We start from the raw sequence: 72089 nt of genomic DNA on the forward strand, positions 1-72089 counted from the left end.
TTTACATATCTGCCACTGTGCAGGAGAATCCGTATAGGTGGTCGAGTGTTCGAACCGTAATGCGCAAGAAATGGTACCGAAATCCCGTATTTACAAATCTGCCACTGTGCAGGAGAATCCGTATAGGTGTTCGAGTGTTCGAACCGTAATGCACAAGAAATGGTACCAAAACCCCGTATTTACATATCTGCCACTGTGCAGGAGAATCCGCATAGGTGCTCGAGTGTTCGAACCGTATTGCGCAAGAAATGGTAAGGAAACCCCGTATTTACATATCTGCCACTGTGCAGGAGAATCCGTATAGGTGTTCGAGTGTTCGAACCGTAATGCGCAAGAAATGGTACCGAAATCCCGTATTTACATATCTGCCACTGTGCAGGAGAATAGGTATAGGTGTTCGAGTGTTCGAACCGTAATGCGCAGGAAATGGTACCGAAACCCCGTATTTACATATCTGCCACTGTGCAGGAGAATCCGTATAGGTGTTCGAGTGTTCGAACCGTAATGCGCAAGAAATGGTACCGAAATCCCGTATTTACATATCTGCCACTGTGCAGGAGAATCCGTATAGGTGTTCGAGTGTTCGAACCGTAATGCGCAAGAAATGGTACCAAAACCCCGTATTTACATATCTGCCACTGTGCAGGAGAATCCGTATAGGTGTTCGAGTGTTCGAACCGTAATGCGCAAGAAATGGTACCGAAATCCCGTATTTACATATCTGCCACTGTGCAGGAGAATAGGTATAGGTGTTCGAGTGTTCGAACCGTAATGCGCAGGAAATGGTACCGAAACCCCGTATTTACATATCTGCCACTGTGCAGGAGAATCCGTATAGGTGTTCGAGTGTTCGAACCGTAATGCGCAAGAAATGGTACCGAAATCCCGTATTTACATATCTGCCACTGTGCAGGAGAATAGGTGTAGGTGTTCGAGTGTTCGAACCGTAATGCGCAAGAAATGGTACCGAAACCCCGTATTTACATATCTGCCTCTGTGCCGGAGAATCCGTATAGGTGTTCGAGTGTTCGAACCGTAATGCGCAAGAAATGGTACCGAAATCCCGTATTTACATATCTGCCACTGTGCAGGAGAATCCGTATAGGTGTTCGAACCGTAATGCGCAAGAAATGGTACCGAAACCCCGTATTTACATATCTGCCACTGTGCTGGATATTCCGTATAGGTGTTCGAGTGCTCGAACCATAATGCGCCAGAAATGGTACCGAAACCCCGTATTTACATATCTGCCACTGTGCAGGAGAATCCGTATAGGTGTTCGAGTGTTCGAACCGTAATGCGCAGGAAATGGTACCGAAACCCCGTATTTACATATCTGCCACTGTGCAGGAGAATCCGTATAGGTGTTCGAGTGTTCGAACCGTAATGCGCAAGAAATGGTACCGAAACCCCGTATTTACATATCTGCCACTGTGCAGGAGAATCCGAATAGGTGCTCGAGTGTTCGAACCGTATTGCGCAAGAAATGGTACCGAAATCCCGTATTTACATATCTGCCACTGTGCAGGAGAATCCGTATAGGTGTTCGAGTGTTCGAACCGTAATGCGCAAGAAATGGTACCGAAATCCCGTATTTACATATCTGCCACTGTGCAGGAGAATCGGTATAGGTGTTCGAGTGTTCGAACCGTAATGCGCAGGAAATGGTACCGAAATCCCGTATTTACATATCTGCCACTGGGCAGGAGAATTCATATAGGTGTTCGTGTGGTCGAACCGTAATGCGCAAGAAATGGTATGTAAACCCCATATTTAAATATCTGCCACTGTGCAGGAGAATCCGTATAGGTGTTCGAGTGTTCGAACCGTAATGCGCAAGAAATGGTACGGAAACCCCGTATTTACATATCTGCCACTGTGCAGCAGAATCCGTATAGGTGTTCGATTGTTCGAACCGTAATGCGCAAGAAATGGTATGTGAACCCCGTATTTACATATCTGCCGCTGTGCAGGAGAATCCGTATAGGTGTTCGAGTGTTCGAACTGTAATGCGCAAGAAATGGTACGGAAACCCCGTATTTACATATCTGCCACTGTGCAGGAGAATCCGTATAGGTGTTCGAGTGTTCGAACCGTAATGCGCGAGAAATGGTATGTAAACCCCGTATTTACATATCTGCCACTGTGCTGGATATTCCGTATAGGTGTTCGAGTGTTCGAACCATAATGCGCCAGAAATGGTACCGAAACCCCGTATTTACATATCTGCCACTGTGCAGGAGAATCCGTATAGGTGTTCGAGTGTTCGAACCGTAATGCGCAAGAAATGGTACCGAAATCCCGTATTTACATATCTGCCACTGTGCAGGAGAATCCGTATAGGTGTTCGAGTGTTCGAACCGTAATGCGCAAGAAATGGTACCAAAACCCCGTATTTACATATCTGCCACTGTGCAGGAGAATCCGCATAGGTGCTCGAGTGTTCGAACCGTATTGCGCAAGAAATGGTATGGAAACCCCGTATTTACATATCTGCCACTGTGCAGGAGAATCCGTATAGGTGTTCGAGTGTTCGAACCGTAATGCGCAAGAAATGGTACCGAAATCCCGTATTTACATATCTGCCACTGTGCAGGAGAATAGGTATAGGTGTTCGAGTGTTCGAACCGTAATGCGCAGGAAATGGTACCGAAACCCCGTATTTACATATCTGCCACTGTGCAGGAGAATTCGTATAGGTGTTCGTGTGGTCGAACCGTAATGCGCAAGAAATGGTATCTAAACCCCATATTGAAATATCTGCCACTGTGCAGGAGAATCCGTATAGGTGTTCGAGTGTTCGAACCGTAATGCGCAAGAAATGGTACCGAAACCCCGTATTTACATATCTGCCACTGTGCAGGAGAATCCGTATAGGTGTTCGAGTGTTCGAACCGTAATGCGCAAGAAATGGTACCGAAATCCCGTATTTACATATCTGCCACTGTGCAGGAGAATCCGTATAGGTGTTCGAGTGTTCGAACCGTAATGCGCAAGAAATGGTACCGAAACCCCGTATTTACATATCTGCCACTGTGCTGGATATTCCGTATAGGTGTTCGAGTGTTCGAACCATAATGCGCCAGAAATGGTACCGAAACCCCGTATTTACATATCTGCCACTGTGCAGGAGAATCCGTATAGGTGTTCGAGTGTTCGAACCGTAATGCGCAGGAAATGGTACCGAAACCCCGTATTTACATATCTGCCACTGTGCAGGAGAATCCGTATAGGTGTTCGAGTGTTCGAACCGTAATGCGCAAGAAATGGTACCGAAACCCCGTATTTACATATCTGCCACTGTGCAGGAGAATCCGTATAGGTGTTCGAGTGTTCGAACCGTAATGCGCAAGAAATGGTACCGAAACCCCGTATTTACATATCTGCCACTGTGCAGGAGAATCCGAATAGGTGCTCGAGTGTTCGAACCGTAATGCGCAAGAAATGGTACCAAAACCCCGTATTTACATATCTGCCACTGTGCAGGAGAATCCGTATAGGTGTTCGAGTGTTCGAACCGTAATGCGCAAGAAATGGTACCGAAATCCCGTATTTACATATCTGCCACTGTGCAGGAGAATAGGTATAGGTGTTCGAGTGTTCGAACCGTAATGCGCAGGAAATGGTACCGAAACCCCGTATTTACATATCTGCCACTATGCAGGAGAATCCGTATAGGTGTTCGAGTGTTCGAACCGTAATGCGCAAGAAATGGTACCGAAATCCCGTATTTACATATCTGCCACTGTGCAGGAGAATAGGTATAGGTGTTCGAGTGTTCGAACCGTAATGCGCAAGAAATGGTACCGAAACCCCGTATTTACATATCTGCCTCTGTGCCGGAGAATCCGTATAGGTGTTCGAGTGTTCGAACCGTAATGCGCAAGAAATGGTACCGAAATCCCGTATTTACATATCTGCCACTGTGCAGGAGAATCCGTATAGGTGTTCGAACCGTAATGCGCAAGAAATGGTACCGAAACCCCGTATTTACATATCTGCCACTGTGCTGGATATTCCGTATAGGTGTTCGAGTGTTCGAACCATAATGCGCCAGAAATGGTACCGAAACCCCGTATTTACATATCTGCCACTGTGCAGGAGAATCCGTATAGGTGTTCGAGTGTTCGAACCGTAATGCGCAGGAAATGGTACCGAAACCCCGTATTTACATATCTGCCACTGTGCAGGAGAATCCGTATAGGTGTTCGAGTGTTCGAACCGTAATGCGCAAGAAATGGTACCGAAACCCCGTATTTACATATCTGCCACTGTGCAGGAGAATCCGAATAGGTGCTCGAGTGTTCGAACCGTATTGCGCAAGAAATGGTACCGAAATCCCGTATTTACATATCTGCCACTGTGCAGGAGAATCCGTATAGGTGTTCGAGTGTTCGAACCGTAATGCGCAAGAAATGGTACCGAAATCCCGTATTTACATATCTGCCACTGTGCAGGAGAATCGGTATAGGTGTTCGAGTGTTCGAACCGTAATGCGCAGGAAATGGTACCGAAATCCCGTATTTACATATCTGCCACTGTGCAGGAGAATTCGTATAGGTGTTCGTGTGGTCGAACCATAATGCGCAAGAAATGGTATGTAAACCCCATATTTAAATATCTGCCACTGTGCAGGAGAATCCGTATAGGTGTTCGAGTGTTCGAACCGTAATGCGCAAGAAATGGTACGGAAACCCCGTATTTACATATCTGCCACTGTGCAGCAGAATCCGTATAGGTGTTCGATTGTTCGAACCGTAATGCGCAAGAAATGGTATGTGAACCCCGTATTTACATATCTGCCGCTGTGCAGGAGAATCCGTATAGGTGTTCGAGTGTTCGAACTGTAATGCGCAAGAAATGGTACGGAAACCCCGTATTTACATATCTGCCACTGTGCAGGAGAATCCGTATAGGTGTTCGAGTGTTCGAACCGTAATGCGCGAGAAATGGTATGTAAACCCCGTATTTACATATCTGCCACTGTGCTGGATATTCCGTATAGGTGTTCGAGTGTTCGAACCATAATGCGCCAGAAATGGTACCGAAACCCCGTATTTACATATCTGCCACTGTGCAGGAGAATCCGTATAGGTGTTCGAGTGTTCGAACCGTAATGCGCAAGAAATGGTACCGAAATCCCGTATTTACATATCTGCCACTGTGCAGGAGAATCCGTATAGGTGTTCGAGTGTTCGAACCGTAATGCGCAAGAAATGGTACCAAAACCCCGTATTTACATATCTGCCACTGTGCAGGAGAATCCGCATAGGTGCTCGAGTGTACGAACCGTATTGCGCAAGAAATGGTAGGGAAACCCCGTATTTACATATCTGCCACTGTGCAGGAGAATCCGTATAGGTGTTCGAGTGTTCGAACCGTAATGCGCAAGAAATGGTACCGAAATCCCGTATTTACATATCTGCCACTGTGCAGGAGAATAGGTATAGGTGTTCGAGTGTTCGAACCGTAATGCGCAGGAAATGGTACCGAAACCCCGTATTTACATATCTGCCATTGTGCAGGAGAATTCGTATAGGTGTTCGTGTGGTCGAACCGTAATGCGCAAGAAATGGTATCTAAACCCCATATTTAAATATCTGCCACTGTGCAGGAGAATCCGTATAGGTGTTCGAGTGTTCGAACCGTAATGCGCAAGAAATGGTACCGAAACCCCGTATTTACATATCTGCCACTGTGCAGGAGAATCCGTATAGGTGTTCGAGTGTTCGAACCGTAATGCGCAAGAAATGGTACCGAAATCCCGTATTTACATATCTGCCACTGTGCAGGAGAATAGGTATAGGTGTTCGAGTGTTCGAACCGTAATGCGCAGGAAATGGTACCGAAACCCCGTATTTACATATCTGCCACTGTGCAGGAGAATTCGTATAGGTGTTCGTGTGGTCGAACCGTAATGCGCAAGAAATGGTATCTAAACCCCATATTTAAATATCTGCCACTGTGCAGGAGAATCCGTATAGGTGTTCGAGTGTTCGAACCGTAATGCGCAAGAAATGGTACCGAAACCCCGTATTTACATATCTGCCACTGTGCAGGAGAATCCGTATAGGTGTTCGAGTGTTCGAACCGTAATGCGCAAGAAATGGTACCGAAATCCCGTATTTACATATCTGCCACTGTGCAGGAGAATCCGTATAGGTGTTCGAGTGTTCGAACCGTAATGCGCCAGAAATGGTACCGAAACCCCGTATTTACATATCTGCCACTGTGCTGGATATTCCGTATAGGTGTTCGAGTGTTCGAACCATAATGCGCCAGAAATGGTACCGAAACCCCGTATTTACATATCTGCCACTGTGCAGGAGAATCCGTATAGGTGTTCGAGTGTTCGAACCGTAATGCGCAGGAAATGGTACCGAAACCCCGTATTTACATATCTGCCACTGTGCAGGAGAATCCGTATAGGTGTTCGAGTGTTCGAACCGTAATGCGCAAGAAATGGTACCGAAACCCCGTATTTACATATCTGCCACTGTGCAGGAGAATCCGAATAGGTGCTCGAGTGTTCGAACCGTATTGCGCAAGAAATGGTACCGAAATCCCGTATTTACATATCTGCCACTGTGCAGGAGAATCCGTATAGGTGTTCGAGTGTTCGAACCGTAATGCGCAAGAAATGGTATGTGAACCCCGTATTTACATATCTGCCGCTGTGCAGGAGAATCCGTATAGGTGTTCGAGTGTTCGAACTGTAATGCGCAAGAAATGGTACGGAAACCCCGTATTTACATATCTGCCACTGTGCAGGAGAATCCGTATAGGAGTTCGAGTGTTCGAACCGTAATGCGCGAGAAATGGTATGTAAACCCCGTATTTACATATCTGCCACTGTGCTGGATATTCCGTATAGGTGTTCGAGTGTTCGAACCATAATGCGCCAGAAATGGTACCGAAACCCCGTATTTACATATCTGCCACTGTGCAGGAGAATCCGTATAGGTGTTCGAGTGTTCGAACCGTAATGCGCAAGAAATGGTACCGAAATCCCGAATTTACATATCTGCCACTGTGCAGGAGAATCCGTATAGGTGTTCGAGTGTTCGAACCGTAATGCGCAAGAAATGGTACCAAAACCCCGTATTTACATATCTGCGACTGTGTAGGAGAATCCGCATAGGTGCTCGAGTGTTCGAACCGTATTGCGCAAGAAATGGTATGGAAACCCCGTATTTACATATCTGCCACTGTGCAGGAGAATCCGTATAGGTGTTCGAGTGTTCGAACCGTAATGCGCAAGAAATGGTACCGAAATCCCGTATTTACATATCTGCCACTGTGCAGGAGAATAGGTATAGGTGTTCGAGTGTTCGAACCGTAATGCGCAGGAAATGGTACCGAAACCCCGTATTTACATATCTGCCACTGTGCAGGAGAATTCGTATAGGTGTTCGTGTGGTCGAACCGTAATGCGCAAGAAATGGTATGTAAACCCCATATTTAAATATCTGCCACTGTGCAGGAGAATCCGTATAGGTGTTCGAGTGTTCGAACCGTAATGCGCAAGAAATGGTACCGAAACCCCGTATTTACATATCTGCCACTGTGCTGGATATTCCGTATAGGTGTTCGAGTGTTCGAACCATAATGCGCCAGAAATGGTACCGAAACCCCGTATTTACATATCTGCCACTGTGCAGGAGAATCCGTATAGGTGTTCGAGTGTTCGAACCGTAATGCGCAGGAAATGGTACCGAAACCCCGTATTTACATATCTGCCACTGTGCAGGAGAATCCGTATAGGTGTTCGAGTGTTCGAACCGTAATGCGCAAGAAATGGTACCGAAACCCCGTATTTACATATCTGCCACTGTGCAGGAGAATCCGAATAGGTGCTCGAGTGTTCGAACCGTATTGCGCAAGAAATGGTACCGAAATCCCGTATTTACATATCTGCCACTGTGCAGGAGAATCCGTATAGGTGTTCGAGTGTTCGAACCGTAATGCGCAAGAAATGGTACCGAAATCCCGTATTTACATATCTGCCACTGTGCAGGAGAATCGGTATAGGTGTTCGAGTGTTCGAACCGTAATGCGCAGGAAATGGTACCGAAACCCCGTATTTACATATCTGCCACTGTGCAGGAGAATTCGTATAGGTGTTCGTGTGGTCGAACCGTAATGCGCAAGAAATGGTATGTAAACCCCATATTTAAATATCTGCCACTGTGCAGGAGAATCCGTATAGGTGTTCGAGTGTTCGAACCGTAATGCGCAAGAAATGGTACGGAAACCCCGTATTTACATATCTGCCACTGTGCAGCAGAATCCGTATAGGTGTTCGATTGTTCGAACCGTAATGCGCAAGAAATGGTATGTGAACCCCGTATTTACATATCTGCCGCTGTGCAGGAGAATCCGTATAGGTGTTCGAGTGTTCGAACTGTAATGCGCAAGAAATGGTACGGAAACCCCGTATTTACATATCTGCCACTGTGCAGGAGAATCCGTATAGGAGTTCGAGTGTTCGAACCGTAATGCGCGAGAAATGGTATGTAAACCCCGTATTTACATATCTGCCACTGTGCTGGATATTCCGTATAGGTGTTCGAGTGTTCGAACCATAATGCGCCAGAAATGGTACCGAAACCCCGTATTTACATATCTGCCACTGTGCAGGAGAATCCGTATAGGTGTTCGAGTGTTCGAACCGTAATGCGCAAGAAATGGTACCGAAATCCTGAATTTACATATCTGCCACTGTGCAGGAGAATCCGTATAGGTGTTCGAGTGTTCGAACCGTAATGCGCAAGAAATGGTACCAAAACCCCGTATTTACATATCTGCGACTGTGTAGGAGAATCCGCATAGGTGCTCGAGTGTTCGAACCGTATTGCGCAAGAAATGGTATGGAAACCCCGTATTTACATATCTGCCACTGTGCAGGAGAATCCGTATAGGTGTTCGAGTGTTCGAACCGTAATGCGCAAGAAATGGTACCGAAATCCCGTATTTACATATCTGCCACTGTGCAGGAGAATAGGTATAGGTGTTCGAGTGTTCGAACCGTAATGCGCAGGAAATGGTACCGAAACCCCGTATTTACATATCTGCCACTGTGCAGGAGAATTCGTATAGGTGTTCGTGTGGTCGAACCGTAATGCGCAAGAAATGGTATGTAAACCCCATATTTAAATATCTGCCACTGTGCAGGAGAATCCGTATAGGTGTTCGAGTGTTCGAACCGTAATGCGCAAGAAATGGTACCGAAACCCCGTATTTACATATCTGCCACTGTGCTGGATATTCCGTATAGGTGTTCGAGTGTTCGAACCATAATGCGCCAGAAATGGTACCGAAACCCCGTATTTACATATCTGCCACTGTGCAGGAGAATCCGTATAGGTGTTCGAGTGTTCGAACCGTAATGCGCAGGAAATGGTACCGAAACCCCGTATTTACATATCTGCCACTGTGCAGGAGAATCCGTATAGGTGTTCGAGTGTTCGAACCGTAATGCGCAAGAAATGGTACCGAAACCCCGTATTTACATATCTGCCACTGTGCAGGAGAATCCGAATAGGTGCTCGAGTGTTCGAACCGTATTGCGCAAGAAATGGTACCGAAATCCCGTATTTACATATCTGCCACTGTGCAGGAGAATCCGTATAGGTGTTCGAGTGTTCGAACCGTAATGCGCAAGAAATGGTACCGAAATCCCGTATTTACATATCTGCCACTGTGCAGGAGAATCGATATAGGTGTTCGAGTGTTCGAACCGTAATGCGCAGGAAATGGTACCGAAACCCCGTATTTACATATCTGCCACTGTGCAGGAGAATTCGTATAGGTGTTCGTGTGGTCGAACCGTAATGCGCAAGAAATGGTATGTAAACCCCATATTTAAATATCTGCCACTGTGCAGGAGAATCCGTATAGGTGTTCGAGTGTTCGAACCGTAATGCGCAAGAAATGGTACGGAAACCCCGTATTTACATATCTGCCACTGTGCAGCAGAATCCGTATAGGTGTTCGATTGTTCGAACCGTAATGCGCAAGAAATGGTATGTGAACCCCGTATTTACATATCTGCCGCTGTGCAGGAGAATCCGTATAGGTGTTCGAGTGTTCGAACTGTAATGCGCAAGAAATGGTACGGAAACCCCGTATTTACATATCTGCCACTGTGCAGGAGAATCCGTATAGGAGTTCGAGTGTTCGAACCGTAATGCGCGAGAAATGGTATGTAAACCCCGTATTTACATATCTGCCACTGTGCTGGATATTCCGTATAGGTGTTCGAGTGTTCGAACCATAATGCGCCAGAAATGGTACCGAAACCCCGTATTTACATATCTGCCACTGTGCAGGAGAATCCGTATAGGTGTTCGAGTGTTCGAACCGTAATGCGCAAGAAATGGTACCGAAATCCCGAATTTACATATCTGCCACTGTGCAGGAGAATCCGTATAGGTGTTCGAGTGTTCGAACCGTAATGCGCAAGAAATGGTACCAAAACCCCGTATTTACATATCTGCCACTGTGCAGGAGAATCCGTATAGGTGTTCGAGTGTTCGAACCGTAATGCGCAAGAAATGGTACCGAAACCCCGTATTTACATATCTGCCACTGTGTAGGAGAATCCGAATAGGTGTTCGAGTGTTCGAACCGTAATGCGCAAGAAATGGTATATAAACCCCGTATTTACATATCTGCCACTGTGCAGGAGAATCCGTATAGGTGTTCGAGTGTTCGAACCGTAATGCGCAAGAAATGGTACGGAAACCCCGTATTTACATATCTGCCACTGTGCAGGAGAATCCGAATAGGTGTTCGAGTGTTCGAACCGTAATGCGCAAGAAATGGTATATAAACCCCGTATTTACATATCTGCCACTGTGCAGGAGAATCCGTATAGGTGCTCGAGTGTTCGAACCGTATTGCGCAAGAAATGGTATGGAAACCCCGTATTTACATATCTGCCACTGTGCAGGAGAATCCGTATAGGTGTTCGAGTGTTCGAACCGTAATGCGCAAGAAATGGTACCGAAATCCCGTATTTACATATCTGCCACTGTGCAGGAGAATAGGTATAGGTGTTCGAGTGTTCGAACCGTAATGCGCAGGAAATGGTACCGAAACCCCGTATTTACATATCTGCCACTGTGCAGGAGAATTCGTATAGGTGTTCGTGTGGTCGAACCGTAATGCGCAAGAAATGGTATGTAAACCCCATATTTAAATATCTGCCACTGTGCAGGAGAATCCGTATAGGTGTTCGAGTGTTCGAACCGTAATGCGCAAGAAATGGTACCGAAACCCCGTATTTACATATCTGCCACTGTGCCGGAGAATCCGTATAGGTGTTCGAGTGTTCGAACCGTAATGCGCAAGAAATGGTACCGAAATCCCGTATTTACATATCTGCCACTGTGCAGGAGAATCCGTATAGGTGTTCGAGTGTTCGAACCGTAATGCGCAAGAAATGGTACCGAAACCCCGTATTTACATATCTGCCACTGTGCAGGAGAATCCGAATAGGTGTTCGAGTGTTCGAACCGTAATGCGCAAGAAATGGTATATAAACCCCGTATTTACATATCTGCCACTGTGCAGGAGAATCCGTATAGGTGTTCGAGTGTTCGAACCGTAATGCGCAAGAAATGGTACGGAAACCCCGTATTTACATATCTGCCACTGTGCAGGAGAATCCGTATAGGTGTTCGATTGTTCGAACCATAATGCGCAAGAAATGGTACGGAAACCCCGTATTTACATATCTGCCACTGTGCAGGAGAATCCGCATAGGTGTTCGAGTGTTCGAACCGTAATGCGCAAGAAATGGTACCGAAACCCCGTATTTACATATCTGCCACTGTGCAGGAGAATCCGCATAGGTGCTCGAGTGTTCGAACCGTATTGCGCAAGAAATGGTATGGAAACCCCGTATTTACATATCTGCCACTGTGCAGGAGAATCCGTATACGTGTTCGAGTGTTCGAACCGTAATGCGCAGGAAATGGTACCGAAACCCCGTATTTACATATCTGCCACTATGCAGGAGAATTCGTATAGGTCTTCGTGTGTTCGAACCGTAATGCGCAAGAAATGGTATGTAAACCTCGTATTTACATATCTGCCACTGTGCAGGAGAATCCGTATAGGTGTTCGAGTGTTCGAACCGTAATGCGCAAGAAATGGTACCGAAACCCCGTATTTACATATCTGCCACTGTGCAGGAGAATCCGAATAGGTGCTCGAGTGTTCGAACCGTATTGCGCAAGAAATGGTACTGAAACCCCATATTTACATATCTGCCACTGTGCAGGAGAATCCGTATAGGTCTTCGTGTGTTCGAACCGTAATGCGCAAGAAATGGTATGTAAACCCCGTATTTACATATCTGCCACTGTGCATGAGAATCCGTATAGGTATTCGAGTGTTCGAAACGTAATGCGCAAGAAATGGTACCGAAACCCCGTATTTACATATCTGCCACTGTGCAGGAGAATCCGAATAGGTGCTCGAGTGTTCGAACCGTATTGCGCAAGAAATGCTACCGAAACCCCGTATTTACATATCTGCCACTGTGCAGGAGAATCGGTATAGGTGTTCGAGTGTTCGAACCGTAATGCGCAGGAAATGGTACCGAAACCCCGTATTTACATATCTACCACTGTGCAGGAGAATTCGTATAGGTGTTCGTGTGGTCGAACCGTAATGCGCAAGAAATGGTATGTAAACCCCATATTTAAATATCTGCCACTGTGCAGGAGAATCCGTATAGGTGTTCGAGTGTTCGAACCGTAATGCGCAAGAAATGGTACCGAAACCCCGTATTTACATATCTGCCACTGTGCAGGAGAATCCGTATAGGTGTTCGAGTGTTCGAACCGTAATGCGCAAGAAATGGTACCGAAATCCCGTATTTACATATCTGCCACTGTGCAGGGGAATCCGTATAGGTGTTCGAGTGTTCGAACCGTAATGCGCAAGAAATGGTACCGAAACCCCGTATTTACATATCTGCCACTGTGCAGGAGAATCCGAATAGGTGTTCGAGTGTTCGAACCGTAATGCGCAAGAAATGGTATATAAACCCCGTATTTACATATCTGCCACTGTGCAGGAGAATCCGTATAGGTGTTCGAGTGTTCGAACCGTAATGCGCAAGAAATGGTACGGAAACCCCGTATTTACATATCTGCCACTGTGCAGGAGAATCCGTATAGGTGTTCGATTGTTCGAACCGTAATGCGCAAGAAATGGTACCGAAACCCCGTATTTACATATCTGCCACTGTGCAGGAGAATTCGTATAGGTGTTCGTGTGGTCGAACCGTAATAAGCAAGAAATGGTATGTAAACCCCATATTTAAATATCTGCCACTGTGCAGGAGAATCCGTATAGGTGTTCGAGTGTTCGAACCGTAATGCGCAAGAAATGGTACCGAAACCCCGTATTTACATATCTGCCACTGTGCAGGAGAATCCGTATAGGTGTTCGAGTGTTCGAACCGTAATGCGCAAGAAATGGTACCGAAATCCCGTATTTACATATCTGCCACTGTGTAGGAGAATCCGTATAGTTGTTCGAGTGTTCGAACCGTAATGCGCAAGAAATGGTACCGAAACCCCGTATTTACATATCTGCCACTGTGCAGGAGAATCCGAATAGGTGTTCGAGTGTTCGAACCGTAATGCGCAAGAAATGGTATATAAACCCCGTATTTACATATCTGCCACTGTGCAGGAGAATCCGTATAGGTGTTCGATTGTTCGAACCGTAATGCGCAAGAAATGGTACGGAAACCCCGTATTTACATATCTGCCACTCTGCAGGAGAATCCGTATAGGTGTTCGATTGTTCGAACCGTAATGCGCAAGAAATGGTACCGAAACCCCGTATTTACATATCTGCCACTGTGCAGGAGAATCCGCATAGGTGTTCGAGTGTTCGAACCGTAATGCGCAAGAAATGGTACCGAAACCCCGTATTTACATATCTGCCACTGTGCAGGAGAATCCGCATAGGTGCTCGAGTGTTCGAACCGTATTGCGCAAGAAATTGTATGGAAACCCCATATTTACATATCTGCCACTGTGCAGGAGAATCCGTATACGTGTTCGAGTGTTCGAACCGTAATGCACAGGAAATGGTACCGAAACCCCGTATTTACATATCTGCCACTGTGCAGGAGAATTCGTATAGGTCTTCTTGTGTTCGAACCGTAATGCGCAAGAAAAGGTATGTAAACCCCGTATTTACATATCTGCCACTGTGCAGGAGAATTCGTATAGGTCTTCTTGTGTTCGAACCGTAATGCGCAAGAAAAGGTATGTAAACCCCGTATTTACATATCTGCCACTGTGCTGGAGAATCCGTATAGGTGTTCGGGTGTTCGAACCGTAATGCGCAAGAAATGGTATATAAACCCCGTATTTACATATCTGCCACTGTGCAGGAGAATCCGAATAGGTGCTCGAGTGTTCGAACCGTAATGCGCAAGAAATGGTACGGAAACCTCGTATTTACATATCTGCCACTGTGCAGGAGAATCCGTATAAGTGTTCGATTGTTCGAACCGTAATGCGCAAGAAATGGTACCGAAACCCCGTATTTACATATCTGCCACTGTGCAGGAGAATCCGCATAGGTGTTCGAGTGTTCGAACCGTAATGCGCAAGAAATGGTACCGAAACCCCGTATTTACATATCTGCCACTGTGCAGGAGAATCCGCATAGGTGTTCGAGTGTTCGAACCGTATTGCGCAAGAAATGGTATGTAAACCCCGTATTTACATATCTGCCACTGTGCAGGAGAATCCGTATACGTGTTCGAGTGTTCGAACCGTAATGCACAGGAAATGGTACCGAAACCCCGTATTTACATATCTGCCACTGTGCAGGAGAATTCGTATAGGTCTTCTTGTGTTCGAACCGTAATGCGCAAGAAAAGGTATGTAAACCCCGTATTTACATATCTGCCACTGTGCTGGAGAATCCGTATAGGTGTTCGGGTGTTCGAACCGTAATGCGCAAGAAATGGTACCGAAACCCCGTATTTACATATCTGCCACTGTGCAGGAGAATCCGAATAGGTGCTCGAGTGTTCGAACCGTAATGCGCAAGAAATGGTACCGAAATCCCGTATTTACATATCTGCCACTGTGCAGGGGAATCCGTATAGGTGTTCGAGTGTTCGAACCGTAATGCGCAAGAAATGGTACCGAAACCCCGTATTTACATATCTGCCACTGTGCAGGAGAATCCGAATAGGTGTTCGAGTGTTCGAACCGTAATGCGCAAGAAATGGTATATAAACCCCGTATTTACATATCTGCCACTGTGCAGGAGAATCCGTATAGGTGTTCGAGTGTTCGAACCGTAATGCGCAAGAAATGGTACGGAAACCCCGTATTTACATATCTGCCACTGTGCAGGAGAATCCGTATAGGTGTTCGATTGTTCGAACCGTAATGCGCAAGAAATGGTACCGAAACCCCGTATTTACATATCTGCCACTGTACAGGAGAATTCGTATAGGTGTTCGTGTGGTCGAACCGTAATAAGCAAGAAATGGTATGTAAACCCCATATTTAAATATCTGCCACTGTGCAGGAGAATCCGTATAGGTGTTCGAGTGTTCGAACCGTAATGCGCAAGAAATGGTACCGAAACCCCGTATTTACATATCTGCCACTGTGCAGGAGAATCCGTATAGGTGTTCGAGTGTTCGAACCGTAATGCGCAAGAAATGGTACCGAAATCCCGTATTTACATATCTGCCACTGTGTAGGAGAATCCGTATAGGTGTTCGAGTGTTCGAACCGTAATGCGCAAGAAATGGTACCGAAACCCCGTATTTACATATCTGCCACTGTGCAGGAGAATCCGAATAGGTGTTCGAGTGTTCGAACCGTAATGCGCAAGAAATGGTATATAAACCCCGTATTTACATATCTGCCACTGTGCAGGAGAATCCGTATAGGTGTTCGATTGTTCGAACCGTAATGCGCAAGAAATGGTACGGAAACCCCGTATTTACATATCTGCCACTGTGCAGGAGAATCCGTATAGGTGTTCGATTGTTCGAACCGTAATGCGCAAGAAATGGTACCGAAACCCCGTATTTACATATCTGCCACTGTGCAGGAGAATCCGTATAGGTGTTCGATTGTTCGAACCGTAATGCGCAAGAAATGGTACCGAAACCCCGTATTTACATATCTGCCACTGTGCAGGAGAATCCGCATAGGTGTTCGAGTGTTCGAACCGTAATGCGCAAGAAATGGTACCGAAACCCCGTATTTACATATCTGCCACTGTGCAGGAGAATCCGCATAGGTGCTCGAGTGTTCGAACCGTATTGCGCAAGAAATTGTATGGAAACCCCGTATTTACATATCTGCCACTGTGCAGGAGAATCCGTATACGTGTTCGAGTGTTCGAACCGTAATGCACAGGAAATGGTACCGAAACCCCGTATTTACATATCTGCCACTGTGCAGGAGAATTCGTATAGGTCTTCTTGTGTTCGAACCGTAATGCGCAAGAAAAGGTATGTAAACCCCGTATTTACATATCTGTCACTGTGCTGGAGAATCCGTATAGGTGTTCGGGTGTTCGAACCGTAATGCGCAAGAAATGGTATATAAACCCCGTATTTACATATCTGCCACTGTGCAGGAGAATCCGAATAGGTGCTCGAATGTTCGAACCGTAATGCGCAAGAAATGGTACGGAAACCTCGTATTTACATATCTGCCACTGTGCAGGAGAATCCGTATAAGTGTTCGATTGTTCGAACCGTAATGCGCAAGAAATGGTACCGAAACCCCGTATTTACATATCTGCCACTGTGCAGGAGAATCCGCATAGGTGTTCGAGTGTTCGAACCGTAATGCGCAAGAAATGGTACCGAAACCCCGTATTTACATATCTGCCACTGTGCAGGAGAATCCGCATAGGTGTTCGAGTGTTCGAACCGTATTGCGCAAGAAATGGTATGGAAACCCCGTATTTACATATCTGCCACTGTGCAGGAGAATCCGTATACGTGTTCGAGTGTTCGAACCGTAATGCACAGGAAATGGTACCGAAACCCCGTATTTACATATCTGCCACTGTGCAGGAGAATTCGTATAGGTCTTCTTGTGTTCGAACCGTAATGCGCAAGAAAAGGTATGTAAACCCCGTATTTACATATCTGCCACTGTGCTGGAGAATCCGTGTAGGTGTTCGGGTGTTCGAACCGTAATGCGCAAGAAATGGTACCGAAACCCCGTATTTACATATCTGCCACTGTGCAGGAGAATCCGAATAGGTGCTCGAGTGTTCGAACCGTAATGCGCAAGAAATGGTACCGAAATCCCGTATTTACATATCTGCCACTGTGCAGGGGAATCCGTATAGGTGTTCGAGTGTTCGAACCGTAATGCGCAAGAAATGGTACCGAAACCCCGTATTTACATATCTGCCACTGTGCAGGAGAATCCGAATAGGTGTTCGAGTGTTCGAACCGTAATGCGCAAGAAATGGTATATAAACCCCGTATTTACATATCTGCCACTGTGCAGGAGAATCCGTATAGGTGTTCGAGTGTTCGAACCGTAATGCGCAAGAAATGGTACGGAAACCCCGTATTTACATATCTGCCACTGTGCAGGAGAATCCGTATAGGTGTTCGATTGTTCGAACCGTAATGCGCAAGAAATGGTACCGAAACCCCGTATTTACATATCTGCCACTGTGCAGGAGAATTCGTATAGGTGTTCGTGTGGTCGAACCGTAATAAGCAAGAAATGGTATGTAAACCCCATATTTAAATATCTGCCACTGTGCAGGAGAATCCGTATAGGTGTTCGAGTGTTCGAACCGTAATGCGCAAGAAATGGTACCGAAACCCCGTATTTACATATCTGCCACTGTGCAGGAGAATCCGTATAGGTGTTCGAGTGTTCGAACCGTAATGCGCAAGAAATGGTACCGAAATCCCGTATTTACATATCTGCCACTGTGCAGGAGAATCCGTATTGGTGTTCGAGTGTTCGAACCGTAATGCGCAAGAAATGGTACCGAAACCCCGTATTTACATATCTGCCACTGTGCAGGAGAATCCGTATAGGTCTTCGTGTGTTCGAACCGTAATGCGCAAGAAATGGTATGTAAACCCCGTATTTACATATCTGCCACTGTGCAGGAGAATCCGTATAGGTATTCGAGTGTTCGAACCGTAATGCGCAAGAAATGGTACCGAAACCCCGTATTTACATATCTGCCACTGTGCAGGAGAATCCGAATAGGTGTTCGAGTGTTCGAACCGTAATGCGCAAGAAATGGTATATAAACCCCGTATTTACATATCTGCCACTGTGCAGGAGAATCCGTATAGGTGTTCGATTGTTCGAACCGTAATGCGCAAGAAATGGTACGGAAACCCCGTATTTACATATCTGCCACTGTGCAGGAGAATCCGTATAGGTGTTCGATTGTTCGAACCGTAATGCGCAAGAAATGGTACCGAAACCCCGTATTTACATATCTGCCACTGTGCAGGAGAATCCGTATAGGTGTTCGATTGTTCGAACCGTAATGGGCAAGAAATGGTACCGAAACCCCGTATTTACATATCTGCCACTGTGCAGGAGAATCCGCATAGGTGTTCGAGTGTTCGAACCGTAATGCGCAAGAAATGGTACCGAAACCCCGTATTTACATATCTGCCACTGTGCAGGAGAATCCGCATAGGTGCTCGAGTGTTCGAACCGTATTGCGCAAGAAATTGTATGGAAACCCCGTATTTACATATCTGCCACTGTGCAGGAGAATCCGTATACGTGTTCGAGTGTTCGAACCGTAATGCACAGGAAATGGTACCGAAACCCCGTATTTACATATCTGCCACTGTGCAGGAGAATTCGTATAGGTCTTCTTGTGTTCGAACCGTAATGCGCAAGAAATGGTATGTAAACCCCGTATTTACATATCTGCCACTGTGCTGGAGAATCCGTATAGGTGTTCGGGTGTTCGAACCGTAATGCGCAAGAAATGGTATATAAACCCCGTATTTACATATCTGCCACTGTGCAGGAGAATCCGAATAGGTGCTCGAGTGTTCGAACCGTAATGCGCAAGAAATGGTACGGAAACCTCGTATTTACATATCTGCCACTGTGCAGGAGAATCCGTATAAGTGTTCGATTGTTCGAACCGTAATGCGCAAGAAATGGTACCGAAACCCCGTATTTACATATCTGCCACTGTGCAGGAGAATCCGCATAGGTGTTCGAGTGTTCGAACCGTAATGCGCAAGAAATGGTACCGAAACCCCGTATTTACATATCTGCCACTGTGCAGGAGAATCCGCATAGGTGTTCGAGTGTTCGAACCGTATTGCGCAAGAAATGGTATGGAAACCCCGTATTTACATATCTGCCACTGTGCAGGAGAATCCGTATACGTGTTCGAGTGTTCGAACCGTAATGCACAGGAAATGGTACCGAAACCCCGTATTTACATATCTGCCACTGTGCAGGAGAATTCGTATAGGTCTTCTTGTGTTCGAACCGTAATGCGCAAGAAAAGGTATGTAAACCCCGTATTTACATATCTGCCACTGTGCTGGAGAATCCGTATAGGTGTTCGGGTGTTCGAACCGTAATGCGCAAGAAATGGTACCGAAACCCCGTATTTACATATCTGCCACTGTGCAGGAGAATCCGAATAGGTGCTCGAGTGTTCGAACCGTAATGCGCAAGAAATGGTACCGAAATCCCGTATTTACATATCTGCCACTGTGCAGGGGAATCCGTATAGGTGTTCGAGTGTTCGAACCGTAATGCGCAAGAAATGGTACCGAAACCCCGTATTTACATATCTGCCACTGTGCAGGAGAATCCGAATAGGTGTTCGAGTGTTCGAACCGTAATGCGCAAGAAATGGTATATAAACCCCGTATTTACATATCTGCCACTGTGCAGGAGAATCCGTATAGGTGTTCGAATGTTCGAACCGTAATGCGCAAGAAATGGTACGGAAACCCCGTATTTACATATCTGCCACTGTGCAGGAGAATCCGTATAGGTGTTCGATTGTTCGAACCGTAATGCGCAAGAAATGGTACCGAAACCCCGTATTTACATATCTGCCACTGTGCAGGAGAATTCGTATAGGTGTTCGTGTGGTCGAACCGTAATAAGCAAGAAATGGTATGTAAACCCCATATTTAAATATCTGCCACTGTGCAGGAGAATCCGTATAGGTGTTCGAGTGTTCGAACCGTAATGCGCAAGAAATGGTACCGAAACCCCGTATTTACATATCTACCACTGTGCAGGAGAATCCGTATAGGTGTTCGAGTGTTCGAACCGTAATGCGCAAGAAATGGTACCGAAATCCCGTATTTACATATCTGCCACTGTGTAGGAGAATCCGTATAGGTGTTCGAGTGTTCGAACCGTAATGCGCAAGAAATGGTACCGAAACCCCGTATTTACATATCTGCCACTGTGCAGGAGAATCCGAATAGGTGTTCGAGTGTTCGAACCGTAATGCGCAAGAAATGGTATATAAACCCCGTATTTACATATCTGCCACTGTGCAGGAGAATCCGTATAGGTGTTCGATTGTTCGAACCGTAATGCGCAAGAAATGGTACGGAAACCCCGTATTTACATATCTGCCACTGTGCAGGAGAATCCGTATAGGTGTTCGATTGTTCGAACCGTAATGCGCAAGAAATGGTACCGAAACCCCGTATTTACATATCTGCCACTGTGCAGGAGAATCCGCATAGGTGTTTGAGTGTTCGAACCGTAATGCGCAAGAAATGGAACCGAAACCCCGTATTTACATATCTGCCACTGTGCAGGAGAATCCGCATAGGTGCTCGAGTGTTCGAACCGTATTGCGCAAGAAATTGTATGGAAACCCCGTATTTACATATCTGCCACTGTGCAGGGGAATCCGTATACGTGTTCGAGTGTTCGAACCGTAATGCGCAGGAAATGGTACCGAAACCCCGTATTTACATATCTGCCACTGTGCAGGAGAATTCGTATAGGTCTTCTTGTGTTCGAACCGTAATGCGCAAGAAAAGGTATGTAAACCCCGTATTTACATATCTGCCACTGTGCTGGAGAATCCGTATAGGTGTTCGGGTGTTCGAACCGTAATGCGCAAGAAATGGTACCGAAACCCCGTATTTACATATCTGCCACTGTGCAGGAGAATCCGAATAGGTGCTCGAGTGTTCGAACCGTATTGCGCAAGAAATGGTACCGAAACCCCATATTTACATATCTGCCACTGTGCAGGAGAATCCGTATAGGTCTTCGTGTGTTCGAACCGTAATGCGCAAGAAATGGTATGTAAAACCCGTATTTACATATCTGCCACTGTGCTTGAGAATCCGTATAGGTATTCGAGTGTTCGAACCGTAATGCGCAAGAAATGGTACCGAAACCCCGTATTTACATATCTGCCACTGTGCAGGAGAATCCGAATAGGTGCTCGAGTGTTCGAACCGTATTGCGCAAGAAATGGTACCGAAACCCCGTATTTACATATCTGCCACTGTGCAGGAGAATCCGTATAAGTGTTCGAGTGTTCGAACCGTAATGCGCAAGAAATGGTACCGAAATCCCGTATTTACATATCTGCCACTGTGCAGGAGAATCGGTATAGGTGTTCGATTGTTCGAACCGTAATGCGCAGGAAATGGTACCGAAACCCCGTATTTACATATCTGCCACTGTGCAGGAGAATTCGTATAGGTGTTCGTGTGGTCGAACCGTAATGCGCAAGAAATGGTATGTAAACCCCATATTTAAATATCTGCCACTGTGCAGGAGAATCCGTATAGGTGTTCGAGTGTTCGAACCGTAATGCGCAAGAAATGGTACCGAAACCCCGTATTTACATATCTGCCACTGTGCAGGAGAATCCGTATAGGTGTTCGAGTGTTCGAACCGTAATGCGCAAGAAATGGTATGTAAACCCCGTATTTACATATCTGCCACTGTGCAGGAGAATCCGTATAGGTGTTCGAGTGTTCGAACCGTAATGCGCAAGAAATGGTACGGAAGCCCCGTATTTACATATCTGCCACTGTGCAGGAGAATCCGTATAGGTGCTCGGGTGTTCGAACCGTATTGCGCAAGAAATGGTACCGAAACCCCATATTTACATATCTGCCACTGTGCAGGAGAATCCGTATAGGTCTTCGCGTGTTCGAACCGTATTGCGCAAGAAATGGTATGTAAACCCCGTATTTACATATCTGCCACTGTGCAGGAGAATCCGTATAGGTATTCGAGTGTTCGAACCGTAATGCGCAAGAAATGGTACCGAAACCCCGTATTTACATATCTGCCACTGTGCAGGAGAATCCGAATAGGTGTTCGAGTGTTCGAACCGTAATGCGCAAGAAATGGTACCGAAATCCCGTATTTACATATCTGCCACTGTGCAGGAGAATCGGTATAGGTGTTCGAGTGTTCGAACCGTAATGCGCGAGAAATGGTACCGAAAGCCCGTATTTACATATCTGCCACTGTGCAGGAGAATCCGTATAGGTGTTCGAGTGTTCGAACCGTAATGCGCAGGAAATGGTACCGAAACCCCGTATTTACATATCTCCCACTGTGCAGGAGAATTCGTATAGGTGTTCGTGTGGTCGAACCGTAATGCGCAAGAAATGGTACGTAAACCCCATATTTAAATATCTGCCACTGTGCAGGAGAATCCGTATAGGTGCTCGAGTGTTCGAACCGTAATGCGCAAGAAATGGTACCGAAACCCCGTATTTACATATCTGCCACTGTGCAGGAGAATCCGTATAGGTGTTCGAGTGTTTGAACCGTAATGTGCAAGAAATGGTACCGAAATCCCGTATTTACATATCTGCCACTGTGCAGGAGAATCGGTATAGGTGTTCGATTGTTCGAACCGTAATGCGCAGGAAATGGTACCGAAACCCCGTATTTACATATCTGCCACTGTGCAGGAGAATTCGTATAGGTGTTCGTGTGGTCGAACCGTAATGCGCAAGAAATGGTATGTAAACCCCATATTTAAATATCTGCCACTGTGCAGGAGAATCCGTATAGGTGTTCGAGTGTTCGAACCGTAATGCGCAAGAAATGGTACCGAAACCCCGTATTTACATATCTGCCACTGTGCAGGAGAATCCGTATAGGTGTTCGAGTGTTCGAACCGTAATGCGCAAGAAATGGTATGTAAACCCCGTATTTAAATATCTGCCACTGTGCAGGAGAATCCGTATAGGTGTTCGAGTGTTCGAACCGTAATGCGCAAGAAATGGTACGGAAACCCCGTATTTACATATCTGCCACTGTGCAGGAGAATCCGTATAGGTGCTCGAGTGTTCGAACCGTATTGCGCAAGAAATGGTACCGAAACCCCATATTTACATATCTGCCACTGTGCAGGAGAATCCGTATAGGTCTTCGTGTGTTCGAACCGTATTGCGCAAGAAATGGTATGTAAACCCCGTATTTACATATCTGCCACTGTGCAGGAGAATCCGTATAGGTATTCGAGTGTTCGAACCGTAATCCGCAAGAAATGGTACCGAAACCCCGTATTTACATATCTGCCACTGTGCAGGAGAATCCGAATAGGTGCTCGAGTGTTCGAACCGTATTGCGCAAGAAATGGTACGGAAACCCCGTATTTACATATCTGCCACTGTGCAGGAGAATCCGTATAGGTGTTCGAGTGTTCGAACCGTAATGCGCAAGAAATGGTACCGAAATCCCGTATTTACATATCTGCCACTGTGCAGGAGAATCGGTATAGGTGTTCGAGTGTTCGAACCGTAATGCGCAGGAAATGGTACCGAAACCCCGTATTTACATATCTACCACTGTGCAGGAGAATTCGTATAGGTGTTCGTGTGGTCGAACCGTAATGCGCAAGAAATGGTACGTAAACTCCATATTTAAATATCTGCCACTGTGCAGGAGAATCCGTATAGGTGCTCGAGTGTTCGAACCGTAATGCGCAAGAAATGGTACCGAAACCCCGTATTTACATATCTGCCACTGTGCAGGAGAATCCGTATAGGTGTTCGAGTGTTCGAACCGTAATGCGCAAGAAATGGTACCGAAATCCCGTATTTACATATCTGCCACTGTGCAGGAGAATCCGTATAGGTGTTCGAGTGTTCGAACCGTAATGCGCAAGAAATGGTACCGAAACCCCGTATTTACATATCTACCACTGTGCAGGAGAATCCGAATAGGTGTTCGAGTGTTCGAACCGTAATGCGCAAGAAATGGTATGTAAACCCCGTATTTACATATCTGCCACTGTGCAGGAGAATCCGTATAGGTGTTCGAGTGTTCGAACCGTAATGCGCCAGAAATGGTACGGAAACCCCGTATTTACATATCTGCCACTGTGCAGGAGAATCCGTATAGGTGTTCGATTGTTCGAACCGTAATGCGCAAGAAATGGTACCGAAACCCCGTATTTACATATCTGCCACTGTGCAGGAGAATCCGCATAGGTGTTCGAGTGTTCGAACCGTAATGCGCAAGAAATGGTACCGAAACCCCGTATTTACATATCTGCCACTGTGCAGGATAATCCGCATAGGTGCTCGAGTGTTCGAACCGTATTGCGCAAGAAATGGTATGGAAACCCCGTATTTACATATCTGCCACTGTGCAGGAGAATCCGTATAGGTGTTCGAGTGTTCAAACTGTAATGCGCAGGAAATGGTACCGAAACCCCGTATTTACATATCTGCCACTGTGTAGGAGAATTCGTATAGGTCTTCGTGTGTTCGAACCGTAATGCGCAAGAAATGGTATGTAAACCCCGTATTTACATATCTGCCACTGTGCAGGAGAATCCGTATAGGTGTTCGAGTGTTCGAACCGTAATGCGCAAGAAATGGTACCGAAACCCCGTATTTACATATTTGCCACTGTGCAGGAGAATCCGAATAGGTGCTCGAGTGTTCGAACCGTATTGCGCAAGTAATGGTAACGAAACCCCATATTTACATATCTGCCACTGTGGAGGAGAATCCGTATAGGTCTTCGTGTGTTCGAACCGTAATGCGCAAGAAATGGTATGTAAACCCCGTATTTACATATCTGCCACTGTGCAGGAGAATCCGTATAGGTATTCGAGTGTTCGAACCGTAATGCGCAAGAAATGGTACCGAAACCCCGTATTTACATATCTGCCACTGTGCAGGAGAATCCGAATAGGTGCTCGAGTGTTCGAACCGTATTGCGCAAGAAATGGTACCGAAACCCCGTATTTACATATCTGCCACTGTGGAGGAGAATCCGTATAGGTCTTCGTGTGTTCGAACCGTAATGCGCAAGAAATGGTATGTAAACCCCGTATTTACATATCTACCACTGTGCAGGAGAATCCGTATAGGTGTTCGAGTGTTCGACCCGTAATGCGCAAGAAATGGTACCGAAACCCCGTATTTACATATCTGCCACTGTGCAGGAGAATCCGTATAGGTGTTCGAGTGTTCGAACCGTAATGCGCAAGAAATGGTACCGAAATCCCGTATTTACATATCTGCCACTGTGCAGGACAATCCGTATAGGTGTTCGAGTGTTCGAACCGTAATGCGCAAGAAATGGTACCAAAACCCCGTATTTACATATCTGCCACTGTGCAGGAGAATTCGTATAGGTGTTCGTGTGGTCGAACCGTAATGCGCAAGAAATGGTACCGAAACCCCGTATTTACATATCTGCCACTGTGCAGGAGAATCCGAATAGGTGCTCGAGTGTTCGAACACACGAGCACCTATACGAATTCTCCTGCACAGTGGCAGATATGTAAATACGGGGTTTCGGTACCATTTCCTGCGCATTACGGTTCGAACACTCGAACACATATACGGATTCTCCTATACGTATTTACATATCTGCCACTGTGCAGGAGAATTCGTATAGGTGTTCGTGTGTTCGAACCGTAATGCGCAAGAAATGGTATGTAAACCCCATATTTAAATATCTGCCACTGTGCAGGAGAATCCGTATAGGTGTTCGAGTGTTCGAACCGTAATGCGCAAGAAATGGTACCGAAACCCCGTATTTACATATCTGCCACTGTGCAGGAGAATCCGTATAGGTGTTCGAGTGTTCGAACCGTAATGCGCAAGAAATGGTACCGAAACCCCGTATTTACATATCTGCCACTGTGCAGGAGAATCCGAATAGGTGCTCGAGTGTTCGAACCGTATTGCGCAAGAAATGGTACCGAAAGCCCGTATTTACATCTCTGCCACTGTGCAGGAGAATCCGTATAGGTGTTCGAGTGTTCGAACCGTAATGCGCAAGAAATGGTACCGAAATCCCGTATTTACATATCTGCCACTGTGCAGGAGAATCCGTATAGGTGTTCGAGTGTTCGAACCGTAATGCGCAAGAAATGGTACCGAAACCCCGTATTTACATATCTGCCACTGTGCAGGAGAATCCGTATAGGTCTTCGTGTGTTCGAACCGTAATGCGCAAGAAATGGTATGTAAACCCCGTATTTACATATCTGCCACTGTGCAGGAGAATCCGTATAGGTATTCGAGTGTTCGAACCGTAATGCGCAAGGAATGGTACCGAAACCCTGTATTTACATATCTGCCACTGTGCAGGAGAATCCGAATTGGTGCTCGAGTGTTCGAACCGTATTGCGCAAGAAATGGTACCGAAAGCCCGTATTTACATATCTGCCACTGTGCAGGAGAATCCGTATAGGTGTTCGAGTGTTCGAACCGTAATGCGCAAGAAATGGTACCGAAATCCCGTATTTACATATCTGCCACTGTGCAGGAGAATAGGTATAGGTGTTCGAGTGTTCGAACCGTAATGCGCAGGAAATGGTACCGAAACCCCGTATTTACATATCTGCCACTGTGCAGGAGAATTCGTATAGGTGTTCGTGTGGTCGAACCGTAATGCGCAAGAAATGGTATGGAAACCCCCTATTTAAATATCTGCCACTCTGCAGGAGAATCCGTATAGGTGTTCGAGTGTTCGAACCGTAATGCGCAAGAAATGGTATCGAAACCCCGTATTTACATATCTGCCACTGTGCCGGAGAATCCGTATAGGTGTTCGAGTGTTCGAACCGTAATGCGCAAGAAATGGTACCGAAATCCCGTATTTACATATCTGCCACTGTGCAGGAGAATCCGTATAGGTGTTCGAGTGTTCGAACCGTAATGCGCAAGAAATGGTACCGAAACCCCGTATTTACATATCTGCCACTGTGCAGGAGAATCCGAAGAGGTGTTCGAGTGTTCGAACCGTAATGCGCAAGAAATGGTACCGAAACCCCGTTTTACATATCTGCCACTGTGCAGGAGAATCCGTATAGGTGTTCGAGTGTTCGAACCGTAATGCGCAAGAAATGGTACCGAAACCCCGTATTTACATATCTGCCACTGTGCAGGAGAATCCGTATAGGTATTCGAGTGTTCGAACCGTAACGCGCAAGAAATGGTACCGAAACCCCGTATTTACATATCTGCCGCTGTGCAGGAGAATCCGAATAGGTGCTCGAGTGTTCGAACCGTATTGCGCAAGAAATGGTACCGAAACCCCGTATTTACATATCTGCCACTGTGCAGGAGAATCCGTATAGGTATTCGAGTGTTCGAACCGTAACGCGCAAGAAATGGTACCGAAACCCCGTATTTACATATCTGCCGCTGTGCAGGAGAATCCGAATAGGTGCTCGAGTGTTCGAACCGTATTGCGCAAGAAATGGTACCGAAAGCCCGTATTTACATATCTGCCACTGTGCAGGAGAATCCGTATAGGTGTTCGAGTGTTCGAACCGTAATGCGCAAGAAATGGTACCGAAATCCCGTATTTACATATCTGCCACTGTGCAGGAGAATAGGTATAGGTGTTCGAGTGTTCGAACCGTAATGCGCAGGAAATGGTACCGAAACCCCGTATTTACATATCTGCCACTGTGCAGGAGAATTCGTATAGGTGTTCGTGTGGTCGAACCGTAATGCGCAAGAAATGGAATGTAAACCCCATATTTAAATATCTGCCACTATGCAGGAGAATCCGTATAGGTGTTCGAGTGTTCGAACCGTAATGCGCAAGAAATGGTACCGAAACCCCGTATTTACATATCTGCCACTGTGCCGGAAAATCCGTATAGGTGTTCGAGTGTTCGAACCGTAATGCGGAAGAAATGGTACCGAAATCCCGTATTTACATATCTGCCACTGTGCAGGAGAATCCGTATAGGTGTTCGAGTGTTCGAACCGTAATGCGCAAGAAATGGTACCGAAACCCCGTATTTACATATCTGCCACTGTGCAGGAGAATCCGAATAGGTGTTCGGGTGTTCGAACCGTAATGCGCAAGAAATGGTATATAAACCCCGTATTTACATATCTGCCACTGTGCAGGAGAATCCGTATAGGTGTTCGAGTGTTCGAACCGTAATGCGCAAGAAATGGTACGGAAACCCCGTATTTACATATCTGCCACTGTGCAAGAGAATCCGTATTGGTGTTCGATTGTTCGAACCGTAATGCGCAAGAAATGGTACGGAAACCCCGTATTTACATATCTGCCACTGTGCAGGAGAATCCGCATAGGTGTTCGAGTGTTCGAACCGTAATGCGCAAGAAATGGTACCGAAACCCCGTATTTACATATCTGCCACTGTGCTGGAGAATCCGCATAGGTGCTCGAGTGTTCGAACCGTATTGCGCAAGAAATGGTATGGAAACCCCGTATTTACATATCTGCCACTGTGCAGGAGAATCCGTATAGGTGTTCGAGTGTTCGAACCGTAATGCGCAAGAAATGGTACCGAAATCCCGTATTTACATATCTGCCACTGTGCAGGAGAATCCGTATTGGTGTTCGAGTGTTCGAACCGTAATGCGCAAGAAATGGTACCGAAACCCCGTATTTACATATCTGCCACTGTGCAGGAGAATCCGTATAGGTCTTCGTGTGTTCGAACCGTAATGCGCAAGAAATGGTATGTAAACCCCGTATTTACATATCTGCCACTGTGCAGGAGAATCCGTATAGGTATTCGAGTGTTCGAACCGTAATGCGCAAGAAATGGTACCGAAACCCCGTATTTACATATCTGCCACTGTGCAGGAGAATCCGAATAGGTGCTCGAGTGTTCGAACCGTATTGCGCAAGAAATGGTACCGAAAGCCCGTATTTACATATCTGCCACTGTGCAGGAGAATCCGTATAGGTGTTCGAGTGTTCGAACCGTAATGCGCAAGAAATGGTACCGAAATCCCGTATTTACATATCTGCCACTGTGCAGGAGAATAGGTATAGGTGTTCGAGTGTTCGAACCGTAATGCGCAGGAAATGGTACCGAAACCCCGTATTTACATATCTGCCACTATGCAGGAGAATTCGTATAGGTGTTCGTGTGGTCGAACCGTAATGCGCAAGAAATGGAATGTAAACCCCATATTTAAATATCTGGCACTGTGCAGGAGAATCCGTATAGGTGTTCGAGTGTTCGAACCGTAATGCGCAAGAAATGGTACCGAAACCCCGTATTTACATATCTGCCACTGTGCCGGAGAATCCGTATAGGTGTTCGAGTGTTCGAACCGTAATGCGGAAGAAATGGTACCGAAATCCCGTATTTACATATCTGCCACTGTGCAGGAGAATCCGTATAGGTGTTCTAGTGTTCGAACCGTAATGCGCAAGAAATGGTACCGAAACCCCGTATTTACATATCTGCCACTGTGCAGGAGAATCCGAATAGGTGTTCGGGTGTTCGAACCGTAATGCGCAAGAAATGGTATATAAACCCCGTATTTACATATCTGCCACTGTGCAGGAGAATCCGTATAGGTGTTCGAGTGTTCGAACCGTAATGCGCAAGAAATGGTACGGAAACCCCGTATTTACATATCTGCCACTGTGCAAGAGAATCCGTATTGGTGTTCGATTGTTCGAACCGTAATGCGCAAGAAATTGTACGGAAACCCCGTATTTACATATCTGCCACTGTGCAGGAGAATCCGCATAGGTGTTCGAGTGTTCGAACCGTAATGCGCAAGAAATGGTACCGAAACCCCGTATTTACATATCTGCCACTGTGCAGGAGAATCTGCATAGGTGCTCGAGTGTTCGAACCGTATTGCGCAAGAAATGGTATGTAAACCCCGTATTTACATATCTGCCACTGTGCAGGAGAATCCGTATAGGTGTTCGAGTGTTCGAACCGTAATGCGCAGGAAATGGTACCGAAATCCCGTATTTACATATCTGCCACTGTGCAGGAGAATTCGTATAGGTCTTCGTGTGTTCGAACCGTAATGCGCAAGAAATGGTATGGAAACCCCGTATTTACATATCTGCCACTGTGCAAGAGAATCCGTATAGGTGTTCGAGTGTTCGAACCGTAATGCGCAAGAAATGGTACCGAAAGCCCGTATTTACATATCTGCCACTGTGCAAGAGAATCCGAATAGGTGCTCGAATGTTCGAACCGTATTGCGCAAGAAATGGTACCGAAACCCCATATTTACATATCTGCCACTGTGCTGGAGAATCCGTATAGGTCTTCGTGTGTTCGAACCGTAATGCGCAAGAAATGGTATGTAAACCCCGTATTTACATATCTGCCACTGTGCATGAGAATCCGTATAGGTATTCGAGTGTTCGAACCGTAATGCGCAAGAAATGGTACCGAAACCCCGTATTTACATATCTGCAACTGTGCAGGAGAATCCGAATAGGTGCTCGAGTGTTCGAACCGTATTCCGCAAGAAATGGTACCGAAACCCCGTATTTACATATCTGCCACTGTGCAGGAGAATCCGTATAGGTGTTCGAGTGTTCGAACCGTAATGCGCAAGAAATGGTAACGAAATCCCGTATTTACATATCTGCCACTGTGCAGGAGAATCGGTATAGGTGTTCGAGTGTTCGAACCGTAATGCGGAGGAAATGGTACCGAAACCCCGTATTTACATATCTTCCACTGTGCAGGAGAATTCGTATAGGTGTTCGTGTGGTCGAACCGTAATGCGCAAGAAATGGTATGTAAACCCCATATTTAAATATCTGCCACTGTGCAGGAGAATCCGTATAGGTGTTCGAGTGTTCGAACCGTAATGCGCAAGAAATGGTACCGAAACCCCGTATTTACATATCTGCCACTGTGCAGGAGAATCCGTATAGGTGTTCGAGTGTTCGAACCGTAATGCGCAAGAAATGGTACCGAAATCCCGTATTTACATATCTGCCACTGTGCAGGAGAATCCGTATAGGTGTTCGAGTGTTCGAACCGTAATGCGCAAGAAATGGTACCGAAACCCCGTATTTACATATCTGCCACTGTGCAGGAGAATCCGAATAGGTGTTCGAGTGTTCGAACCGTAATGCGCAAGAAATGGTATATAAACCCCGTATTTACATATCTGCCACTGTGCAGGAGAATCCGTATAGGTGTTCGATTGTTCGAACCGTAATGCGCAAGAAATGGTACGGAAACCCCGTATTTACATATCTGCCACTATGCAGGAGAATCCGTATAGGTGTTCGATTGTTCGAACCGTAATGCGCAAGAAATGGTATGTAAACCCCGTATTTACATATCTGCCACTGTGCAGGAGAATCCGTATAGGTGTTCGAGTGTTCGAACCGTAATGCGCAAGAAATGGTACGGAAACCCCGTATTTACATATCTGCCACTGTGCAGGAGAATCCGTATAGGTGCTCGAGTGTTCGAACCGTATTGCGCAAGAAATGGTACCGAAACCCCATATTTACATATCTGCCACTGTGCAGATGAATCCGTATAGGTCTTCGTGTGTTCGAACCGTATTGCGCAAGAAATGGTACCGAAACCCCGTATTTACATATCTGCCACTGTGCAGGAGAATCCGTATAGGTGTTCGAGTGTTCGAACCGTAATGCGCAAGAAATGGTACCGAAATCCCGTATTTACATATCTGCCACTGTGCTGGATATTCTGTATTGGTGTTCGAGTGTTCGAACCGTAATGCGCCAGAAATGGTACCGAAACCCCGTATTTACATATCTGCCACTGTGCAGGAGAATCCGTATAGGTGCTCGAGTGTTCGAACCGTATTGCGCCAGAAATGGTACCGAAACCCCGTATTTACATATCTGCCACTGTGCAGTAGAATCCGTATAGGTCTTCGTGTGTTCGAACCGTATTGCGCAAGAAATGGTACCTAAACCCCGTATTTACATATCTGCCACTGCGCAGGAGAATCCGTATAGGTGTTCGAGTGTTCGAACCGTAATGCGCAAGAAATGGTACGGAAACCCCGTATTTACATATCTGCCACTGTGCAGGAGAATCCGTATAGGTGTTCGAGTGTTCGAACTGTAATGCGCGAGAAATGGTATGTAAACCCCGTATTTACATATCTGCCACTGTGCTGGATATTCCGTATTGGTGTTCGAGTGTTCGAACCGTAATGCGCCAGAAATGGTGCAGAAACCCCGTATTTACATATCTGCCACTGTGCAGGAGAATCCGTATAGGTGGTCGAGTGTTCGAACCGTAATGCGCAAGAAATGGTACCGAAATCCCGTATCTACATATCAGCCACTATGCAGGAGAATCCGTATAGGTGTTCGAGTGTTCGAACCGTAATGAGCAAGAAATGGTACCGAAACCCCGTATTTACATATCTGCCACTGTGCAGGAGAATCCGCATAGGTGCTCGAGTGTTCGAAACGTATTGCGCAAGAAATGGTATGGAAACCCCGTATTTACATATCTACCACTGTGCAGGAGAATCCGTATAGGTGTTCGAGTGTTCGAACCGTAATGCGCAAGAAATGGTACCGAAATCCCGTATTTACATATCTGCCACTGTGCAGGAGAATCCGTATAGGTGTTCGAGTGTTCGAACCGTAATGCGCAAGAAATGGTACCGAAACCCCGTATTTACATATCTGCCACTGTGCAGGAGAATCCGAATAGGTGTTCGAGTGTTCGAACCGTAATGCGCAAGAAATGGTATATAAACCCCGTATTTACATATCTGCCACTGTGCAGGAGAATCCGTATAGGTGTTCGATTGTTCGAACCGTAATGCGCAAGAAATGGTACGGAAACCCCGTATTTACATATCTGCCACTGTGCAGGAGAATCCGTATAGGTGTTCGATTGTTCGAACCGTAATGCGCAAGAAATGGTATGTAAACCCCGTATTTACATATCTGCCACTGTGCAGGAGAATCCGTATAGGTGTTCGAGTGTTCGAACCGTAATGCGCAAGAAATGGTACGGAAACCCCGTATTTACATATCTGCCACTGTGCAGGAGAATCCGTATAGGTGCTCGAGTGTTCGAACCGTATTGCGCAAGAAATGGTACCGAAACCCCATATTTACATATCTGCCACTGTGCAGATGAATCCGTATAGGTCTTCGTGTGTTCGAACCGAATTGCGCAAGAAATGGTACCGAAACCCCGTATTTACATATCTGCCACTGTGCAGGAGAATCCGTATAGTTGTTCGAGTGTTCGAACCGTAATGCGCAAGAAATGGTACCGAAATCCCGTATTTACATATCTGCCACTGTGCAGGAGAATCCGTATAGGTGTTCGAGTGTTCGAACCGTAATGCGCAAGAAATGGTACCGAAACCCCGTATTTACATATCTGCCACTGTGCAGGAGAATCCGAATAGGTGTTCGAGTGTTCGAACCGTAATGCGCAAGAAATGGTATATAAACCCCGTATTTACATATCTGCCACTGTGCAGGAGAATCCGTATAGGTGTTCGATTGTTCGAACCGTAATGCGCAAGAAATGGTACGGAAACCCCGTATTTACATATCTGCCACTGTGCAGGAGAATCCGTATAGGTGTTCGATTGTTCGAACCGTAATGCGCAAGAAATGGTATGTAAACCCCGTATTTACATATCTGCCACTGTGCAGGAGAATCCGTATAGGTGTTCGAGTGTTCGAACCGTAATGCGCAAGAAATGGTACGGAAACCCCGTATTTACATATCTGCCACTGTGCAGGAGAATCCGTATAGGTGCTCGAGTGTTCGAACCGTATTGCGCAAGAAATGGTACCGAAACCCCATATTTACATATCTGCCACTGTGCAGATGAATCCGTATAGGTCTTCGTGTGTTCGAACCGTATTGCGCAAGAAATGGTACCGAAACCCCGTATTTACATATCTGCCACTGTGCAGGAGAATCCGTATAGGTGTTCGAGTGTTCGAACCGTAATGCGCAAGAAATGGTACCGAAATCCCGTATTTACATATCTGCCACTGTGCTGGATATTCTGTATTGGTGTTCGAGTGTTCGAACCGTAATGCGCCAGAAATGGTACCGAAACCCCGTATTTACATATCTGCCACTGTGTAGGAGAATCCGTATAGGTGCTCGAGTGTTCGAACCGTATTGCGCCAGAAATGGTACCGAAACCCCGTATTTACATATCTGCCACTGTGCAGTAGAATCCGTATAGGTCTTCGTGTGTTCGAACCGTATTGCGCAAGAAATGGTACCTAAACCCCGTATTTACATATCTGCCACTGCGCAGGAGAATCCGTATAGGTGTTCGAGTGTTCGAACCGTAATGCGCAAGAAATGGTACGGAAACCCCGTATTTACATATATGCCACTGTGCAGGAGAATCCGTATAGGTGTTCGATTGTTCGAACCGTAATGCGCAAGAAATGGTACGGAAACCCCGTATTTACATATCTGCCACTGTGCAGGAGAATCCGTATAGGTGCTCGAGTGTTCGAACCGTATTGCGCAAGAAATGGTACCGAAACCCCATATTTACATATCTGCCACTGTGCAGATGAATCCGTATAGGTCTTCGTGTGTTCGAACCGAATTGCGCAAGAAATGGTACCGAAACCCCGTATTTACATATCTGCCACTGTGCAGGAGAATCCGTATAGTTGTTCGAGTGTTCGAACCGTAATGCGCAAGAAATGGTACCGAAATCCCGTATTTACATATCTGCCACTGTGCAGGAGAATCCGTATAGGTGTTCGAGTGTTCGAACCGTAATGCGCAAGAAATGGTACCGAAACCCCGTATTTACATATCTGCCACTGTGCAGGAGAATCCGAATAGGTGTTCGAGTGTTCGAACCGTAATGCGCAAGAAATGGTATATAAACCCCGTATTTACATATCTGCCACTGTGCAGGAGAATCCGTATAGGTGTTCGATTGTTCGAACCGTAATGCGCAAGAAATGGTACGGAAACCCCGTATTTACATATCTGCCACTGTGCAGGAGAATCCGTATAGGTGTTCGATTGTTCGAACCGTAATGCGCAAGAAATGGTATGTAAACCCCGTATTTACATATCTGCCACTGTGCAGGAGAATCCGTATAGGTGTTCGAGTGTTCGAACCGTAATGCGCAAGAAATGGTACGGAAACCCCGTATTTACATATCTGCCACTGTGCAGGAGAATCCGTATAGGTGCTCGAGTGTTCGAACCGTATTGCGCAAGAAATGGTACCGAAACCCCATATTTACATATCTGCCACTGTGCAGATGAATCCGTATAGGTCTTCGTGTGTTCGAACCGTATTGCGCAAGAAATGGTACCGAAACCCCGTATTTACATATCTGCCACTGTGCAGGAGAATCCGTATAGGTGTTCGAGTGTTCGAACCGTAATGCGCAAGAAATGGTACCGAAATCCCGTATTTACATATCTGCCACTGTGCTGGATATTCTGTATTGGTGTTCGAGTGTTCGAACCGTAATGCGCCAGAAATGGTACCGAAACCCCGTATTTACATATCTGCCACTGTGTAGGAGAATCCGTATAGGTGCTCGAGTGTTCGAACCGTATTGCGCCAGAAATGGTACCGAAACCCCGTATTTACATATCTGCCACTGTGCAGTAGAATCCGTATAGGTCTTCGTGTGTTCGAACCGTATTGCGCAAGAAATGGTACCTAAACCCCGTATTTACATATCTGCCACTGCGCAGGAGAATCCGTATAGGTGTTCGAGTGTTCGAACCGTAATGCGCAAGAAATGGTACGGAAACCCCGTATTTACATATATGCCACTGTGCAGGAGAATCCGTATAGGTGTTCGATTGTTCGAACCGTAATGCGCAAGAAATGGTATGTAAACCCCGTATTTACATATCTGCCACTGTGCAGGAGAATCCGTATAGGTGTTCGAGTGTTCGAACCGTAATGCGCAAGAAATGGTACGGAAACCCCGTATTTACATATCTGCCACTGTGCAGGAGAATCCGTATAGGTGTTCGAGTGTTCGAACCGTAATGCGCGAGAAATGGTATGTAAACCCCGTATTTACATATCTGCCACTGTGCTGGATATTCCGTATTGGTGTTCGAGTGTTCGAACCGTAATGCGCCAGAAATGGTACAGAAACCCCGTATTTACATATCTGCCACTGTGCAGGAGAATCCGTATAGGTGGTCGAGTGTTCGAACCGTAATGCGCAAGAAATGGTACTGAAATCCCGTATCTACATATCTGCCACTATGCAGGAGAATCCGTATAGGTGTTCGAGTGTTCGAACCGTAATGCGCAAGAAATGGTACCGAAACCCCGTATTTACATATCTGCCACTGTGCAGGAGAATCCGCATAGGTGCTCGAGTGTTCGAACCGTATTGCGCAAGAAATGGTATGGAAACCCCGTATTTACATATCTGCCACTGTGCAGGAGAATCCGTATAGGTGTTCGAGTGTTCGAACCGTAATGCGCAGGAAATGGTACCGAAACCCCGTATTTACATATCTGCCACTGTGCAGGAGAATTCGTATAGGTCTTCGTGTGTTCGAACCGTAATGCGCAAGTAATGGTATGTAAACCCCGTATTTACATATCTGCCACTGTGCTGGAGAATCCGTATAGGTGTTCGAGTGTTCGAACCGTAATGCGCAAGAAATGGTACCGAAACCCCGTATTTACATATCTGCCACTGTGCAGGAGAATCCGAATAGGTGCTCGAGTGTTCGAACCGTAATGCGCAAGAAATGGTACCGAAACCCCATATTTACATATCTGCCACTGTGCAGGAGAATCCGAATTGGTGCTCGAGTGTTCGAACCGTATTGCGCAAGAAATGGTACCGAAAGCCCGTATTTACATATCTGCCACTGTGTAGGAGAATCCGTCTAGGTGTTCGAGTGTTCGAACCGTAATGCGCAAGAAATGGTACCGAAATCCCGTATTTACATATCTGCCACTGTGCAGGAGAATAGGTATAGGTGTTCGAGTGTTCGAACCGTAATGCGCAGGAAATGGTACCGAAACCCCGTATTTACATATCTGCCACTATGCAGGAGAATTCGTATAGGTGTTCGTGTGGTCGAACCGTAATGCGCAAGAAATGGTATGTACACCCCATATTTAAATATCTGCCACTCTGCAGGAGAATCCGTATAGGTGTTCGAGTGTTCGAACCGTAATGCGCAAGAAATGGTATCGAAACCCCGTATTTACATATCTGCCACTGTGCCGGAGAATCCGTATAGGTGTTCGAGTGTTCGAACCGTAATGCGCAAGAAATGGTACCGAAATCCCGTATTTACATATCTGCCACTGTGCAGGAGAATCCGTATAGGTGTTCGAGTGTTCGAACCGTAATGCGCAAGAAATGGTACCGAAACCCCGTATTTACATATCTGCCACTGTGCAGGAGAATCCGAATAGGTGTTCGAGTGTTCGAACCGTAATGCGCAAGAAATGGTACCGAAACCCCGTATTTACATATCTGCCACTGTGCAGGAGAATCCGAATAGGTGCTCGAGTGTTCGAACACACGAACACCTATACGAATTCTCCTGCACAGTGGCAGATATGTAAATACGGGGTTTCGGTACCATTTCCTACGCATTACGGTTCGAACACTCGAACACATATACGGATTCTCCTATACGTATTTACATATCTGCCACTGTGCAGGAGAATTCGTATAGGTGTTCGTGTGTTCGAACCGTAATGCGCAAGAAATGGTATGTAAACCCCATATTTAAATATCTGCCACTGTGCAGGAGAATCCGTATAGGTGTTCGAGTGTTCGAACCGTAATGCGCAAGAAATGGTACCGAAACCCCGTATTTACATATCTGCCACTGTGCAGGAGAATCCGTATAGGTGTTCGAGTGTTCGAACCGTAATGCGCAAGAAATGGTACCGAAACCCCGTATTTACATATCTGCCACTGTGCAGGAGAATCCGAATAGGTGCTCGAGTGTTCGAACCGTATTGCGCAAGAAATGGTACCGAAAGCCCGTATTTACATATCTGCCACTGTGCAGGAGAATCCGTATAGGTGTTCGAGTGTTCGAACCGTAATGCGCAAGAAATGGTACCGAAATCCCGTATTTACATATCTGCCACTGTGCAGGAGAATCCGTATAGGTGTTCGAGTGTTCGAACCGTAATGCGCAAGAAATGGTACCGAAACCCCGTATTTACATATCTGCCACTGTGCAGGAGAATCCGTATAGGTCTTCGTGTGTTCGAACCGTAATGCGCAAGAAATGGTATGTAAACCCCGTATTTACATATCTGCCACTGTGCAGGAGAATCCGTATAGGTGTTCGAGTGTTCGAACCGTAATGCGCGAGAAATGGTATATAAACCCCGTATTTACATATCTGCCACTGTGTAGGAGAATCCGTATAGGTGTTCGAGTGTTCGAACCGTAATGCGCAAGAAATGGTACGGAAACCCCGTATTTACATATCTGCCACTGTGCAGGAGAATCCGAATAGGTGCTCGAGTGTTCGAACCGTAATGCGTAAGAAATGGTACCGAAATCCCGTATTTACATCTCTGCCACTGTACAGGAGAATCGGTATAGGTGTTCGAGTGTTCGAACCGTAATGCGCAGGAAATGGTACCGAAACCCCGTATTTACATATCTGCCACTGTGCAGGAGAATTCGTATAGGTGTTCGTGTGGTCGAACCGTAATGCGCAAGAAATGGTATGTAAACCCCATATTTAAATATCTGCCACTGTGCAGGAGAATCCGTATGGGTATTTGAGTGTTCGAACCGTAATGCGCAAGAAATGGTACCGAAACCCCGTATTTACATATCTGCCACTGTGCAGGAGAATCCGTATAGGTGTTCGAGTGTTCGAACCGTAATGCGCAAGAAATGGTACCGAAATCCCGTATTTACATATCTGCCACTGTGCAGGAGAATCCGTATAGGTGTTCGAGTGTTCGAACCGTAATGCGCAAGAAATGGTACCGAAACCCCGTATTTACATATCTGCCACTGTGCAGGAGAATCCGAATAGGTGTTCGAGTGTTCGAACCGTAATGCGCAAGAAATGGTATATAAACCCCGTATTTACATATCTACCACTGTGCAGGAGAATCCGTATAGGTGTTCGAGTGTTCGAACCGTAATGCGCAAGAAATGGTACGGAAACCCCGTATTTACATATCTGCCACTGTGCAGGAGAATCCGTATAGGTGTTCGATTGTTCGAACCGTAATGCGCAAGAAATGGTACCGAAACCCCGTATTTACATATCTGCCACTGTGCAGGAGAATCCGCATAGGTGTTCGAGTGTTCGAACCGTAATGCGCAAGAAATGGTACCGAAACCCTGTATTTACATATCTGCCACTGTGCAGGAGAATCCGCATAGGTGCTCGAGTGTTCGAACCGTATTGCGCAAGAAATGGTACCGAAACCCCATATTTACATATCTGCCACTGTGCAGGAGAATCCGAATAGGTGCTCGAGTGTTCGAACCGTATTGCGCAAGAAATGGTACCGAAACCCCATATTTACATATCTGCCACTGTGCAGGAGAATCCGTATAGGTCTTCGTGTGTTCGAACCGTAATGCGCAAGAAATGGTATGTAAACCCCGTATTTACATATCTGCCACTGTGCATGAGAATCTGTATAGGTATTCGAGTGTTCGAACCGTAATGCGCAATAAATGGTACCGAAACCCCGTATTTACATATCTGCCACTGTGCAGGAGAATCCGAATAGGTGCTCGAGTGTTCGAACCGTATTGCGCAAGAAATGGTACCGAAAGCCCGTATTTACATATCTGCCACTGTGCAGGAGAATCCGTATAGGTGTTCGAGTGTTCGAACCGTAATGCGCAAGAAATGGTACCGAAATCCCGTATTTACATATCTGCCACTGTGCAGGAGAATCCGTATAGGTGTTCGAGTGTTCGAACCGTAATGCGCAAGAAATGGTACCGAAACCCCGTATTTACATATCTGCCACTGTGCAGGAGAATCCGTATAGGTCTTCGTGTGTTCGAACCGTAATGCGCAAGAAATGGTATGTAAACCCCGTATTTACATATCTGCCACTGTGCAGGAGAATCCGTATAGGTGTTCGAGTGTTCGAACCGTAATGCGCGAGAAATGGTATATAAACCCCGTATTTACATATCTGCCACTGTGTAGGAGAATCCGTATAGGTGTTCGAGTGTTCGAACCGTAATGCGCAAGAAATGGTACGGAAACCCCGTATTTACATATCTGCCACTGTGCAGGAGAATCCGAATAGGTGCTCGAGTGTTCGAACCGTAATGCGTAAGAAATGGTACCGAAATCCCGTATTTACATCTCTGCCACTGTACAGGAGAATCGGTATAGGTGTTCGAGTGTTCGAACCGTAATGCGCAGGAAATGGTACCGAAACCCCGTATTTACATATCTGCCACTGTGCAGGAGAATTCGTATAGGTGTTCGTGTGGTCGAACCGTAATGCGCAAGAAATGGTATGTAAACCCCATATTTAAATATCTGCCACTGTGCAGGAGAATCCGTATGGGTATTTGAGTGTTCGAACCGTAATGCGCAAGAAATGGTACCGAAACCCCGTATTTACATATCTGCCACTGTGCAGGAGAATCCGTATAGGTGTTCGAGTGTTCGAACCGTAATGCGCAAGAAATGGTACCGAAATCCCGTATTTACATATCTGCCACTGTGCAGGAGAATCCGTATAGGTGTTCGAGTGTTCGAACCGTAATGCGCAAGAAATGGTACCGAAACCCCGTATTTACATATCTGCCACTGTGCAGGAGAATCCGAATAGGTGTTCGAGTGTTCGAACCGTAATGCGCAAGAAATGGTATATAAACCCCGTATTTACATATCTACCACTGTGCAGGAGAATCCGTATAGGTGTTCGAGTGTTCGAACCGTAATGCGCAAGAAATGGTACGGAAACCCCGTATTTACATATCTGCCACTGTGCAGGAGAATCCGTATAGGTGTTCGATTGTTCGAACCGTAATGCGCAAGAAATGGTACCGAAACCCCGTATTTACATATCTGCCACTGTGCAGGAGAATCCGCATAGGTGTTCGAGTGTTCGAACCGTAATGCGCAAGAAATGGTACCGAAACCCTGTATTTACATATCTGCCACTGTGCAGGAGAATCCGCATAGGTGCTCGAGTGTTCGAACCGTATTGCGCAAGAAATGGTACCGAAACCCCATATTTACATATCTGCCACTGTGCAGGAGAATCCGAATAGGTGCTCGAGTGTTCGAACCGTATTGCGCAAGAAATGGTACCGAAACCCCATATTTACATATCTGCCACTGTGCAGGAGAATCCGTATAGGTCTTCGTGTGTTCGAACCGTAATGCGCAAGAAATGGTATGTAAACCCCGTATTTACATATCTGCCACTGTGCATGAGAATCTGTATAGGTATTCGAGTGTTCGAACCGTAATGCGCAATAAATGGTACCGAAACCCCGTATTTACATATCTGCCACTGTGCAGGAGAATCCGAATAGGTGCTCGAGTGTTCGAACCGTAATGCGCAAGAAATGGTACCGAAATCCCGTATTTACATATCTGCCACTGTGCAGGAGAATCCGTATAGGTATTCGAGTGTTCGAACCGTAATGCGCAAGAAATGGTACGGAAACCCCGTATTTACATATCTGCCACTGTGCAGGAGAATTCGTATAGGTGTTCGATTGTTCGAACCGTAATGCGCAAGAAATGGTACGGAAACCCCGTATTTACATATCTGCCACTGTGTAGGAGAATCCGCATAGGTGTTCGAGTGTTCGAACCGTAATGCGCAAGAAATGGTACCGAAACCCCGTATTTACATATCTGCCACTGTGCAGGAGAATCCGCATAGGTGCTCGAGTGTTCGAACCGTATTGCGCAAGAAATGGTATGGAAACCCCGTATTTACATATCTGCCACTGTGCAGGAGAATCCGTATAGGTGTTCGAGTGTTCGAACCGTAATGCGCAGGAAATGGTACCGAAACCCCGTATTTACATATCTGCCACTGTGTAGGAGAATCCGTATAGGTGTTCGAGTGTTCGAACCGTAATGCGCAAGAAATGGTACCGAAACCCCATATTTACATATCTGCCACTGTGCAGGAGAATCCGAATAGGTGCTCGAGTGTTCGAACCGTATTGCGCAAGAAATGGTACCGAAACCCCATATTTACATATCTGCCACTGTGCAGGAGAATCCGTATAGGTCTTCGTGTGTTCGAACCGTAATGCGCAAGAAATGGTATGTAAACCCCGTATTTACATATCTGCCCCTGTGCATGAGAATCCGTATAGGTATTCGAGTGTTCGAACCGTAATGCGCAAGAAATGGTACCGAAACCCCGTATTTACATATCTGCCACTGTGCAGGAGAATCCGAATAGGTGCTCGAGTGTTCGAACCGTAATGCGTAAGAAATGGTACCGAAATCCCGTATTTACATCTCTGCCACTGTACAGGAGAATCGGTATAGGTGTTCGAGTGTTCGAACCGTAATGCGCAGGAAATGGTACCGAAACCCCGTATTTACATATCTGCCACTGTGCAGGAGAATTCGTATAGGTGTTCGTGTGGTCGAACCGTAATGCGCAAGAAATGGTATGTAAACCCCATATTTAAATATCTGCCACTGTGCAGGAGAATCCGTATGGGTATTTGAGTGTTCGAACCGTAATGCGCAAGAAATGGTACCGAAACCCCGTATTTACATATCTGCCACTGTGCAGGAGAATCCGTATAGGTGTTCGAGTGTTCGAACCGTAATGCGCAAGAAATGGTACCGAAATCCCGTATTTACATATCTGCCACTGTGCAGGAGAATCCGTATAGGTGTTCGAGTGTTCGAACCGTAATGCGCAAGAAATGGTACCGAAACCCCGTATTTACATATCTGCCACTGTGCAGGAGAATCCGAATAGGTGTTCGAGTGTTCGAACCGTAATGCGCAAGAAATGGTATATAAACCCCGTATTTACATATCTACCACTGTGCAGGAGAATCCGTATAGGTGTTCGAGTGTTCGAACCGTAATGCGCAAGAAATGGTACGGAAACCCCGTATTTACATATCTGCCACTGTGCAGGAGAATCCGTATAGGTGTTCGATTGTTCGAACCGTAATGCGCAAGAAATGGTACCGAAACCCCGTATTTACATATCTGCCACTGTGCAGGAGAATCCGCATAGGTGTTCGAGTGTTCGAACCGTAATGCGCAAGAAATGGTACCGAAACCCTGTATTTACATATCTGCCACTGTGCAGGAGAATCCGCATAGGTGCTCGAGTGTTCGAACCGTATTGCGCAAGAAATGGTACCGAAACCCCATATTTACATATCTGCCACTGTGCAGGAGAATCCGAATAGGTGCTCGAGTGTTCGAACCGTATTGCGCAAGAAATGGTACCGAAACCCCATATTTACATATCTGCCACTGTGCAGGAGAATCCGTATAGGTCTTCGTGTGTTCGAACCGTAATGCGCAAGAAATGGTATGTAAACCCCGTATTTACATATCTGCCACTGTGCATGAGAATCTGTATAGGTATTCGAGTGTTCGAACCGTAATGCGCAATAAATGGTACCGAAACCCCGTATTTACATATCTGCCACTGTGCAGGAGAATCCGAATAGGTGCTCGAGTGTTCGAACCGTAATGCGCAAGAAATGGTACCGAAATCCCGTATTTACATCTCTGCCACTGTACAGGAGAATCGGTATAGGTGTTCGAGTGTTCGAACCGTAATGCGCAGGAAATGGTACCGAAACCCCGTATTTACATATCTGCCACTGTGCAGGAGAATTCGTATAGGTGTTCGTGTGGTCGAACCGTAATGCGCAAGAAATGGTATGTAAACCCCATATTTAAATATCTGCCACTGTGCAGGAGAATCCGTATAGGTGTTTGAGTGTTCGAACCGTAATGCGCAAGAAATGGTACCGAAACCCCGTATTTACATATCTGCCACTGTGCAGGAGAATCCGTATAGGTGTTCGAGTGTTCGAACCGTAATGCGCAAGAAATGGTACCGAAATCCCGTATTTACATATCTGCCACTGTGCAGGAGAATCCGTATAGGTGTTCGAGTGTTCGAACCGTAATGCGCAAGAAATGGTACCGAAACCCCGTATTTACATATCTGCCACTGTGCAGGAGAATCCGAATAGGTGTTCGAGTGTTCGAACCGTAATGCGCAAGAAATGGTATATAAACCCCGTATTTACATATCTACCACTGTGCAGGAGAATCCGTATAGGTGTTCGAGTGTTCGAACCGTAATGCGCAAGAAATGGTACGGAAACCCCGTATTTACATATCTGCCACTGTGCAGGAGAATCCGTATAGGTGTTCGATTGTTCGAACCGTAATGCGCAAGAAATGGTACCGAAACCCCGTATTTACATATCTGCCACTGTGCAGGAGAATCCGCATAGGTGTTCGAGTGTTCGAACCGTAATGCGCAAGAAATGGTACCGAAACCCCGTATTTACATATCTGCCACTGTGCAGGAGAATCCGCATAGGTGCTCGAGTGTTCGAACCGTATTGCGCAAGAAATGGTACCGAAACCCCATATTTACATATCTGACACTGTGCAGGAGAATTCGTATAGGTCATCGTGTGTTCGAACCGTAATGCGCAAGAAATGGTATGTAAACCCCGTATTTACATATCTGCCACTGTGCATGAGAATCCGTATAGGTATTCGAGTGTTCGAACCGTAATGCGCAAGAAATGGTACCGAAACCCCGTATTTACATATCTGCCACTGTGCAGGAGAATCCGAATAGGTGCCCGAGTGTTCGAACCGTATTGCGCAAGAAATGGTACCGAAACCCCGTATTTACATATCTGCCACTGTGCAGGAGAATCCGTATAGGTGTTCGAGTGTTCGAACCGTAATGCGCAAGAAATGGTACCGAAATCCCGTATTTACATATCTGCCACTGTGCAGGAGAATCGGTATAGGTGTTCGAGTGTTCGAACCGTAATGCGCAGGAAATGGTACCGAAACCCCGTATTTACATATCTGTCACTGTGCAGGAGAATTCGTATAGGTGTTCGTGTGGTCGAACCGTAATGCGCAAGAAATGGTATGTAAACCCCATATTTAAATATCTGCCACTGTGCAGGAGAATCCGTATAGGTGTTCGAGTGTTCGAACCGTAATGCGCAATAAATGGTACCGAAACCCCGTATTTACATATCTACCACTGTGCAGGAGAATCCGTATAGGTGTTCGAGTGTTCGAACCGTAATGCGCAAGAAATGGTACCGAAATCCCGTATTTACATATCTGCCACTGTGCCGGAGAATCCGTATAGGTGTTCGAGTGTTCGAACCGTAATGCGCAAGAAATGGTACCGAAACCCCGTATTTACATATCTGCCACTGTGCAGGAGAATCCGAATAGGTGTTCGAGTGTTCGAACCGTAATGCGCAAGAAATGGTATATAAACCCCGTATTTACATATCTGCCACTGTGCAGGAGAATCCGTATAGGTGCTCGAGTGTTCGAACCGTATTGTGCACGAAATGGTACCGAAACCCCATATTTACATATCTGCCACTGTGCAGGAGAATCCGTATAGGTCTTCGTGTGTTCGAACCGTATTGCGCAAGAAATGGTATGTAAACCCCGTATTTACATATCTGCCACTGTGCAGGAGAATCCGTATAGGTGTTCGAGTGTTCGAACCGTAATGCGCAAGAAATGGTACCGAAACCCCGTATTTACATATCTGCCACTGTGCAGGAGAATCCGAATAGGTGCTCGAGTGTTCGAACCGTATTGCGCAAGAAATGGTACCGAAACCCCATATTTACATATCTGCCACTGTGGAGGAGAATCCGTATAGGTCTTCGTGTGTTCGAACCGTAATGCGCAAGAAATGGTATGTAAAGCCCGTATTTACATATCTGCCACTGTGTAGGATAATCCGTATAGGTATTCGAGTGTTCGAACCGTAATGCGCAAGAAATGGTACCGAAACCCCGTATTTACATATCTGCCACTGTGCAGGAGAATCCGAATAGGTGCTCGAGTGTTCGAACCGTATTGCGCAAGAAATGGTACCGAAACCCCGTATTTACATATCTGCCACTGTGGAGGAGAATCCGTATAGGTCTTCGTGTGTTCGAACCGTAATGCGCAAGAAATGGTATGTAAACCCCGTATTTACATATCTGCCACTGTGCAGGAGAATCCGTATAGGTATTCGAGTGTTCGAACCGTAATGCGCAAGAAATGGTACCGAAACCCCGTATTTATATATCTGCCACTGTGCAGGAGAATCCGAATAGGTGCTCGAGTGTTCGAACCGTATTGCGCAAGAAATGGTACCGAAACCCCGTATTTACATATCTGCCACTGTGCAGGAGAATCCGTATAGGTGTTCGAGTGTTCGAACCGTAATGCGCAAGAAATGGTACCGAAATCCCGTATTTACATATCTGCCACTGTGCAGGAGAATCGGTATAGGTGTTCGAGTGTTCGAACCGTAATGCGCAGGAAATGGTACCGAAACCCCGTATTTACATATCTGCCACTGTGCAGGAGAATTCGTATAGGTGTTCGTGTGGTCGAACCGTAATGCGCAAGAAATGGTATGTAAACCCCATATTTAAATATCTGCCACTGTGCAGGAGAATCCGTATAGGTGTTCGAGTGTTCGAACCGTAATGCGCAAGAAATGGTATCGAAACCCCGTATTTACATATCTGCCACTGTGCAGGAGAATCCGTATAGGTGTTCGAGTGTTCGAACCGTAATGCGCAAGAAATGGTACCGAAATCCCGTATTTATATATCTGCCACTGTGCAGGAGAATCCGTATAGGTGTTCGAGTGTTCGAACCGTAATGCGCAAGAAATGGTACCGAAACCCCGTATTTACATATCTGCCACTGTGTAGGAGAATCCGAATAGGTGTTCGAGTGTTCGAACCGTAATGCGCAAGAAATGGTATATAAACCCCGTATTTACATATCTGCCACTGTGCAGGAGAATCCGTATAGGTGTTCGAGTGTTCGAACCGTAATGCGCAAGAAATGGTACGGAAACCCCGTATTTACATATCTGCCACTGTGCAGGAGAATCCGTATAGGTGTTCGAGTGTTCGAACCGTAATGCGCCAGAAATGGTACCGAAACCCCGTATTTACATATCTGCCACTGTGCAGGAGAATCCGCATAGGTGCTCGAGTGTTCGAACCGTATTGCGCAAGAAATGGTATGGAAACCCCGTATTTACATATCTGCCACTGTGCAGGAGAATCCGTATAGGTGTTCGAGTGTTCGAACCGTAATGCGCAGGAAATGGTACCGAAACCCCGTATTTACATATCTGCCACTGTGCAGGAGAATCCGCATAGGTGCTCGAGTGTTCGAACTGAATTGCGCAAGAAATGGTATGGAAACCCCGTATTTACATATCTGCCACTGTGCAGGAGAATCCGTATAGGTGTTCGAGTGTTCGAACCGTAATGCGCAGGAAATGGTAACGAAACCCCGTATTTACATATCTGCCACTGTGCAGGAGAATTCGTATAGGTCTTCGTGTGTTCGAACCGTAATGCGCAAGAAATGGTATGTAAACCCCGTATTTACATATCTGCCACTGTGCAGGAGAATCCGTATAGGTGTTCGAGTGTTCGAACCGTAATGCGCAAGAAATGGTACCGAAACCCCGTATTTATATATCTGCCACTGTGCAGGAGAATCCGAATAGGTGCTCGAGTGTTCGAACCGTATTGCGCAAGAAATGGTACCGAAACCCCATATTTACATATCTGCCACTGTGGAGGAGAATCCGTATAGGTCTTCGTGTGTTCGAACCGTAATGCGCAAGAAATGGTATGTAAACCCCGTATTTACATATCTGCCACTGTGCAGGAGAATCCGTATAGGTATTCGAGTGTTTGAACCGTAATGCGCAAGAAATCGTACCGAAACCCCGTATTTACATATCTGCCACTGTGCAGGAGAATCCGAATAGGTGCTCGAGTGTTCGAACCGTATTGCGCAAGAAATGGTACCGAAACCCCGTATTTACATATCTGCCACTGTGCAGGAGAATCCGTATAGGTGTTCGAGTGTTCGAACCGTAATGCGCAAGAAATGGTACCGAAATCCCGTATTTACATATCTGCCACTGTGCAGGAGAATCGGTATAGGTGTTCGAGTGTTCGAACCGTAATGCGCAGGAAATGGTACCGAAACCCCGTATTTACATATCTGCCACTGTGCAGGAGAATTCGTATAGGTGTTCGTGTGGTCGAACCGTAATGCGCAAGAAATGGTATGTAAACCCCATATTCAAATATCTGCCACTGTGCAGGAGAATCCGTATAGGTGTTCGAGTGTTCGAACCGTAATGCGCAAGAAATGGTACCGAAACCCCGTATTTACATATCTGCCACTGTGCAGGAGAATCCGTATAGGTGTTCGAGTGTTCGAACCGTAATGCGCAAGAAATGGTACCGAAATCCCGTATTTACATATCTGCCACTGTGCAGGAGAATCCGTATAGGTGTTCGAGTGTTCGAACCGTAATGCGCAAGAATTGGTACCGAAACCCCGTATTTACATATCTGCCACTGTGCAGGAGAATCCGAATAGGTGTTCGAGTGTTCGAACCGTAATGCGCGAGAAATGGTATATAGACCCCGTATTTACATATCTGCCACTGTGTAGGAGAATCCGTATAGGTGTTCGAGTGTTCGAACCGTAATGCGCAAGAAATGGTACGGAAACCCCGTATTTACATATCTGCCACTGTGCAGGAGAATCCGTATAGGTGTTCGATTGTTCGAACCGTAATGCGCAAGAAATGGTACGGAAACCCCGTATTTACATATCTGCCACTGTGCAGGAGAATCCGTATAGGTGTTCGAGTGTTCGAACCGTAATGCGCAAGAAATGGTACCGAAACCCCGTATTTACATATCTGCCACTGTGCAGGAGAATCCGCATAGGTGCTCGAGTGTTCGAACCGTATTGCGCAAGAAATGGTATGGAAACCCCGTATTTACATATCTGCCACTGTGCAGGAGAATCCGTATAGGTGTTCGAGTGTTCGAACCGTAATGCGCAGGAAATGGTACCGAAACCCCGTATTTCCATATCTGCCACTGTGCAGGAGAATCCGCATAGGTGCTCGAGTGTTCGAACCGTATTGCGCAAGAAATGGTATGGAAACCCCGTATCTACATATCTGCCACTGTGCAGGAGAATCCGTATAGGTGTTCGAGTGTTCGAACCGTAATGCGCAGGAAATGGTACCGAAACCCCGTATTTACATATCTGCCACTGTGCAGGAGAATTCGTATAGGTCTTCGTGTGTTCGAACCGTAATGCGCAAGAAATGGTATGTAAACCCCGTATTTACATATCTGCCACTGTGCAGGAGAATCCGTATAGGTGTTCGAGTGTTCGAACCGTAATGCGCAAGAAATGGTACCGAAACCCCGTATTTACATATCTGCCACTGTGCAGGAGAATCCGAATAGGTGCTCGAGTGTTCGAACACACGAACACCTATACGAATTCTCCTGCACAGTGGCAGATATGTAAATACGGGGTTTCGGTACCATTTCCTGCGCATTACGGTTCGAACACTCGAACACATATACGGATTCTCCTATACGTATTTACATATCTGCCACTGTGCAGGAGAATTTGTATAGGTGTTCGTGTGTTCGAACCGTAATGCGCAAGAAATGGTATGTAAACCCCATATTTAAATATCTGCCACTGTGCAGGAGAATCCGTATAGGTGTTCGAGTGTTCGAACCGTAATGCGCAAGAAATGGTACCGAAACCCCGTATTTACATATCTGCCACTGTGCAGGAGAATCCGTATAGGTGTTCGAGTGTTCGAACCGTAATGCGCAAGAAATGGTACCGAAACCCCGTATTTACATATCTGCCACTGTGCAGGAGAATCCGAATAGGTGTTCGAGTGTTCGAACCGTAATGCGCAAGAAATGGTACCGAAACCCCGTATTTACATATCTGCCACTTTGTAGGAGAATCCGCATAGGTGTTCGAGTGTTCGAACCGTAATGTGCAAGAAATGGTATGAAAACCCCGTATTTACATATCTGCCACTGTGCAGGAGAATCCGTATAGGTGTTCGAGTGTTCGAATCGTAATGCGCAAGAAATGGTACCGAAACCCCGTATTTACATATCTGCCACTGTGCAGGAGAATCCGCATAGGTGCTCGAGTGTTCGAACCGTATTGCGCAAGAAATGGTATGGAAACCCCGTATCTACATATCTGCCACTGTGCAGGAGAATCCGTATAGGTGTTCGAGTGTTCGAACCGTAATGCGCAGGAAATGGTACCGAAACCCCGTATTTACATATCTGCCACTGTGAGGAGAATTCGTATAGGTCTTCGTGTGTTCGAACCGTAATGCGCAAGAAATGGTATGTAAACCCCGTATTTACATATCTGCCACTGTGCAGGAGAATCCGTATAGGTGTTCGAGTGTTCGAACCGTAATGCGCAAGAAATGGTACCGAAACCCCGTATTTACATATCTGCCACTGTGCAGGAGAATCCGAATAGGTGCTCGAGTGTTCGAACACACGAACACCTATACGAATTCTCCTGCACAGTGGCAGATATGTAAATACGGGGTTTCGGTACCATTTCCTGCGCATTACGGTTCGAACACTCGAACACCTATACGGATTCTCCTATACGTATTTACATATCTGCCACTGTGCAGGAGAATTTGTATAGGTGTTCGTGTGTTCGAACCGTAATGCGCAAGAAATGGTATGTAAACCCCATATTTAAATATCTGCCACTGTGCAGGAGAATCCGTATAGGTGTTCGAGTGTTCGAACCGTATTGCGCAAGAAATGGTACCGAAACCCCATATTTACATATCTGCCACTGTGCAGGAGAATCCGTATAGGTGTTCGAGTGTTCGAACCGTAATGCGCAAGAAATGGTACCGAAATCCCGTATTTACATATCTGCCACTGTGCAGGAGAATCGGTATAGGTGTTCGAGTGTTCGAACCGTAATGCGCAGGAAATGGTACCGAAACCCCGTATTTACATATCTGCCACTGTGCAGGAGAATTCGTATAGGTGTTCGTGTGGTCGAACCGTAATGCGCAAGAAATGGTATGTAAACCCCATATTTAAATATCTGCCACTGTGCAGGAGAATCCGTATAGGTGTTCGAGTGTTCGAACCGTAATGCGCAAGAAATGGTACCGAAACCCCGTATTTACATATCTGCCACTGTGCAGGAGAATCCGTATAGGTGTTCGAGTGTTCGAACCGTAATGCGCAAGAAATGGTACCGAAATCCCGTATTTACATATCTGCCACTGTGCAGGAGAATCCGTATAGGTGTTCGAGTGTTCGAACCGTAATGCGCAAGAATTGGTACCGAAACCCCGTATTTACATATCTGCCACTGTGCAGGAGAATCCGAATAGGTGTTCGAGTGTTCGAACCGTAATGCGCGAGAAATGGTATATAGACCCCGTATTTACATATCTGCCACTGTGTAGGAGAATCCGTATAGGTGTTCGAGTGTTCGAACCGTAATGCGCAAGAAATGGTACGGAAACCCCGTATTTACATATCTGCCACTGTGCAGGAGAATCCGTATAGGTGTTCGATTGTTCGAACCGTAATGCGCAAGAAATGGTACGGAAACCCCGTATTTACATATCTGCCACTGTGCAGGAGAATCCGTATAGGTGTTCGAGTGTTCGAACCGTAATGCGCAAGAAATGGTACCGAAACCCCGTATTTACATATCTGCCACTGTGCAGGAGAATCCGCATAGGTGCTCGAGTGTTCGAACCGTATTGCGCAAGAAATGGTATGGAAACCCCGTATTTACATATCTGCCACTGTGCAGGAGAATCCGTATAGGTGTTCGAGTGTTCGAACCGTAATGCGCAGGAAATGGTACCGAAACCCCGTATTTACATATCTGCCACTGTGCAGGAGAATCCGCATAGGTGCTCGAGTGTTCGAACCGTATTGCGCAAGAAATGGTATGGAAACCCCGTATCTACATATCTGCCACTGTGCAGGAGAATCCGTATAGGTGTTCGAGTGTTCGAACCGTAATGCGCAGGAAATGGTACCGAAACCCCGTATTTACATATCTGCCACTGTGCAGGAGAATTCGTATAGGTCTTCGTGTGTTCGAACCGCAATGCGCAAGAAATGGTATGTAAACCCCGTATTTACATATCTGCCACTGTGCAGGAGAATCCGTATAGGTGTTCGAGTGTTCGAACCGTAATGCGCAAGAAATGGTACCGAAACCCCGTATTTACATATCTGCCACTGTGCAGGAGAATCCGAATAGGTGCTCGAGTGTTCGAACACACGAACACCTATACGAATTCTCCTGCACAGTGGCAGATATGTAAATACGGGGTTTCGGTACCATTTCCTGCGCATTACGGTTCGAACACTCGAACACCTATACGGATTCTCCTATACGTATTTACATATCTGCCACTGTGCAGGAGAATTTGTATAGGTGTTCGTGTGTTCGAACCGTAATGCGCAAGAAATGGTATGTATACCCCATATTTAAATATCTGCCACTGTGCAGGAGAATCCGTATAGGTGTTCGAGTGTTCGAACCGTAATGCGCAAGAAATGGTACCGAAACCCCGTATTTACATATCTGCCACTGTGCAGGAGAATCCGTATAGGTGTTCGAGTGTTCGAACCGTAATGCGCAAGAAATGGTACCGAAACCCCGTATTTACATATCTGCCACTGTGCAGGAGAATCTGAATAGGTGTTCGAGTGTTCGAACCGTAATGCGCAAGAAATGGTACCGAAACCCCGTATTTACATATCTGCCACTTTGTAGGAGAATCCGCATAGGTGTTCGAGTGTTCGAACCGTAATGTGCAAGAAATGGTATGGAAACCCCGTATTTACATATCTGCCACTGTGCAGGAGAATCCGTATAGGTGTTCGAGTGTTCGAATCGTAATGCGCAAGAAATGGTACCGAAACCCCGTATTTACATATCTGCCACTGTGCAGGAGAATCCGAATAGGTGCTCGAGTGTTCGAACCGTAATGCGCAAGAAATGGTATGTAAACCCCGTATTTACATATCTGCCACTGTGCAGGAGAATCCGTATAGGTGTTCGAGTGTTCGAACCGTAATGCGCAAGAAATGGTACGGAAACCCCGTATTTACATATCTGCCACTGTGCAGGAGAATCCGTATAGGTGTTCGATTGTTCGAACCGTAATGCGCAAGAAATGGTATGTAAACCCCGTATTTACATATCTGCCACTGTGCAGGAGAATCCGGATAGGTGTTCGAGTGTTCGAATCGTAATGCGCAAGAAATGGTACCGAAACCCCGTATTTACATATATGCCACTGTGCAGGAGAATCCGAATAGGTGTTCGACTGTTCGAACCGTAATGCGCAAGAAATGGTATGTAAACCCCGTATTTACATATCTGCCACTGTGCAGGAGAATCCGTATAGGTGTTCGAGTGTTCGAACCGTAATGTGCAAGAAATGGTATGGAAACCCCGTATTTACATATCTGCCACTGTGCAGGAGAATCCGTATAGGTGTTCGAGTGTTCGAATCGTAATGCGCAAGAAATGGTACCGAAACCCCGTATTTACATATCTGCCACTGTGCAGGAGAATCCGAATAGGTGTTCGAGTGTTCGAACCGTAATGCGCAAGAAATGGTATGCAAACCCCGTATTTACATATCTGCCACTGTGCAGGAGAATCCGTATAGGTGTTCGGGTGTTCGAACCGTAATGCGCAAGAAATGGTACGGAAACCCCGTATTTACATATCTGCCACTGTGCAGGAGAATCCGTATAGGTGTTCGATTGTTCGAACCGTAATGCGCAAATATATGGTATGTAAACCCCGTATTTACATATCTGCCACTGTGCAGGAGAATCCGTATAGGTGTTCGAGTGTTCGAACCGTAATGCGCAAGAAATGGTACGGAAACCCCGTATTTACATATCTGCCACTGTGCAGGAGAATCCGTATAGGTGTTCGATTGTTCGAACCGTAATGCGCAAGAAATGGTATGTAAACCCCGTATTTACATATCTGCCACTGTGCAGGAGAATCCGTATAGGTGTTCGAGTGTTCGAACCGTAATGCGCAAGAAATGGTACGGAAACCCCGTATTTACGTATCTGCCACTGTGCAGGAGAATCCGTATAGGTGTTCGAGTGTTCGAACCGTAATGCGCGAGAAATGGTATGTAAACCCCGTATTTACATATCTGCCACTGTGCTGGATATTCCGTATAGGTGTTCGAGTGTTCGAACCGTAATGCGCCAGAAATGGTACCGAAACCCCGTATTTACATATCTGCCACTGTGCAGGAGAATCCGTATAGGTGTTCGAGTGTTCGAACCGTAATGCGCAAGAAATGGTACCAAAACCCCGTATTTACATATCTGCCACTTTGTAGGAGAATCCGCATAGGTGTTCGAGTGTTCGAACCGTAATGTGCAAGAAATGGTATGGAAACCCCGTATTTACATATCTGCCACTGTGCAGGAGAATCCGTATAGGTGTTCGAGTGTTCGAATCGTAATGCGCAAGAAATGGTACCGAAACCCCGTATTTACATATCTGCCACTGTGCAGGAGAATCCGAATAGGTGTTCGAGTGTTCGAACCGTAATGCGCAAGAAATGGTATGTAAACCCCGTATTTACATATCTGCAACTGTGCAGGAGAATCCGTATAGGTGTTCGGGTGTTCGAACCGTAATGCGCAAGAAATGGTACGGAAACCCCGTATTTACATATCTGCCACTGTGCAGGAGAATCCGTATAGGTGTTCGATTGTTCGAACCGTAATGCGCAAATATATGGTATGTAAACCCCGTATTTACATATCTGCCACTGTGCAGGAGAATCCGTATAGGTGTTCGAGTGTTCGAACCGTAATGCGCAAGAAATGGTACGGAAACCCCGTATTTACATATCTGCCACTGTGCAGGAGAATCCGTATAGGTGTTCGATTGTTCGAACCGTAATGCGCAAGAAATGGTATGTAAACCCCGTATTTACAAATCTGCCACTGTGCAGGAGAATCCGTATAAGTGTTCGAGTGTTCGAACCGTAATGCGCAAGAAATGGTACGGAAACCCCGTATTTACGTATCTGCCACTGTGCAGGAGAATCCGTATAGGTGTTCGAGTGTTCGAACCGTAATGCGCGAGAAATGGTATGTAAACCCCGTATTTACATATCTGCCACTGTGCTGGATATTCCGTATAGGTGTTCGAGTGTTCGAACCGTAATGCGCCAGAAATGGTATCGAAACCCCGTATTTACATATCTGCCACTGTGCAGGAGAATCCGTATAGGTGTTCGAGTGTTCGAACCGTAATGCGCAAGAAATGGTACCGAAATCCCGTATTTACATATCTGCCACTGTGCAGGAGAATCCGTATAGGTGTTCGAGTGTTCGAACCGTAATGCGCAAGAAATGGTACCGAAACCCCGTATTTACATATCTGCCACCGTGCAGGAGAATCCACAGAGGTGCTCGATTGTTCGAACCGTATTGCGCAAGAAATGGTATGGAAACCCCGTATTTACATATCTGCCACTGTGCAGGAGAATCCGTATAGATGTTCGATTGTTCGAACCGTAATGCGCAGGAAATGGTACCGAAACCCCGTATTTACATATCTGCCACTGTGCAGGAGAATTCGTATAGGTCTTCGTGTGTTCGAACCGTAATGCGCAAGAAATGGTATGTAAACCCCGTATTTACATATCTGCCACTGTGCAGGAGAATCCGTATAGGTATTCGAGTGTTTGAATCGTAATGCGCAAGAAATGGTACCGAAACCCCGTATTTATATATCTGCCACTGTGCAGGAGAATCCGAATAGGTGCTCGAGTGTTCGAACCGTATTGCGGAAGAAATGGTACCGAAACCCCGTATTTACATATCTTCCACTGTGCAGGAGAATCCGTATAGGTGTTCGAGTGTTCGAACCGTAATGCGCAAGAAATGGTACCGAAACCCCGTATTTACATATCTGCCACTGTGCAGGAGAATCCGTATAGGTGTTCGAGTGTTCGAACCGTAATGCGCAAGAAATGGTACCGAAACCCCGTATTTACATATCTGCCACTGTGCAGGAGAATCTGAATAGGTGTTCGAGTGTTCGAACCGTAATGCGCAAGAAATGGTACCGAAACCCCGTATTTACATATCTGCCACTTTGTAGGAGAATCCGCATAGGTGTTCGAGTGTTCGAACCGTAATGTGCAAGAAATGGTATGGAAACCCCGTATTTACATATCTGCCACTGTGCAGGAGAATCCGTATAGGTGTTCGAGTGTTCGAATCGTAATGCGCAAGAAATGGTACCGAAACCCCGTATTTACATATCTGCCACTGTGCAGGAGAATCCGAATAGGTGCTCGAGTGTTCGAACCGTAATGCGCAAGAAATGGTATGTAAACCCCGTATTTACATATCTGCCACTGTGCAGGAGAATCCGTATAGGTGTTCGAGTGTTCGAACCGTAATGCGCAAGAAATGGTACCGAAACCCCGTATTTACATATCTGTCACTGTGCAGGAGAATCCGTATAGGTGTTCGATTGTTCGAACCGTAATGCGCAAGAAATGGTATGTAAACCCCGTATTTACATATCTGCCACTGTGCAGGAGAATCCGGATAGGTGTTCGAGTGTTCGAATCGTAATGCGCAAGAAATGGTACCGAAACCCCGTATTTACATATATGCCACTGTGCAGGAGAATCCGAATAGGTGTTCGAGTGTTCGAACCGTAATGCGCAAGAAATGGTATGTAAACCCCGTATTTACATATCTGCCACTGTGCAGGAGAATCCGTATAGGTGTTCGAGTGTTCGAACCGTAATGCGCAAGAAATGGTACGGAAACCCCGTATTTACATATCTGCCACTGTGCAGGAGAATCCGTATAGGTGTTCGAGTGTTCGAACCGTAATGCGCAAGAAATGGTACCGAAACCCCGTATTTACATATCTGCCACTTTGTAGGAGAATCCGCATAGGTGTTCGAGTGTTCGAACCGTAATGTGCAAGAAATGGTATGGAAACCCCGTATTTACATATCTGCCACTGTGCAGGAGAATCCGTATAGGTGTTCGAGTGTTCGAATCGTAATGCGCAAGAAATGGTACCGAAACCCCGTATTTACATATCTGCCACTGTGCAGGAGAATCCGAATAGGTGTTCGAGTGTTCGAACCGTAATGCGCAAGAAATGGTATGCAAATCCCGTATTTACATATCTGCCACTGTGCAGGAGAATCCGTATAGGTGTTCGAGTGTTCGAACCGTAATGCGCGAGAAATGGTACGGAAACCCCGTATTTACGTATCTGCCACTGTGCAGGAGAATCCGTATAGGTGTTCGAGTGTTCGAACCGTAATGCGCGAGAAATGGTATGTAAACCCCGTATTTACATATCTGCCACTGTGCTGGATATTCCGTATAGGTGTTCGAGTGTTCGAACCGTAATGCGCCAGAAATGGTACCGAAACCCCGTATTTACATATCTGCCACTGTGCAGGAGAATCCGTATAGGTGTTCGAGTGTTCGAACCGTAATGCGCAAGAAATGGTACCGAAACCCCGTATTTACATATCTGCCACTTTGTAGGAGAATCCGCATAGGTGTTCGAGTGTTCGAACCGTAATGTGCAAGAAATGGTATGGAAACCCCGTATTTACATATCTGCCACTGTGCAGGAGAATCCGTATAGGTGTTCGAGTGTTCGAATCGTAATGCGCAAGAAATGGTACCGAAACCCCGTATTTACATATCTGCCACTGTGCAGGAGAATCCGAATAGGTGTTCGAGTGTTCGAACCGTAATGCGCAAGAAATGGTATGTAAACCCCGTATTTACATATCTGCCACTGTGCAGGAGAATCCGTATAGGTGTTCGGGTGTTCGAACCGTAATGCGCAAGAAATGGTACGGAAACCCCGTATTTACATATCTGCCACTGTGCAGGAGAATCCGTATAGGTGTTCGATTGTTCGAACCGTAATGCGCAAATATATGGTATGTAAACCCCGTATTTACATATCTGCCACTGTGCAGGAGAATCCGTATAGGTGTTCGAGTGTTCGAACCGTAATGCGCAAGAAATGGTACGGAAACCCCGTATTTACATATCTGCCACTGTGCAGGAGAATCCGTATAGGTGTTCGATTGTTCGAACCGTAATGCGCAAGAAATGGTATGTAAACCCCGTATTTACAAATCTGCCACTGTGCAGGAGAATCCGTATAAGTGTTCGAGTGTTCGAACCGTAATGCGCAAGAAATGGTACGGAAACCCCGTATTTACGTATCTGCCACTGTGCAGGAGAATCCGTATAGGTGTTCGAGTGTTCGAACCGTAATGCGCGAGAAATGGTATGTAAACCCCGTATTTACATATCTGCCACTGTGCTGGATATTCCGTATAGGTGTTCGAGTGTTCGAACCGTAATGCGCCAGAAATGGTACCGAAACCCCGTATTTACATATCTGCCACTGTGCAGGAGAATCCGTATAGGTGTTCGAGTGTTCGAACCGTAATGCGCAAGAAATGGTACCGAAATCCCGTATTTACATATCTGCCACTGTGCAGGAGAATCCGTATAGGTGTTCGAGTGTTCGAACCGTAATGCGCAAGAAATGGTACCGAAACCCCGTATTTACATATCTGCCACCGTGCAGGAGAATCCGCAGAGGTGCTCGAGTGTTCGAACCGTATTGCGCAAGAAATGGTATGGAAACCCCGTATTTACATATCTGCCACTGTGCAGGAGAATCCGTATAGATGTTCGATTGTTCGAACCGTAATGCGCAGGAAATGGTACCGAAACCCCGTATCTACATATCTGCCACTGTGCAGGAGAATTCGTATAGGTCTTCGTGTGTTCGAACCGTAATGCGCAAGAAATGGTATGTAAACCCCGTATTTACATATCTGCCACTGTGCAGGAGAATCCGTATAGGTATTCGAGTGTTTGAATCGTAATGCGCAAGAAATGGTACCGAAACCCCGTATTTACATATCTGCCACTGTGCAGGAGAATCCGAATAGGTGCTCGAGTGTTCGAACCGTATTGCGGAAGAAATGGTACCGAAACCCCGTATTTACATATCTGCCACTGTGCAGGAGAATCCGTATAGGTGTTCGAGTGTTCGAACCGTAATGCGCAAGAAATGGTACCGAAACCCCGTATTTACATATCTGCCACTGTGCAGGAGAATCCGTATAGGTGTTCGAGTGTTCGAACCGTAATGCGCAAGAAATGGTACCGAAACCCCGTATTTACATATCTGCCACTGTGCAGGAGAATCTGAATAGGTGCTCGAGTGTTCGAACCGTAATGTGCAAGAAATGGTATGGAAACCCCGTATTTACATATCTGCCACTGTGCAGGAGAATCCGTATAGGTGTTCGAGTGTTCGAATCGTAATGCGCAAGAAATGGTACCGAAACCCCGTATTTACATATCTGCCACTGTGCAGGAGAATCCGAATAGGTGCTCGAGTGTTCGAACCGTAATGCGCAAGAAATGGTATGTAAACCCCGTATTTACATATCTGCCACTGTGCAGGAGAATCCGTATAGGTGTTCGAGTGTTCGAACCGTAATGCGCAAGAAATGGTACGGAAACCCCGTATTTACATATCTGCCACTGTGCAGGAGAATCCGTATAGGTGTTCGATTGTTCGAACCGTAATGCGCAAGAAATGGTATGTAAACCCCGTATTTACATATCTGCCACTGTGCAGGAGAATCCGGATAGGTGTTCGAGTGTTCGAATCGTAATGCGCAAGAAAAGGTACCGAAACCCCGTATTTACATATATGCCACTGTGCAGGAGAATCCGAATAGGTGTTCGAGTGTTCGAACCGTAATGCGCAAGAAATGGTATGTAAACCCCGTATTTACATATCTGCCACTGTGCAGGAGAATCCGTATAGGTGTTCGAGTGTTCGAACCGTAATGCGCAAGAAATGGTACGGAAACCCCGTATTTACATATCTGCCACTGTGCAGGAGAATCCGTATAGGTGTTCGAGTGTTCGAACCGTAATGCGCAAGAAATGGTACCGAAACCCCGTATTTACATATCTGCCACTTTGTAGGAGAATCCGCATAGGTGTTCGAGTGTTCGAACCGTAATGTGCAAGAAATGGTATGGAAACCCCGTATTTACATATCTGCCACTGTGCAGGAGAATCCGTATAGGTGTTCGAGTGTTCGAATCGTAATGCGCAAGAAATGGTACCGAAACCCCGTATTTACATATCTGCCACTGTGCAGGAGAATCCGAATAGGTGTTCGAGTGTTCGAACCGTAATGCGCAAGAAATGGTATGCAAACCCCGTATTTACATATCTGCCACTGTGCAGGAGAATCCGTATAGGTGTTCGGGTGTTCGAACCGTAATGCGCAAGAAATGGTACGGAAACCCCGTATTTACATATCTGCCACTGTGCAGGAGAATCCGCATAGGTGTTCGATTGTTCGAACCGTAATGCGCAAGAAATGGTATGGAAACCCCGTATTTACATATCTGCCACTATGCAGGAGAATCCGTATAGGTGTTCGAGTGTTCGAACCGTAATGCGCAAGAAATGGTACGGAAACCCCGTATTTACATATCTGCCACTGTGCAGGAGAATCCGTATAGGTGTTCGATTGTTCGAACCGTAATGCGCAAGAAATGGTATGTAAACCCCGTATTTACATATCTGCCACTGTGCAGGAGAATCCGTATAGGTGTTCGAGTGTTCGAACCGTAATGCGCAAGAAATGGTACGGAAACCCCGTATTTACGTATCTGCCACTGTGCAGGAGAATCCGTATAGGTGTTCGAGTGTTCGAACCGTAATGCGCGAGAAATGGTTTGTAAACCCCGTATTTACATATCTGCCACTGTGCTGGATATTCCGTATAGGTGTTCGAGTGTTCGAACCGTAATGCGCCAGAAATGGTACCGAAACCCCGTATTTACATATCTGCCACTGTGCAGGATAATCCGTATAGGTGTTCGAGTGTTCGAACCGTAATGCGCAAGAAATGGTACCGAAACCCCGTATTTACATATCTGCCACTTTGTAGGAGAATCCGCATAGGTGTTCGAGTGTTCGAACCGTAATGTGCAAGAAATGGTATGGAAACCCCGTATTTACATATCTGCCACTGTGCAGGAGAATCCGTATAGGTGTTCGAGTGTTCGAATCGTAATGCGCAAGAAATGGTACCGAAACCCCGTATTTACATATCTGCCACTGTGCAGGAGAATCCGAATAGGTGTTCGAGTGTTCGAACCGTAATGTGCAAGAAATGGTATGGAAACCCCGTATTTACATATCTGCCACTGTGCAGGAGAATCCGTATAGGTGTTCGAGTGTTCGAATCGTAATGCGCAAGAAATGGTACCGAAACCCCGTATTTACATATCTGCAACTGTGCAGGAGAATCCGAATAGGTGTTCGAGTGTTCGAACCGTAATGCGCAAGAAATGGTATGCAAACCCCGTATTTACATATCTGCCACTGTGCAGGAGAATCCGTATAGGTGTTCGGGTGTTCGAACCGTAATGCGCAAGAAATGGTACGGAAACCCCGTATTTACATATCTGCCACTGCGCAGGAGAATCCGTATAGGTGTTCGATTGTTCGAACCGTAATGCGCAAACATATGGTATGTAAACCCCGTATTTACATATCTGCCACTGTGCAGGAGAATCCGTATAGGTGTTCGAGTGTTCGAACCGTAATGCGCAAGAAATGGTACGGAAACCCCGTATTTACATATCTGCCACTGTGCAGGAGAATCCGTATAGGTGTTCGATTGTTCGAACCGTAATGCGCAAGAAATGGTATGTAAACCCCGTATTTACATATCTGCCACTGTGCAGGAGAATCCGTATAGGTGTTCGAGTGTTCGAACCGTCATGCGCAAGAAATGGTACGGAAACCCCGTATTTACGTATCTGCCACTGTGCAGGAGAATCCGTATAGGTGTTCGAGTGTTCGAACCGTAATGCGCAAGAAATGGTATGTAAACCCCGTATTTACATATCTGCCACTGTGCAGGAGAATCCGTATAGGTGTTCGAGTGTTCGAACCGTAATGCGCAAGAAATGGTACGGAAACCCCGTATTTACATATCTGCCACTGTGCAGGAGAATCCGTATAGGTGTTCGATTGTTCGAACCGTAATGCGCAAGAAATGGTATGTAAACCCCGTATTTACATATCTGCCACTGTGCAGGAGAATCCGGATAGGTGTTCGAGTGTTCGAATCGTAATGCGCAAGAAATGGTACCGAAACCCCGTATTTACATATATGCCACTGTGCAGGAGAATCCGAATAGGTGTTCGAGTGTTCGAACCGTAATGCGCAAGAAATGGTATGTAAACCCCGTATTTACATATCTGCCACTGTGCAGGAGAATCCGTATAGGTGTTCGAGTGTTCGAACCGTAATGCGCAAGAAATGGTACGGAAACCCCGTATTTACATATCTGCCACTGTGCAGGAGAATCCGTATAGGTGTTCGAGTGTTCGAACCGTAATGCGCAAGAAATGGTACCGAAACCCCGTATTTACATATCTGCCACTTTGTAGGAGAATCCGCATAGGTGTTCGAGTGTTCGAACCGTAATGTGCAAGAAATGGTATGGAAACCCCGTATTTACATATCTGCCACTGTGCAGGAGAATCCGTATAGGTGTTCGAGTGTTCGAATCGTAATGCGCAAGAAATGGTACCGAAACCCCGTATTTACATATCTGCCACTGTGCAGGAGAATCCGAATAGGTGTTCGAGTGTTCGAACCGTAATGCGCAAGAAATGGTATGCAAACCCCGTATTTACATATCTGCCACTATGCAGGAGAATCCGTATAGGTGTTCGGGTGTTCGAACCGTAATGCGCAAGAAATGGTACGGAAACCCCGTATTTACATATCTGCCACTGTGCAGGAGAATCCGTATAGGTGTTCGATTGTCCGAACCGTAATGCGCAAATATATGGTATGTAAACCCCGTATTTACATATCTGCCACTGTGCAGGAGAATCCGTATAGGTGTTCGAGTGTTCGAACCGTAATGCGCAAGAAATGGTACGGAAACCCCGTATTTACATATCTGCCACTGTGCAGGAGAATCCGTATAGGTGTTCGATTGTTCGAACCGTAATGCGCAAGAAATGGTATGTAAACCCCGTATTTACATATCTGCCACTGTGCTGGATATTCCGTATAGGTGTTCGAGTGTTCGAACCGTAATGCGCCAGAAATGGTACGGAAACCCCGTATTTACATATCTGCCACTGTGCAGGAGAATCCGTATAGGTGTTCGAGTGTTCGAACCGTAATGCGCAAGAAATGGTACCGAAACCCCGTATTTACATATCTGCCACTTTGTAGGAGAATCCGCATAGGTGTTCGAGTGTTCGAACCGTAATGTGCAAGAAATGGTATGGAAACCCCGTATTTACATATCTGCCACTGTGCAGGAGAATCCGTATAGGTGTTCGAGTGTTCGAATCGTAATGCGCAAGAAATGGTACCGAAACCCCGTATTTACATATCTGCCACTGTGCAGGAGAATCCGAATAGGTGTTCGAGTGTTCGAACCGTAATGCGCAAGAAATGGTATGTAAACCCCGTATTTACATATCTGCCACTGTGCAGGAGAATCCGTATAGGTGTTCGGGTGTTCGAACCGTAATGCGCAAGAAATGGTACGGAAACCCCGTATTTACATATCTGCCACTGTGCAGGAGAATCCGTATAGGTGTTCGATTGTCCGAACCGTAATGCGCAAATATATGGTATGTAAACCCCGTATTTACATATCTGCCACTGTGCAGGAGAATCCGTATAGGTGTTCGAGTGTTCGAACCGTAATGCCCAAGAAATGGTACGGAAACCCCGTATTTACATATCTGCCACTGTGCAGGAGAATCCGTATAGGTGTTCGATTGTTCGAACCGTAATGCGCAAGAAATGGTATGTAAACCCCGTATTTACATATCTGCCACTGTGCTGGATATTCCGTATAGGTGTTCGAGTGTTCGAACCGTAATGCGCAAGAAATGGTACGGAAACCCCGTATTTACGTATCTGCCATTGTGCAGGAGAATCCGTATAGGTGTTCGAGTGTTCGAACCGTAATGCGCGAGAAATGGTATGTAAACCCCGTATTTACATATCTGCCACTGTGCTGGATATTCCGTATAGGTGTTCGAGTGTTCGAACCGTAATGCGCCAGAAATGGTTCCGAAACCCCGTATTTACATATCTGCCACTGTGCAGGAGAATCCGTATAGGTGTTCGAGTGTTCGAACCGTAATGCGCAAGAAATGGTACCGAAATCCCGTATTTACATATCTGCCACTGTGCAGGAGAATCCGTATAGGTGTTCGAGTGTTCGAACCGTAATGCGCAAGAAATGGTACCGAAACCCCGTATTTACATATCTGCCACCGTGCAGGAGAATCCGCAGAGGTGCTCGAGTGTTCGAACCGTATTGCGCAAGAAATGGTATGGAAACCCCGTATTTACATATCTGCCACTGTGCAGGAGAATCCGTATAGGTGTTCGAGTGTTCGAACCGTAATGCGCAGGAAATGGTACCGAAACCCCGTATTTACATATCTGCCACTGTGCAGGAGAATCCGCATAGGTGCTCGAGTGTTCGAACCGTATTGCGCAAGAAATGGTATGGAAACCCCGTATCTACATATCTGCCACTGTGCAGGAGAATCCGTATAGGTGTTCGAGTGTTCGAACCGTAATGCGCAGGAAATGGTACCGAAACCCCGTATTTACATATCTGCCACTGTGCAGGAGAATTCGTATAGGTCTTCGTGTGTTCGAACCGCAATGCGCAAGAAATGGTATGTAAACCCCGTATTTACATATCTGCCACTGTGCAGGAGAATCCGTATAGGTGTTCGAGTGTTCGAACCGTAATGCGCAAGAAATGGTACCGAAACCCCGTATTTACATATCTGCCACTGTGCAGGAGAATCCGAATAGGTGCTCGAGTGTTCGAACACACGAACACCTATACGAATTCTCCTGCACAGTGGCAGATATGTAAATACGGGGTTTCGGTACCATTTCCTGCGCATTACGGTTCGAACACTCGAACACCTATACGGATTCTCCTATACGTATTTACATATCTGCCACTGTGCAGGAGAATTTGTATAGGTGTTCGTGTGTTCGAACCGTAATGCGCAAGAAATGGTATGTAAACCCCATATTTAAATATCTGCCACTGTGCTGGAGAATCCGTATAGGTGTTCGAGTGTTCGAACCGTAATGCGCAAGAAATGGTACCGAAACCCCGTATTTACATATCTGCCACTGTGCAGGAGAATCCGTATAGGTGTTCGAGTGTTCGAACCGTAATGCGCCAGAAATGGTACCGAAACCCCGTATTTACATATCTGCCACTGTGCAGGAGAATCCGAATAGGTGTTCGAGTGTTCGAACCGTAATGCGCAAGAAATGGTACCGAAACCCCGTATTTACATATCTGCCACTTTGTAGGAGAATCCGCATAGGTGTTAGAGTGTTCGAACCGTAATGTGCAAGAAATGGTATGGAAACCCCGTATTTACATATCTGCCACTGTGCAGGAGAATCCGTATAGGTGTTCGAGTGTTCGAATCGTAATGCGCAAGAAATGGTACCGAAACCCCGTATTTACATATCTGCCACTGTGCAGGAGAATCCGAACAGGTGTTCGAGTGTTCGAACCGTAATGCGCAAGAAATGGTATGTAAACCCCGTATTTACATATCTGCCACTGTGCAGGAGAATCCGTATAGGTGTTCAAGTGTTCGAACCGTAATGCGCAAGAAATGGTACGGAAACCCCGTATTTACATATCTGCCACTGTGCAGGAGAATCCGTATACGTGTTCGATTGTTCGAACCGTAATGCGCAAGAAATGGTATGTAAACCCCGTATTTACATATCTGCCACTGTGCAGGAGAATCCGGATAGGTGTTCGAGTGTTCGAATCGTAATGCGCAAGAAATGGTACCGAAACCCCGTATTTACATATATGCCACTGTGCAGGAGAATCCGAATAGGTGTTCGAGTGTTCGAACCGTAATGCGCAAGAAATGGTATGTAAACCCCGTATTTACATATCTGCCACTGTGCAGGAGAATCCGTATCGGTGTTCGAGTGTTCGAACCGTAATGCGCAAGAAATGGTACGGAAACCCCGTATTTACATATCTGCCACTGTGCAGGAGAATCCGTATAGGTGTTCGAGTGTTCGAACCGTAATGTGCAAGAAATGGTACCGAAACCCCGTATTTACATATCTGCCACTTTGTAGGAGAATCCGCATAGGTGTTCGAGTGTTCGAACCGTAATGTGCAAGAAATGGTATGGAAACCCCGTATTTACATATCTGCCACTGTGCAGGAGAATCCGTATAGGTGTTCGAGTGTTCGAATCGTAATGCGCAAGAAATGGTACCGAAACCCCGTATTTACATATCTGCCACTGTGCAGGAGAATCCGAATAGGTGTTCGAGTGTTCGAACCGTAATGCGCAAGAAATGGTATGCAAACCCCGTATTTACATATCTGCCACTGTGGAGGAGAATCCGTATAGGTGTTCGGGTGTTCGAACCGTAATGCGCAAGAAATGGTACGGAAACCCCGTATTTACATATCTGCCACTGTGCAGGAGAATCCGTATAGGTGTTCGATTGTCCGAACTGTAATGCGCAAATATATGGTATGTAAACCCCGTATTTACATATCTGCCACTGTGCAGGAGAATCCGTATAGGTGTTCGAGTGTTCGAACCGTAATGCCCAAGAAATGGTACGGAAACCCCGTATTTACATATCTGCCACTGTGCAGGAGAATCCGTATAGGTGTTCGATTGTTCGAACCGTAATGCGCAAGAAATGGTATGTAAACCCCGTATTTACATATCTGCCACTGTGCTGGATATTCCGTATAGGTGTTCGAGTGTTCGAACCGTAATGCGCAAGAAATGGTACGGAAACCCCGTATTTACGTATCTGCCATTGTGCAGGAGAATCCGTATAGGTGTTCGAGTGTTCGAACCGTAATGCGCGAGAAATGGTATGTAAACCCCGTATTTACATATCTGCCACTGTGCTGGATATTCCGTATAGGTGTTCGAGTGTTCGAACCGTAATGCGCCAGAAATGGTTCCGAAACCCCGTATTTACATATCTGCCACTGTGCAGGAGAATCCGTATAGGTGTTCGAGTGTTCGAACCGTAATGCGCAAGAAATGGTACCGAAATCCCGTATTTACATATCTGCCACTGTGCAGGAGAATCCGTATAGGTGTTCGAGTGTTCGAACCGTAATGCGCAAGAAATGGTACCGAAACCCCGTATTTACATATCTGCCACCGTGCAGGAGAATCCGCAGAGGTGCTCGAGTGTTCGAACCGTATTGCGCAAGAAATGGTATGGAAACCCCGTATTTACATATCTGCCACTGTGCAGGAGAATCCGTATAGGTGTTCGAGTGTTCGAACCGTAATGCGCAGGAAATGGTACCGAAACCCCGTATTTACATATCTGCCACTGTGCAGGAGAATCCGCATAGGTGCTCGAGTGTTCGAACCGTATTGCGCAAGAAATGGTATGGAAACCCCGTATCTACATATCTGCCACTGTGCAGGAGAATCCGTATAGGTGTTCGAGTGTTCGAACCGTAATGCGCAGGAAATGGTACCGAAACCCCGTATTTACATATCTGCCACTGTGCAGGAGAATTCGTATAGGTCTTCGTGTGTTCGAACCGCAATGCGCAAGAAATGGTATGTAAACCCCGTATTTACATATCTGCCACTGTGCAGGAGAATCCGTATAGGTGTTCGAGTGTTCGAACCGTAATGCGCAAGAAATGGTACCGAAACCCCGTATTTACATATCTGCCACTGTGCAGGAGAATCCGAATAGGTGCTCGAGTGTTCGAACACACGAACACCTATACGAATTCTCCTGCACAGTGGCAGATATGTAAATACGGGGTTTCGGTACCATTTCCTGCGCATTACGGTTCGAACACTCGAACACCTATACGGATTCTCCTATACGTATTTACATATCTGCCACTGTGCAGGAGAATTTGTATAGGTGTTCGTGTGTTCGAACCGTAATGCGCAAGAAATGGTATGTAAACCCCATATTTAAATATCTGCCACTGTGCTGGAGAATCCGTATAGGTGTTCGAGTGTTCGAACCGTAATGCGCAAGAAATGGTACCGAAACCCCGTATTTACATATCTGCCACTGTGCAGGAGAATCCGTATAGGTGTTCGAGTGTTCGAACCGTAATGCGCCAGAAATGGTACCGAAACCCCGTATTTACATATCTGCCACTGTGCAGGAGAATCCGAATAGGTGTTCGAGTGTTCGAACCGTAATGCGCAAGAAATGGTACCGAAACCCCGTATTTACATATCTGCCACTTTGTAGGAGAATCCGCATAGGTGTTCGAGTGTTCGAACCGTAATGTGCAAGAAATGGTATGGAAACCCCGTATTTACATATCTGCCACTGTGCAGGAGAATCCGTATAGGTGTTCGAGTGTTCGAATCGTAATGCGCAAGAAATGGTACCGAAACCCCGTATTTACATATCTGCCACTGTGCAGGAGAATCCGAACAGGTGTTCGAGTGTTCGAACCGTAATGCGCAAGAAATGGTATGTAAACCCCGTATTTACATATCTGCCACTGTGCAGGAGAATCCGTATAGGTGTTCAAGTGTTCGAACCGTAATGCGCAAGAAATGGTACGGAAACCCCGTATTTACATATCTGCCACTGTGCAGGAGAATCCGTATACGTGTTCGATTGTTCGAACCGTAATGCGCAAGAAATGGTATGTAAACCCCGTATTTACATATCTGCCACTGTGCAGGAGAATCCGGATAGGTGTTCGAGTGTTCGAATCGTAATGCGCAAGAAATGGTACCGAAACCCCGTATTTACATATATGCCACTGTGCAGGAGAATCCGAATAGGTGTTCGAGTGTTCGAACCGTAATGCGCAAGAAATGGTATGTAAACCCCGTATTTACATATCTGCCACTGTGCAGGAGAATCCGTATCGGTGTTCGAGTGTTCGAACCGTAATGCGCAAGAAATGGTACGGAAACCCCGTATTTACATATCTGCCACTGTGCAGGAGAATCCGTATAGGTGTTCGAGTGTTCGAACCGTAATGTGCAAGAAATGGTACCGAAACCCCGTATTTACATATCTGCCACTTTGTAGGAGAATCCGCATAGGTGTTCGAGTGTTCGAACCGTAATGTGCAAGAAATGGTATGGAAACCCCGTATTTACATATCTGCCACTGTGCAGGAGAATCCGTATAGGTGTTCGAGTGTTCGAATCGTAATGCGCAAGAAATGGTACCGAAACCCCGTATTTACATATCTGCCACTGTGCAGGAGAATCCGAATAGGTGTTCGAGTGTTCGAACCGTAATGCGCAAGAAATGGTATGCAAACCCCGTATTTACATATCTGCCACTGTGGAGGAGAATCCGTATAGGTGTTCGGGTGTTCGAACCGTAATGCGCAAGAAATGGTACGGAAACCCCGTATTTACATATCTGCCACTGTGCAGGAGAATCCGTATAGGTGTTCGATTGTCCGAACTGTAATGCGCAAATATATGGTATGTAAACCCCGTATTTACATATCTGCCACTGTGCAGGAGAATCCGTATAGGTGTTCGAGTGTTCGAACCGTAATGCGCAAGAAATGGTACGGAAACCCCGTATTTACATATCTGCCACTGTGCAGGAGAATCCGTATAGGTGTTCGATTGTTCGAACCGTAATGCGCAAGAAATGGTATGTAAACCCCGTATTTACATATCTGCCACTGTGCTGGATATTCCGTATAGGTGTTCGAGTGTTCGAACCGTAATGCGCCAGAAATGGTACCGAAACCCCGTATTTACATATCTGCCACTGTGCAGGAGAATCCGAATAGGTGTTCGAGTGTTCGAACCGTAATGCGCAAGAAATGGTACCGAAACCCCGTATTTACATATCTGCCACTTTGTAGGAGAATCCGCATAGGTGTTCGAGTGTTCGAACCGTAATGTGCAAGAAATGGTATGGAAACCCCGTATTTACATATCTGCCACTGTGCAGGAGAATCCGTATAGGTGTTCGAGTGTTCGAATCGTAATGCGCAAGAAATGGTACCGAAACCCCGTATTTACATATCTGCCACTGTGCAGGAGAATCCGAACAGGTGTTCGAGTGTTCGAACCGTAATGCGCAAGAAATGGTATGTAAACCCCGTATTTACATATCTGCCACTGTGCAGGAGAATCCGTATAGGTGTTCAAGTGTTCGAACCGTAATGCGCAAGAAATGGTACGGAAACCCCGTATTTACATATCTGCCACTGTGCAGGAGAATCCGTATACGTGTTCGATTGTTCGAACCGTAATGCGCAAGAAATGGTATGTAAACCCCGTATTTACATATCTGCCACTGTGCAGGAGAATCCGGATAGGTGTTCGAGTGTTCGAATCGTAATGCGCAAGAAATGGTACCGAAACCCCGTATTTACATATATGCCACTGTGCAGGAGAATCCGAATAGGTGTTCGAGTGTTCGAACCGTAATGCGCAAGAAATGGTATGTAAACCCCGTATTTACATATCTGCCACTGTGCAGGAGAATCCGTATCGGTGTTCGAGTGTTCGAACCGTAATGCGCAAGAAATGGTACGGAAACCCCGTATTTACATATCTGCCACTGTGCAGGAGAATCCGTATAGGTGTTCGAGTGTTCGAACCGTAATGCGCAAGAAATGGTACCGAAACCCCGTATTTACATATCTGCCACTTTGTAGGAGAATCCGCATAGGTGTTCGAGTGTTCGAACCGTAATGTGCAAGAAATGGTATGGAAACCCCGTATTTACATATCTGCCACTGTGCAGGAGAATCCGTATAGGTGTTCGAGTGTTCGAATCGTAATGCGCAAGAAATGGTACCGAAACCCCGTATTTACATATCTGCCACTGTGCAGGAGAATCCGAATAGGTGTTCGAGTGTTCGAACCGTAATGCGCAAGAAATGGTATGCAAACCCCGTATTTACATATCTGCCACTGTGCAGGAGAATCCGTATAGGTGTTCGGGTGTTCGAACCGTAATGCGCAAGAAATGGTACGGAAACCCCGTATTTACATATCTGCCACTGTGCAGGAGAATCCGTATAGGTGTTCGATTGTCCGAACCGTAATGCGCAAATATATGGTATGTAAACCCCGTATTTACATATCTGTCACTGTGCAGGAGAATCCGTATAGGTGTTCGAGTGTTCGAACCGTAATGCGCAAGAAATGGTACGGAAACCCCGTATTTACATATCTGCCACTGTGCAGGAGAATCCGTATAGGTGTTCGATTGTTCGAACCGTAATGCGCAAGAAATGGTATGTAAACCCCGTATTTACATATCTGCCACTGTGCTGGATATTCCGTATAGGTGTTCGAGTGTTCGAACCATAATGCGCCAGAAATGGTACCGAAACCCCGTATTTACATATCTGCCACTGTGCAGGAGAATCCGAATAGGTGTTCGAGTGTTCGAACCGTAATGCGCAAGAAATGGTACCGAAACCCCGTATTTACATATCTGCCACTTTGTAGGAGAATCCGCATAGGTGTTCGAGTGTTCGAACCGTAATGTGCAAGAAATGGTATGGAAACCCCGTATTTACATATCTGCCA

The sequence above is a fragment of the Camellia sinensis genome, chromosome 15, assembly GCF_055761805.1.
Source record: "Camellia sinensis isolate YWXY chromosome 15, ASM5576180v1, whole genome shotgun sequence".
In the NCBI taxonomy this organism is placed as follows: domain Eukaryota; kingdom Viridiplantae; phylum Streptophyta; class Magnoliopsida; order Ericales; family Theaceae; genus Camellia; species Camellia sinensis.